At 44.1% G+C, this 71,178-nt stretch overlaps 2 protein-coding genes across 3 annotated transcripts; one reads left to right on the forward strand and one right to left on the reverse strand.

Annotated features, from left to right (window-relative positions):
* Window positions 1–6,665: 6,665 nt before the first annotated feature.
* On the forward strand, window positions 6,666–31,387 carry Adpgk (ADP dependent glucokinase). Of its 2 annotated transcripts, none has more exons than XM_051156603.1 (7): window positions 6,666–6,955; window positions 12,196–12,421; window positions 17,786–17,848; window positions 25,644–25,764; window positions 28,822–29,018; window positions 29,542–29,640; window positions 30,601–31,387. In XM_051156603.1, exons 1-7 carry the CDS (start codon window positions 6,723–6,725, stop codon window positions 31,147–31,149), a joined length of 1,488 nt encoding a protein of 495 aa, XP_051012560.1. In that variant the 5' UTR covers window positions 6,666–6,722; the 3' UTR covers window positions 31,150–31,387. The 2 variants fall into 2 exon arrangements, with proteins under 2 accessions (XP_051012560.1, XP_051012559.1); XM_051156602.1 differs by having other exon boundaries at window positions 6,667–6,955; window positions 30,598–31,387.
* A 5,221-nt stretch (window positions 31,388–36,608) lies between these two features.
* On the reverse strand, window positions 36,609–57,537 carry Bbs4 (Bardet-Biedl syndrome 4). The gene is made up of 14 exons (XM_051155740.1): window positions 57,445–57,537; window positions 55,990–56,053; window positions 54,986–55,097; window positions 53,866–53,938; window positions 48,368–48,421; window positions 47,140–47,267; window positions 44,441–44,495; window positions 43,063–43,131; window positions 41,768–41,920; window positions 41,499–41,670; window positions 39,232–39,301; window positions 38,563–38,704; window positions 37,781–37,982; window positions 36,609–37,176 (listed from the first exon to the last, which is right to left on the reverse strand). The coding sequence occupies exons 1-14, from the start codon at window positions 57,535–57,537 to the stop codon at window positions 37,070–37,072; spliced, it is 1,494 nt and encodes a 497-aa protein (XP_051011697.1). The 3' UTR covers window positions 36,609–37,069.
* Window positions 57,538–71,178: the final 13,641 nt, after the last annotated feature.

Raw genomic sequence — 71,178 nt, forward strand, 5'->3', positions numbered from 1 at the left:
ACAATACTAAAACTGTCAGTCTTCTGCGGCACCCTCTCTCCATAGTAGCACCACCCTAAATTGCCATTTGTAACAACTGCTTCTCTGTAGTAGCTCCGTTTCTCATCCACATGATGAGAAAAATAGTGGGACTGCTGGGGGATCTTTTCCTTAAGACACATTTTACTGCATTTGTTTGTTTGTTTGTTTGTTTGTTTGCTATGTGCCATAGCATGTGTATGAATGTCAGAAGACAACTTTTGGGGAGTCTGTTCTCTTCTTCTATCATGTGGGTCCTGGGAATCAAACTCGGGTCGTCAGGCTTGGCAGCATCTCACAGACCCCCTGCTAGAGGAAGCCAGTGAGCTGGGCTGGGTTCACCAATGGGCTGGGTAGCTTTGCTCTTTCTGGGACTGGCTGGCTATGGGCTGGGGAGCTGGGAGTCGCTAGGCTATGTGCCCTGCACATCTAGTGGGCTGGTCGTGTGTTAATGCGGGGCTTCATAAGAAGGTAAGCGCGTTGCTTAACGCTCTAGCTCGGAACTGGAACATCACCTCTGCCATAGCCCACCACGGGAAACAGGGGAGACGTCACTGCTTGAAGAGAGGATTGCAAGAGACATGGGAGAAAGACTCTTGTTTTTTCTAACATATCATAGGCAATGTGGCCACAGACGTTACTAAGGAAAGCATGGCCTGAGTTGTAGTTCTCCATTCCCAAAATGGAAATTTCAAAAGCTGAAATCTCGGGGTTAGAGAAATGGCTCCATGGGTAAGCACGCTTGAGGTGCAGCATGAGGAACCAAGTTTGGACCACAGCACCCACATAAAAAGCAGGGTGTGACGGTAAGCACCTATATTCTCAGAGCTGGGTAGGGTAGGACCTGGAGGATTGCTAAGGCCTGCCAGTCACATGGCTAGCCCCAGCCTCAGTGAAAAGACCTTGTCTCAGGGGAATAAAGTGACAGGCAGCAGGATATTTACTATCCTTCTTTGGCATTCATGCACATACATACTGCTGTGCACACCTACACACACACACACATGCACACACACACACACATGCACACACGCACAGAGTCAAAATCCTAACTCCCAGAACCTCAGAATGTGACTCTGTTTTGATAGAAGGCCTTTTAAAAAAATTGCCAGGCAGTGGTGGTGCACGCCTTTAATCCCAGCACCTGGGAGGCAGAGGCAGGTGGATCTCTGAGCTCAAGGCCAGCCTGGTCTATAGAGCAAGTTCCAGGACTGCAAGAGCTGTCCTGGAAAGACGCCCTGTCCAAGAGAAACTCTGTCTTAAAAAAAAAAAAAACCAAAGCAAAAAACAACCAACAAACTCATTGGTTAAATGAGGTCATTGGGAATGACCCTCATTCTGTACGGCTGGCAAGAAAATGCAGACAGATTTCCCTAAGATGTTGAAGCAAACCCCTGAAACTCAAAGACAGTCAACAGCGAAGGTGACACACAGTAAGCTCTTTCCAAAGAGCCAAGGTCTGTAAGCAAGCCCCCACTGAGCCAGGAGAGAGCACTACAGTGCAGCAGGCAAGAAAGTGAGGCGTCATAGCCCAGCTGGAGCCCTTTCCAGTTAGCAAAACTTCAGCTAGTGTGCAAAGTACTTCAGCTATAAGGTTGCTCCTCACGCTCACAGACCTGCAGGACCAGAGGAGGCCACCACAGACTGCACCAGTCTATGAGAACCTCTAGGGAAGGTCCTAGAGCCTCTCTACCCCCCCCCACCCCCCATATGAGGGAACACTCCAGGGAACATGGAACCCTCAGAGACCCGTGGCTCTCACTGGCTCCTACACCTATCCAGCACCACCACATGGAAACTTCTAGAGCTAAACCGGTCTGAGAACGTCACAGTCCAACTCTGCACAGCTGCAGTTTGCCTGTGACGTATTCTTTTTCTTATTCCCTGTTATTTTGTTTCCCTTCTTGCAGGTGTGTTACATGGCGTTTTGTGTTTGTTTGTACCAGACCATTAGGTTTCAGGGCTACTGTGTCTCAACCCAGCTTTCCAGCAACCTCAAATGCCTTTTTTTTTTAAGACAGGGTTTCTCTGTGTAGCCCTGGCTATCCTGGAACTCACTCTGTTTACCAGGCTAGCCTTGAACTCAGAGAGATCCACCTGCTTTGGCCTCCCGAGTGCTGGGTCCTCCTCTTGTTTCTGTCCTTTCCTCTTTCTGTAATCTTTATTCCTTCCTCTTTTTATTTCTCTTTTTTCTTTTTTAAACTCACCATGGCCCACCTGCCTTTGTCTTCTGAGTGCTGAGATTAAAGGTGTGTGCCATCATGCCCGATTTACTTAAAAATTATTTATGTATATGTTGGGGGGGGCGGTGCAGGGGTATCTACATGTGAGTGCGAGTACTCTAGGAGGCCAAAGGTGTAGGATGCCCCTCTGAAGGTAGATTTACAGGCAGTTGTGAGCCACTCAACATCGGGGCTGAGAACCAGATTGCATTCTGAAAGCGAAAAGAAGCCAACAGACTCGGGCTAACTCTCCATTTCTTTCCAAACCACTGTATTACAAAAAAGCAAACCGCTGCCTTGCAACATCTGCTGTCTGGATGGCACAGGGCTGGTTTCCACACCTACGGAGGGCAGAGTCTGTGAGCTTGAAGGACTGTGGCTGGCAGTCTGATGGGGAAGTCCAGATGTCAAGAGAACACCGTGGGGAAGCCCATGCTTCATTGGTCCTACGAAGGTCCTGGGGGTCTCAAAAGACACATATCCCGACAGCCTCTGCCTCCTGTGTTTAACTGTACTTTTTATTCTATTTTATTTGGGTTCTTAATGACTCTACCCTCCTTCTCCACCCCCAGACCCTAGGAAGGAATGAAAGGTTAGTGGGGAAAGGGGGCGTAGGTTTCCTTAGCTACTTCCTACTAGTTAGGGTTGTTGGGTTCCTTGGGGCAAGTCCAAGCTTTGTTTCAGGATCTCTCCGACTTCTTTTCAAACTGCATTAACAGCAACCAGGCAGCAGCCTTCTTTCTCAGAGTCCTTCCCCAGCCCCCCCCCCGCGACACCAACCAACGCGCCCCCCCCCCCCCCCCCCCAGTCACCTGGCTCTGGCATTTATTCCCTCTCCAGAGTCCTCAGGTTTAAACTATCTGGAGCTGGCGAAGAGCCCCGCTCAGAACCCGCACGAGGCAAATAGTCTGCTGCTGTGGACAATCTGAAGCATGGCCCACATCTGGGATTAAAACAAAAACATGTTTACATAACATAACTGAGGTTTGTTTTTGTTTTTTGTTTTTTTGTTTTTTGAGACAGGGTTTCTCTGTGTAGCCTTGGCTGTCCTAGTCTCGCTTATGTAGACCAGGCTGGTCTTGAACTCACAGCGATCCACCTGCCTCTGCCTCCCGAGTGCTGGGATTAAAGGCATGGCCCCCCCCACTCTGAGTATGGCTTGTTTTTTTTTTGTTTGTTTGTTTTTGGTTTTTTTTTTTTGTTTTGTTTTGTTTGTTTGTAACTGAGTTTCTAAAGACACCAAAACTTTCCACTACACTCTGGTTTCCCAAACCCAGCACTTCCTCATCCAATGTAGTTCATCCCAAGGAGGCGGTGGCCCTGGGCCAGTGCCTTGTTCCACACCCCCCAAGATGAGAAGATGCCACTCCCAGTCTGTGTAGAACCCTGTTGCCATCAAGGAACATTGGTCCCCTTCTCATGGCTCTGCTGCAGACATTCTGGTCATGCCCCTGCCTCAGCCGGTCTTCTGAGCCCTTGGGGGGGAGGGGTTCTAATAATGCCAGACAGGGAGGAGGGTACCTGTTGCCCAGGATACAGACCTTTTTCTCTGGGGTTTGAGATCCTTTCTTCCCCGTCTTGTCTCTTTGGAGATTTTCTTTTATAACCTTTAAAGTTCTGCTCTGACCTGTGGCTGGCAGTGCTCCTGGCATCAACAAACACCTGGTAGAAGGTAGTATTCAGAAAGCAGCTTGGACGAAGCTCCAGAGATCCTGAGCTCTGGGAATGGTGGCTAGCCCTGCCCAGAGGCCCTTTGCTCCAAGGTGGGAGCAAACTTGCCCCTCAAAACCTTTCAGGTCATGGGGGTGATGGGGACTGGTGTTCTGATAGGCTGTGCTCTTTCCTGTTTAAATCCTAGATGTACTTGACAGCTTTCCAGGTCAGGATCTTGGGTGGAACACCTGGAGCCTATGCTGGTCTCTGAATTTTCTGGGATGAATTTGCTTCCTGCTCTCCCCGCCTCCCCCATGCCTCACCCCCCCCCCTCCTCATTTTAAGGTCCTAGGAGAGAAGACCAATAGCAAAGGCCACGTCTGGAAGTGGTTTGGGTTGGGGGAGGAGTCATGCGGCTTTCCCAGCCTTTTCTCTTTGTTGTTGTTCAGCTCAGACAATGGAGCCTTGCCTGCACGTCCCCTAGAAGAACAACTGGCTGGCAAAGCATTCCAGATGCCAAACAGATCATCTGCAGTGACTTTCGTTCATTAAGGAAATATTTCAAGAGGGACTGTAGTTCCCTGAGCCCTGGTAAAGTGGGAGAGGGAATCAAGGCTGCTGGGATTTTGTATGTGGCCAGAAGTCATACAGGGCTCCAGGAACTGTTGCTGGTGTCTGTCCTTTACCTCCTGGCATTGTGAAATTTGTTTTTGGTTTTGTTTTGTTTTGTTTTGTTTCGAGACCCGTTTTCTCTTGTAGCCCTGGCTGTCCTGGAACTCATTCTGTAGACCAGGCTGGCCTCTGCCTCCTGAGTGCAGAGATTAAAGGCATGTACCACCATGTCTGCCTCCAAACTTCTTAATTTGCAGTTGGAATTGAGGTCCACTCTCATCTCCTTGTCTTCCTCAGTACAAACTGACACTGACTGTCCCAATCAGGAAGAGGCCCAGATCACCCCCAAAACCTATGAGATGAGATCCAGTTCGCTAGCACAGCCCCCAATATCATCCACACCACATCTCGACTTTTTTGTGAGAAATCAACTTCGACTTTGCTGCAGTTCTTGTTAGTTGGCCTCTGAGACTAAACAACAGAAGGTTTTTGCAAGCCTAGAAAGAAGCAGAAGAGTCAGGTGCAAAGTGCTGGAAGTTCAGCAGAGTTCAAATGGAAATGCCACAGTGATGGGGAGCCTTCTCCTCATCCTCTCAGCCTGTGGTCTTAGTTCATGGTTTGGCTTCCTCTGCTCTGCCCAAGCTGATCCTGGGAACTTATTTAATGGGCTCTGTCCAACTTTCAACCACGTGTGACTTTGCCAGGCCATCACCCAAAACAGCCACCACCCAAAACAATTAGTCCCAGACACCCGGTATTGGTTTTCAGTAAACAAAGGCTAAAAATGCTTTTTCAGTTAGTAGAGTGCTTGTCTAGAAGGCACAATACCTTGGGTTCCCTCTTGAGCACCAGGCACAGAGATACTCGTCAGTAATGCCAGAACCAAGGAGATGGAGGCAGGAGGATCAGAAGTTCAAAGTCATCCTTGACAATATATTGAGTCTGAGGCTAGTCTGTGCTACATGAAACTTAATAAATATGTAAGTGAATAAACAAACCAGTAAACAGTCTCTGGTCACTGTTTTGGAAATAGACAATGGTGCAGTCACTTCTGGTGACAAGGAAACTCAACAGCTGAGGGCCATGACAGAACAGTTTCTCTGGAACAGCTTGGCGTGCAAATAAAATAAAATAAAATAAAAAAGATAATGTCCATGATCAAAGCTTGGGAAATACATTTCCATTAACAAGTCCAAAAGTCATAGAGTAGGAAATTGGTCAGGAGCTAGCAGAACTAGCAGCAACAAGGCAAGGTAGAAGACGAGGCTAAGAGTGAGCCTCCTATATAGAAGTGTCACACCCTGAAAGACAGGGTTGGATTTCCATAGTATTACCGAGAATAACTAAACCAGGATTTCTTAGCTCGAGTCTATAGTCCCTCCAAATTGTACACAAGAGCTCATGCCTTTGTGGATTATTCTGAGGTTCTTAAAAGGAACAGCACCCCCGAAAGGGTTGTGTGAGGGGTCTCAGTGTTGACTCTGATCTCTAGATTGAACAAGATCTCTAAGGGCTTACTTCAGTCTCAGCCAAAGCCCCGGAGCAGCTGAAATCCCCTTGCGCAGCATCCCTGCGGTCTGAGCTGATTCTTCTCACGGGAGTTCCCTACTCCCACCCCTCCCCCGTCCCAGCCACCCCACCGCCCGCCGCCCCGCAACACACACCACTGCAGAAGACCCAGAAACAAATCGTCGTAGTGAACTATGGAGGGCGGACATTGAGAGGGACGGATTAAGACAACAGGGAGGCTTGTATCACTGAGAGACCGATTGACTCTTAGGTTATCTCAAGGTTTGCCTGCTTCTTCGTTATCTGCTGGTCTCATCTTTCTAGGGAAGTAAACGTATTCCGACACAACCCCCCACCCCCAGCCCCCACCTCTATTTCGGTAAGACGTGCAGGGACTCCGGCTACACTACTGCCTTTGTTCGTCTAGGGTCAGGACTACACAACAGCGCCGTCCAGCGCCAGGATGTTAACGGAGAGAATTCCCCAAGGGCGGCGCCGTTGTCGCTCCGCCTGTAGCCCCGCCCCAGCCCACTCCTAGCTCCACCCATAGCGGGGGGGCTGCAGTTCAGCAATAGCTCCGCCCGTCTGGGGGAGGAGCCTGCGGCGCGCGGGTGTGACGCCAACGCGCGTCTACGTCAGCACGCGCCCAGCTGGAAGGAGGCGCGAGCTGTGGAAGCCGTGTCGCCAGTAGTGCGGCGGTGTGTCCACATGGCGTTGTGGCGCGGCTCTGCGTGCGCCGGCTTCCTGGCGTTGGCCGTGGGCTGCGTCTTCCTGCTGGAGCCGGAGCTGCCGGGCTCGGCGCTGCGCTCGCTCTGGAGCTCGCTGCGGCTGGGGCCCGCGCCCGTGCCCCCGGGACCTCTGTCCCCCGAGGGCCGGCTGGCGGCCGCCTGGGACGCCCTCATCGTGCAGCCCGCCCGGCGTTGGCGCCGCGTGGCTGTGGGGTGAGTGCCTGCGGGGCCTGCGGCTCTGGGCGTCCCCGGGGAAGCGCAAGGGCGCGCGCGCTCTCCGGGGTCCGCCCGGGACTCGGCGGTGTCCGCGTCGCCCTCTTGGCAAAAGTGTCGGGCGTGTGAGGCGAGCCCTTTTCGTCATCGCTGCAGGGACACTCAGCACAATGTTTTCCTTTCGGCTGCCTCTGCTCGTCTCTTGTCCGTGTAAAGCCAGCTCTTAGAGCCTCTTTCCAAATCCAGCTCAGCCTCTTACCTGTATTTTTTGAGGTTACTTCATCGTCCCGACTAACAGTCCTTCTCAGCCAACTGTTCTCTGGCGGTCATGCTTTGGGCTTTCCAGCTTTTCTACCCCTCTTCAAATGAACTTGAAGCTGTCTCTAGCTGTTGACATTTCTTTATGTCATCTAGTCTGAGGACCACTCTACTAAAACTGCTCATTATCAAATTCGGCATTTTTTGGTTAAGGTTTTCATTGTCAGCTCTCTGCGCCTTGCCTGTTTAGCACGCCCTTCTCGAAACTACTTTCTTCCCCAATCTAAGTGACACACCGTGTTTTTAAGGCCCTTTCAAACCACAGTACCTCCTTTTTAGAACTCACAGAAATGTAATGATTGTTTTACACTGACTTTAGTCCCTCTCCCAATTTGGCTTGATTTTCTTGTCATCGTGTCAAGGGCACAAGTTTTTGTTATGTTTTTCTTTAGGTTGGATTTGTTGGGGTTTTCTTTTATTTGTTTTCTTTTTGAACGAGGGTATCCTTGGCTGGTCTGGAATATATGTAGATCACCAGTGGGCCTCAGGCCTGCCTGCTCCTCCCTGCTGTGCTGGTGTTAGACTCACAAGAGACCTGTGCAAACACAAGCCTGTCAGGTACCCTCTTACGTTTGAATGTAGCGGGTAGGTGAAGTAAAGTAAAGTTGACCTGAATCAGCGAAATAATCATGTTATTTACCCAATATTATGTTAGCTTTTTAGACTATCCCCATGTTAACTAGTTAGTTTTATATCCAAACACTGGTTTTTTACTGTGTATTTCTTACCTCTTATCTCTTCACCCACCTCCTTAGCAGATTCTTTTTTCTTCTTCTTTTCTTCTATGTGTATGTGTTTTAACCATGGTGTTTGTCCATGCAGTGCCTACTGATGGCCTCCGATCCCTTAGGACTGGAATTATGGACAGTTGTGAGCTGACACATGGCTGTTGGGATTCAAACCTGGGTCCTCTGCAAGTGCTCTTAACCACTGAGCCATTTCTTCAGCCTTCTTTATCAGAGTCTTATGTTGAGATTTAAAAATGTTTAATTTATTTGTGTTGGGCGTGGGTGTGCACATGTAAGTACAGGTCCGTTGGAGGCCAGAAAAGTGTGTTGAGTCCCCTAGAGTCGAGTTACATGTGGTTGTGAATTACCCAAACTGGTGCAAGAAATGAACTCTGACCTCTAGAAGAGCAGCCCATGTTTTTAACTGCTGAGGCATCTCCAGCTCTTCTTAGTTTATTTTGTTGTTTGGTCTTTTTTTTTAATAGTTATTTTTACTTCCCCCCCCCCCCTGCAAGACAGGGTTTCGTTGTGTAGCCCAGGCTCTCCTGGAACTCACTCTGTAGACTAGGCTGGCTCAAATTCAGGGATCTACCTGCTTCTGCCTAGCCTTATAAGATTCTATTTGTTTTTTAACACAGGCTTTGTCTATCTAGTCCTGACTGACTGGGAACTCACACTGTAGACCAGGTGGCCTCGAACTCACAGAGATCCACCTGCCTCTGCCTCCCAAGTGCTGGGATTGCGCTGCCACCGCCACCAGCAGGCTCTTATCAAATTCTTACTAGTCTGTCTTTCAGCTGTGTCAAGTGCATGCTGGGTTCTGAGGGTGTGCATATGGAGGAAGCTGCACGTGTTGGAAGCAGGTAGAGTTGTTAATGTACTAACCAGCTTGGGCTGAGAACAGAGTAACTCAGACCAACTGCTTAAACAACAAAGTTTCTGGTGGCTCTAGAGACTGATAGTCCCAAATTAAAGTGTCAGAGTGGTTCCTAGGGAAGCTGGCACCTGGGGGTGTCTTTCTTCCTGTCTTGCAGCTAGCCAGCTTCTTGTGTTCTCACATGGCTTTTACTGTATAGTCCTCCAGAGTGATGTATGTCTCTTCTTCTTTTTTTTTTTTTTTTTTTGTTTGTTTGTTTGTTTTTGTTTTTGTTTTTCAAGACAGGGTTTCTCTGTGTAGCCTTGGCCGTCCTGGACTCACTTTGTCGACCAGGCTGGCCTCGAACTCACAGAGAGCCACCTGTCTCTGCCTCCCGAGTGCTGGGATTAAAGGCGTGCGCCACCACGCCCGGCATGTCTCTTCTTCTTAAATGGAGACCATTCCTGTTGGCATTAGGGACCACCTCTGCCACCCTTAATTGCTTCCTGAAAGGCCCTACGTTCAAATACAGTCACACTGGGGATTAGGGTTTGTCTTAGTTACTTTTTTATTGCCATAACAAAACACCACAACTAAAGCAACTTATAGAAGATTGCATTTATGGGAGCCTTATGGTTTCAGAGGATGAGCCTGTGATCACCGTGGCAGGGAACAAGGCAGCAGGCAGGCGTGATTGATGCTGAAGCAGTGCCTGAGAGTTTATATCCTTATTCAAAGGTAGGCGGCACACTAGCTGGGTTTAATGGCAAACACCCTTAGTCCCAGCACCGGGAGGCAGAGGCAGGTGGATCTCCGTGAGTTTGAGGCCAGCATGGTCTGCAAAGCGAGTTCCAGGACAGCCAGAGAAACCCTGTCTCTGTGAAAACAATAACAACAACAACAAAGAGGCAGAGAGGTAACTGGGAAGGGCATGGACTTTTGAAACCTCAAAGCCCACAGTGATGCACCTTTTCCCACAAGGACACACCACTTAATCCTTCACAAACAGTTCCACAAACTGGGGACCAATCATTCAAATACATGAGCCAGTGAGGAGCATTCTCATTCACACCACCTCAAGGCTTCCAGATAGGAATTTGAGGTGGGGTAGGGATTCCATTGTCCATAGCAGTTGAGAACAGTGTTATGTTCAGCTACTCCAAAGATTACCAACTCCTCCCAGGATGGGATAGTAGAAAAGGCTCCAGGAAAACAGTGTTCTATTTTCTATTAATGTAGTAATAAATTGCTTCAAAACTTAGTAACAACCATACTTCATGGTCTTTCTTAGTCTGAGATATGATTGGGTTCAACTGAGCAGTTCTAGATTGGAGCTGTGTACAGTCATAGTAGGATGGTGGCTGGAAAACAGGTTGTCCACCTACAGGCTCCTAGCTGTTCAGTTTCTCACAGCAGGGAGACTAGGCTAGGGGAATGTCCAAAGATTGCTTAATGTCTCATGGCTTAACCATAGGATCAGATTTCCCGGAGTGTAGTCCACTAGGTTTTAAGGGGAAGGGAAATGGATCACTCAGTGGTGGGTGGAATAGCAAAATTACAGATTAACAAGACCGTGTGGATTAGACATCTTGTTAAGATTGTCATAGAAAATATGTTCCATGGTAACTTGTATGATAGTTCTAGAGGGAACAAAGGGATTTCTTCAGGTCAAGGCAGGGCAACAGACGCATCTACGCAAGAACTGAGTACAGGGAAGTTCACAACTTGGCAAGAATCCGTGCTAAAGAAATGATGCAGAGGTGATCAGTCTGCACCCTACCAGGAATTTTCTATCCGACGAATCTAGGTTTGCATTAAGCTGCTCCAGTTTGTGGCTTTTGGTATGTTAGTTAATCTCTACTGTAGTTTTTCTCAGCTGGAGCTCTGATGGCTAATTACTGATCTCTTAGCATTTTCTAACTCAGGCTTAAGGTTAGGAACTGTTCCTTACCTGAGTATGCCTGTCCTGACTTTGGAGCCTCAGAAAGAGGCACCATCCAGAACAGAGCTTCCCTCAGCCCCTGGCTCACTTCAGCTGCGTATCTTGTGATTATGATTAGCTCTGGTGATATGTGAGGAAGAGAATGTTAAACCAGAGGACACAGTGGGGAGCTGATAGGAAACACTGTCCTTGGCAGTGCTTAAGCTTAGGGGGAAGAACTCTGCTCCCACCCCCAGTCTCTGCTAATAGACCAGGAGGCTAGGGCTTCCAGGGCCTTCTCTGACCCCTCCCTCAGGAAGACACTGGATATCTTTGACTTGTTTGCTCCCTAATCGTTCATGTGTTTTTCCTCCATATTACCAAGCATTTATTCGTTTTGAAATTCTGCTCTCTTGTCAAATGCCATGATTTGTGCTCTACTTTGTTCGTTTCTTTCCTTCCATGTCCTCTTTGCAGCGAAGCTTAGGCAAGGTGCTTGTTGATGCTGAGCGATGCTGTTAGGTGCAGAGGAAAAAGAGTCTTTGGTGAAAGGGTATGACAAGTACACGTAATTAGCTTGGTGTCTGCCCATAAGTGACTAACATTTTTTTCTGTTTCGTTTGTGGTTTAGATGAGAGTCTTGCACTGTAGTCTTATCTGGGGTGGCCTGGAACTCATAGCAATCCTGTCTCAGCCTCCCAAGTCTTGGAATTATAGGCATGAGCCAACCCACCTGCTGACTTATTATTATTACTAAACAAGGTTTTGCTATGAGACTTTATAAATTCATACAACCAACACATGGTGGTTTCTCACCAGTCCTTTGAATTGCATGGACCAGTTCTATGAATACCTGCCAAGTACTGAGCTACTACAAGGCCACAGGCATGTCCAAGCCTTCAACGCCACGCTCAGTTCTCAGATGCAGCTTCAGATTGGAGTATTCAGTAGTTAGTTCCTTCTGATCAGTGTCCTCTCTTGTCTTTGGAGCGAAGGTGTCTAATAGTTGCCTTTTGACAAGAATTTTATTTTGCATCTTAAAACATACATTGCCTCATTAAAGCGTTACTGTTAAGTTAACTTATATTGTTGCCATTGTATAGACAAGGAAATGAGATTCAGAAATTAAAGTGACTTGCATCCAAACAGCATAGCTCTACCAGCATCTTCTCATAATGCATTTCCTTGCCGTGATACAGTTCTGGGTGCTGAGGGCTTGTCTTCTCAGTTTGTGACTGCCAATAAAAGTTTGGCAGACTCTTGAAGAGTTCTAGTATGTATGATTTTTGCTTAATTGCTCTGGTGTCAGGACTACTAATTGCTGTGTGAATGCAGTTCTCCGAAGCTGGTCTCTACAGCTAAACTCAGAGTTCTTCCCCTGCGTTTCAGCTTCCTTTTGTCTTCTCTGACCTTCCAGAGTCAATGCTTGTGTGGATGTGGTGCTGTCTGGTGTGAAGCTCCTGCAGGCACTCGGCCTCAGCCCTGGAAGTGGAAGAGATCATGCTGTTCTACACTCAAGAAGTGACCTGGAAGAAGCCTTTGTCCACTTCATGGGGAAGGGGGCCGCTGCTGAGCGCTTCTTCAGTGATAAGGAGACCTTCCATGACATCGCCCAGGCTGCATCAGACTTCCCAGAAGCCCAGGTCTGTCCCACTCACCAGTGCTACAAGCTCTGTTAAGAGTAAAGAGTGAGCCGGGCATGGTGGCACATGCCTTTAATCCCAGCACTCTGGAGGCAGAGGCAGGCAGATCTCGGTGAGTTCGAGGCCAGCCTGGTCTAGAGTCCAGAACAGCCAAGGTTACACAGAGAAACCCTGTCTCGAAAGATAAAATAAAAAAAGTACTGAGTGTGTAGGTAGGTAGTAGAGAGCCATTTTACAGGGTTATTAGATGAAGCTCTCTTCAGTGTACACCAAGATGGTGATCCAATTGTGGGGTTTGCCCTTTTTGTAAAATTTTGTGCTGGGCTTATCATTAATTCTACTGTGTTTACTCAGATTTCTGTTCTGGGTCACTCATTGTCCGCCCCTACCCCACCTGCCTTTTTTGTTACCACGCTAAAGGTTAGAAGTATGTCTATTCCTGGTTAGATTTTATATATATATATATAGATTTTATATATATATATATATATATATATATATACACACACACACACACACACACACGTGTGTGTGTGTGTATTTTATAGTTGATTTTGGTTTTTAGAGATAGAATTTCTCTGTGTAACAGCCTTGGCTGTCCTGGAACTGTCTTTGTAGACCGTGCTGGCCTTGAACTCACAGATCCTCCTGCCTCTGTCTCCTGAGTGCTGGGTTTAAAGGTGTGCGCCACCATTCCAGGTTGTTTGCGGCAGTAATCTTAATATGGCTGAGTCCTCTCTAAGAAACAGAAAAAAAAAAGTAAACTTAGAGAACTAGATCTAAATCCCCAAAAGGAAAGGGGGATGTGAGTGTCTTCCCCTTTGTTTTATTTGTTCAGATCAGGGTGTTTCAAGGGAATGAGGACTTTTTAGAGTGGCTAATGCTCTGCATGAAGGGCTGTCCTGCGTATTAGAAATTGCTAGCTGCCTCTCACTTCGCCCACTGAGTGCAAGGCTCTATTCCCCACTCATGATAGCCCAAATATCTCACATATCCTCCTGTGTTTCCTGTCATGGAGAGGAAGGTGGCTGAATCATCCTGGGTGGAATCTGCTGGCCTCAGTTGGTGATCTCGGGCTGGGGCATGTGTTGGAGTAGGAGAGCGGACGCTGTAAAGAGACTGCCTTTGCTGCAGTCTGTAGAAACCTAGAGCTTACCTGTTCTAGCAAGTTTCGTGGCTGACACAGGACCTTGTTTTTAGAACTACTTGTTTATAGAGCAGAACATTACTAGAGACCTCACCTGTAATTATAAGCAAAACCCTGGAACCTGCATGTTACACCCACAACGTGATAGAAGAGTCAATACTAGAGTTGGAGAACTGGCTCCTGCCATCTCACCAGCAGACATGCCCTCAATCTCGGGCGTGAGGTTTGGTTCTGATTTCTCTCATCAGCATCACTAGGCCCCAGGTAATTCTTTCTCCTTATGTAGGACCTTTTATACAAAACAAAGGTCTTGCATAAGTTAGAGCCTGTAGTTCTAGCTAGGGAAGTTGTCAATACATTTTTAATTGGTACCAGTCACAGGCAAACCTTGATGACCACTTTGATTTTGATGACTTTTGAGATTTAAATCTCTTTTGTCCTTTGAAGTGGCCAGCTTGAACATTAGAAATGGGCCAGGCATTAGCCAGCCAAGTTTCTGAAGGAGACAAAGGGTGTCATGCTCATCTTGACAGCTACGCCCAACAGCAAGGCTCCTCTCAGGAGACCTTAGTTGTGCTGTGTTGTAAGACTCCAGCACACAAGTCTTTACGGTCCTGGTATTTAAAGCAGTTTGCTTTCTGTGTCTTCTGCTTTGATAAAAGGGAGAGAATCCTACAGAAACTTAATTTTGCTTTTTGGTTGTCCACATTTTCTCTAAACATAAAAATGTCTTGCTTACCTTCTGTCGGTGCCTCAGTTTGGTAACCTTTTCAAATTACCATTAGCCGTAACCTGATAACCAACATATAAGCCATCCTATGAAAACTGGGTGTTTTAGATAACATTTCCCCTATATTTCTTAGCAAATCCCTCTATTCATTGTATGTAGTTAAGTAAACCGATAAATCTGATATGTAGGCCAAATGTGAGCTACATATTGCAGAAAGTTCTACATTTTTATGAAGAAAGCCATTCCTATCCTGCCCAGACACAGGTGATGAGAATGGCAGCCAGGGTCTAGAGTGACTTGTTTAGTCTCTGCATGGGTTAGGGACAAAGAAGGTGCAGTGTTGCTCACGGAGAACTGTAGTGAGAATTCTGGAATTTTGGTTTTGTTTTGTTTTGATTTTTAATAACTTATTTTTATTTTGTGTGCATTGGTATTTTGCCTGCTTGTATGCCTGTGTGAAGGTGTCAGTTGGAATTACAGACAGTTGTGAGCTGCTATGTGAGTGCTGGAAATTGAACCCTCTGGAAGAACAGTCAGTGCTCTTAACCACTGAGCCATCTCTCCAATCCCCGAATTTTGCTTTCTTTAAAAACCACAAAAATAGCTGGGCGCCTATAATCCCAGCACTCGGGAAGCAGAGGCAGGCGGATCTCTGTAAGTTCGAGGCCAGCCTGGTCTACAAAGTGAGTCCAGGACAGCCAAAGCTACACAGAGAAATCCTGTCTTGGGGGCAAAAAATTATAAGAATGTGTTTTCATTTTAATCCCAGGTGCAGGAATGTGGGGCTGCTTTGGACTGTCTGCAGCAGCTGACTATGATTTGTCTGGTGCTCATGGTTTTGCCAGCCGCAGATAATTTTTGTAATTGTGTGATGTTTGGAATTCTGGGAACTTTTCAGAGGGTACATAAATTCAAGGGCCCTGAGAGGCAGGGTTAGTTGGTTGGCTGCCGTTTGTTAGCAGCCATGGTCAAAGAAGAAACAAAAGGAAAGAAATTAGATTCAGGGATTTTTCTAATTCCTCTCTCCCCTTTATCCTTGTTTCTTCTTTCCTGACTAGTGTTGGGGGCTGGGGAATAAAGGGTAGGAAAAAGAAGAGCCCACATATTAGCAAAGGTCAGCTACAGAGAACTTCTTGGGCTTCTTAGCCTGAATTCAGAATAGAGCAGCAACTAGCTGTTGCTTGGGTTTCCAAGGCACATGAATCCATGCTTAGCAAGATGGAGTAATTTTGGAACTGTCTGCCTTCTAGATGAGAGCTGCAGTGAGGAGAGAACACTAAGTGTCCTATGTGAAGGTCTCTATCTTTGAGAGTCAACTGCCACAGTATTTACTACCAGGGTCTTTATTTCCAAACAAATCCATATGGTGCTTTTATCCTTTCTCAAAACAGCAACAAACATTTACTTAACTATACTCTAAGAACAAGGTGATCACTGTCCTGAGGAGCTAGCTGTGTCTCAGATGTTTATCACCCAAGAGTTGGAGCTGCATTAGAGGTTGTTCAAGTTAGAAGAGATATATAATCCTGTCTAGGGAGGACCATTTTGTAGGCTAAGATGCCAGTGGTGAAAGGGGAGCAGAGACAGTATCACATATTGTTGGAAAGGATTCAGGTACATATCTAATATAGAAGGGGAGGGTGTCCTAGTCAGAGGCCCAGAGACCCAGAGGAAGGCTGACTTGGAGAGCTGCAAGCAGGGGTAAAAGATCAGGATGTGGCAGGATGGAGGTGGAAGAGAAAGCATGGGCTGAAAGGAAGAAAGGATCTGAACAGTTTGCTTATGCCCTCAGGAACAGTGTCAGTGTCAGCATCCCTCAGTGCTGTTCAACATCCCTCAGTGATGCTGCTTCCAGTCACACGTGTGTCCATTTCAGACAGTACCACTTTTTGTCCTTTATTATACTTTCCTCTTTGTTGGCATTTCCTCGTTGCTTATAGTAAGTCTCACATGGGTTTGACAGTGGGAACAGGCAGCAGTGATAGAATACAAAGAGATGGTGTGATTCATCATTGATATTGTTCATGAGGTAAAACTGAAAAGTCTAAGGTAAAGTGTCTACTTTATGCAAGTAATTATACTTACCATAGAAGCTGGAATATAAGCTGTGTTGTTGTAGAAACTAGTATTATTTAATTAATGGTCATAACTGGAATTTATGCATGCATATTGGAATGAAGCCAAGCAAAGTTCACCTGTATTATGAACACTGCATTAAATAAAATACAAGATTTATTAAAGTTACATTGTAAATTAGGCATGTTGGCCCGTGCCTTTAATCCCAGCCCTTTGGGGGGCTGGTGCATAGTAATACGAGCTCAAAGCCACCCTGAGCTTCATAGCAAGGCCCTGTGTCAATCATTTCTCCACCTCCAAGCCCCCTCAAGAGAGAACTTACATTTTAGAGCCAGCGTGATGATGCATGCTCCTAATCTCAACACTTAAGAGGAAGAGGAAAAAACAAACAAATTAGATGAGAAAAAAATTTCCTAGTTACCATTTAGGACTGAGGATACAGCTGAAAGCACTCACCTAGCATTCTTAGGTCCTAGGCTCAAGCCCCAACATTGAGAAAAGAATATATTCATGTATTGAACGATGTTTAGGGAATGGCATAGATACATGTTCCTTTAAGGAATCCTAGTGTGTGGGATAAGGTCCAGTCATACCTTTTGTGTTTTCTATTGTCTGTTTTATCTGCCTGGAAGCTCAGGGCCAAATTTTATCTAGTTCAAACAACCATACTAATTTTCACATTTATTTTCTCCACCTTTCCTTATTCTTCCTTGTCTATTTTTGGTTTTTGCTTTGTTTGAGACAGGGTCTCTCTATGTAGCTCCGGCTAAACAGAGAGAGCTTGGCTTCTTAGATTAGAATGGCCTTGAACTCACATAGATAAGTTGCCTTCTGCCTCCCAGGGGCTTAGATTGAAGGCATGAGCCACAACACCTAGCTTTGTTTCTGTTTCATTAACCTTTGTTGTCAAGTCACCTCAAAGCATTTTGGTGGAGCTAGCTGGGTGGTAGACACCTGTGATCCTTGCCCATGGGAAGTAGAGACAGGAAGACCAGAAGTTCAGGGCAACCTTAGCTACATAGTGAGCTGCAGGCTAGTCTGAGCTACATAAAACTGTGTCTCAGAAAGCCAGGAGAAAAACAAAAATCAAAATATGGTGAGGGTGGGGCTTCAGATGACTCAGCGGTGAAGAGCACTGACAGCTCTTTCAGAGAACCATTGTTCATTTCCCAGCACCTCATGGAGGCTCACAGTTCCAGGGGATCCAGTGCCCTCTTCTGCCCTCCTCAAGTACTGCGAACATACACACAGGCAAAACACCCATAAACATAGAATAAAAACAAATCTCAAAAAAAGAAAAGCAAAAATTGGGGGGGGGGGGGTAGAAATGGGCTATATTTTTAACCTTAGAAATGATTAAGCTTGGGTTGTACACTTGTTTGAATACTGATAACTTTGAACTGTCTTACAGCACTACGTAGGAGGAAATGCAGCTTTAATTGGACAGAGGTTTGCTGCCAACACAGACTTAAAGGTAGGTCACATTTCCAAATTAAAATGTGCCTTTCAACTAGTGTTTCTCTGTTGTTAAGAGCAAGAGTGGATCTTGGTTCCTTAATTCAGTCTGTGGGTCACCTGGGCATCTGGTTAGAACACACTGTCATTTTAGTGGGCCATAGTAGTAACTATTGCTGTTTGGGTATTTACCATGTGGATTGATTCTTCAGCAGTACTGTTGGTGGTGGGACTGTCCTTGCTTTCTACATAAGGAAATGGAAGGCCCAAAGATGTTCACACTAATACAGACTGGAGCTCAGATTCCACACAGACAGCCTGACCTAAGAGCCCATGTTCTGGTGAACATGTATGCCTGGAAAAGCTTGTGAACTCTGGAGTCAGGCTGAGGTGGGAGATTAATATGAGTGGCAAGAGAAAATGGAGTTGGCTATGTTAGTGAACCTGGATCCAAAGTACTAAAACATGGAAGCGGTCAGGTGTGCTGACTCCAAAGACAGAGGCAAGTACGGAGAGGTGTATCTTCAAGTCTTAAACCTTTCAATCTAAGTAGACGTTCAAAAGATCCACATAGCCAAGTGTGGTCGTGCACATCTGTAATCCTAAGAGGCAGGAAAGTCACATGCTCTGGGCCAGCTTGGAGTGCGTAGCAAGATGCTGACTCAAACCAGCCTTCCAAGTAAACAAGTATTATTTGTTTGTGTATGTGTAAAGTACAGTGTGGGTAAGTAGTGGGGTAGATGTGGGGGAGCCAGCATGGAGGTAGTTACTCTTGTACTGTAAAACAAAGCTTGAATTAGAGCTTACAAAAGAGGGGAAATACATGTATTCAAAACCAAAATAAATGCCGGGCCTGGTGGTGCACGCCTTTAATCCCAGCACCCGGGAGGCAGAGGCAGGCGTATCACTGTGAGTTCGAGGCCAGCCTGGTTTACAAAGCGGGTCTAGGACAGCCAAGGTTACACAGAGAAACCGTGTTTCCAAAAACAAACACACAAACCAAAATAGTACACAGAGATTTACTGAAGATGATTTGGTGTAATACCAATAACCTCCAACTGGCTTCCCCATTCTACTCATTACAAAAGAAAACTACTTACTCAGATGCCATTTTTAACCTTTCCTATTGCCTGTCCTGGGGCTAGTTATTCTGTCTTTGGAGAGGCTGAGGACCAGTCTGACTGGAAGACATTATAATAAACCTGGCTGTGAGAAGAGAAAATGCATATCTCTTGCTCTGTCCTGACAACAGTCTAATGGCTTTGTGATTTTTGTAATTAAGTCCAGAGAATCTAGGTGTGGTGTCCAGTGTCACCTAAGCTAGAAAATGGCAGAGCTACAATTCAAACGCTGCACTTTGGAGTGACTGCCTTTCTATATGTTGTCTCAGGGATCCGTTTAATTTGTCCAAATGTATCCCAACATGGACTTAAATATTCCCTGAGAACTACCAGAAATTAAGAACCAGATTTTCCAGACATGGTGATAAAAGCTAAGACACTCTGACTCTCTCTTTCTATGTATGTGTGTCTGTCTTTCTGTGTCTCTTTGAGTGTAATTATAGCATTGTGTAGTAGAATTAGTTGAGATACATTTCCTACTCCTTGAGAGTGTTTATTTGTTTTTCAAGACAGGGTTTCTCTGGCTATCCTGGAATTTGCTCTATAGGCCAGGTTGGTCTTGAACTCAGAGAACCGCTTGCCTCTGACTTCCAAGTGCTGAGATTAAAGGCATGCACCACCACTGCTGGATTTCATGTCTTTTATATTGGTGGAGGTTGCACACATACCTCATGTCACAATTCACTTCTGGTGGTCAGAAAATGAGTCCTCAGAATTGGGTGTCTCCATTTATCAGGTGGTTTCTGGGGATAAATTAGGCTGTCAGGCTTGGCAACAAGTACCTTAACTGCAAAACCGTTTGCCTGCCTCACATCAAGTTTTTAAAAAGAATTTATGTGAATTTTGATATTTATTATACCCTCCTAAGTGTTTGTGTAATTCACTATGTCCTGGGCCTCAAAATTTCAATATGGGAATATTGCTATTATTAGGTTTAAAACTATCATCATCATCATCATCATCATCATTTTGGTTTTTTTGAGACAGGATTTTTCTGTGTAGCGTTAGCTGTCCTGGACTCACTTTGTAGACCAAGCTGGCCTTGAACTCACAATGATCCGCCTGCCTCTGCCACCACACCCAGCCCATCTCTTTGATTTTTTTAAGATGTGCCCTTTAATAGCCCATTGATAGACTAGAGGTGTGTTGGTTGATTCCTAAATACTTGAGAGTTTTCTACATGTCATTGTCTTACTAATTTCTGTGTTTTTCCTAATCTGTTGGCCTTCCTGGTGATGATCCAGGAGAAATCTCTTTCTGCTATCTCTTGCTACTTATTGCTACTCTTGGGTAAGCCAGGCTTTCTTACTTTCTTTTTATTTTATTTTTTTTTTATATTTTTTACATACACATTTATAATATTACACATATATCTTTCTTTTTAACACATGGTCCTTTGGTGAGTGGCCATTGGAAGAATGCAAAGGATTATGAAATGTTGTTTTCTGGGCTGTGTCTGTCTGTGCCTAAGATCTTAGAAACAAGTAGAGATGCCCATGCTCTCTGTCACTTTCTGTCTTGTTCTATTTCTTCATCAACCACGCTTTGAACATCTACTATTGACTCTGGTATTGCTATTCATTTCTCAAAGCTGCACAAAGCTAACGTCACCTCTATTTGTTCTCCAGCCTTTGCTCATTTAATGTATTAATATGATTTATATCATTTTTCATCCTTGTGTTGATAGCCTATTTGCATATTCATATTTAATGAGTTTCTTGTAGATAATATATAGTAGGACTTGCTTTTTTTCCAGTTTTATAATCTCTGTCTTTAGGTGATTATGGTGGTTTGAGTGAAATGGCCCCCATAGGATCATTTATGCAGATGCTTAGTTACCATGGAATGGAAGTGTTTGGGCAGGATTAGGAGGTGTGGCCTTTTTGAGGAGGTATGTCACTGGGAGTGGGTTTTGAGATTTCAAAAGCCAACACTTGGCCCAGTCTCTCTGCCTGCTGCCTACAGATCAGGACGTAAAGCTCTCAGTGAGGTATTTAGACCGTTTACATTTAATGTTGTTATTGGCAAACTGGTTTAGATTTAAATCTGACATCTTGCCATTTGTTTCTGCTTCTCCTACCTTTTAATCTTCCTTTTCTACTTTTTTGTTTCTATTTTTTTTTTTTTTTTTTTTTTTTTTTTTTTAGTGTGCATTAGTGTTTTGCTTGCATGCATATCTATGTAAGGGAGTCAGATTCCCTGGAACTGGATTTACAGGCAGTTGTGAGGTGCCTTGTGGGTGCTGGGAATTGAACCAGGGTCTTCTGGAAGAGTAGCCAGTGCTCTTAACCGCTAAGCCATCTCTCCAGCCCTTGTTTCTATTTTTTGAGACAGGGTTTCTCTGTGTAGCCTTGGCTGTCCTGGACTCGCTTTGTAGACCAGGTTGGCCTCGAACTCACAGCGATCCGCCTGCCTCTGCCTCCCAAGTGCTGGGATTATAGTCGTGCGCCACCTCCCCTGGCTCTTTTACTTTTTTTGTATTCTTTTGTATTTTGTTCCATTTAATTTTATATTCACTGACTTGTTAGCTATAATTTTTGGTTTTACTATTTCAGCAGTTGATTTAAGATTTATATTAAACATACTTTTTGTTTTGGTTTTGGTTTTTCCAGACGGGGTTTCTCCATGTAGCCTTGGCTGTCCTGGAACTCACTCTGTAGACCACATCTTTTGCAGATGGTTGATAGCTGCCATGTAGATGCTGGAAATTAGACCCAGGTCCTCTGGAAGAACAGCCACCAGTGCTCCTAATATCATGCCATCTCTAGCCCTATATTAACTATCTTTAGATTATCGTGGTTGTGTCAGTCTTTCCCAGGGAGACAAACAAATGTTTGTTCGCTGCAGATAGGGCACCACCTATCTGACCCGAGGAATCCACTCAAGTCTGGCCTGAAAAAGCAATGAGTTTAATTAGTATTGCTTTTAAGAGCCAGGGTGGGGCATTTAATATATTATATAGTAATATTTATTTTTATTTGTATTTATAACATGGAGCTGATTACACCACCCAGGGAAATGCACACAAACCATCTTTCTCCTAGGGAACATTAACTGCCTTTTGAGTTTGGGGCCTAATGACTCTGTCATCTCTAGTGAAGGACTTTAGTGAGCACAGCATTCGTGTAGGTGATCATAGCTAACCCTAACCCTGGAAAACCGCATTTCACAATTTATTACAACCATGTGTTAGAAATAGTAAGAAAAGTACAGAATGACAGGTTTCTGGGAAGAGGCTGACACAAGATTACCTTCAGAAGACCTTATTAGCAGCTGGGCGGGAAATAGCTACATTAGGAGAGATAGCTGCCTTGCTTTCATGATGGGCACAGGGGATTGAAGGCCTTCAGATTTCTCAGAAATCTGGATTTCTGACTGACTCGCAGCTTTTTAGAGGAGTCACAGGCAGTTCCAGACTGTGTGGTTTAGTCTTCCTAGGAGCTAGGCACTAGGTAAAACTGGAACTTTTGTTGTAGCTGCAGGAGCAGGGTCTCGGCTTGCTTTTTCTGCTGAGACAGGTGTGTTTCACCAGTCTCAGCAGGGGCCTGTGAGTCCTCTGTTCTCAGAGTGACTGCATCTTACAGTGAGTGTCCATGCTCTAACATGTCCTAGAAAAACCTTAAAGTGCTGTTTCCCTCCCCCTTAATGCTATGTCTTGTAATATGCTAGATTTTAGTAATTATTTCCTTTTAAAAAACAGGGGGATTTTTTTGTTCTTTTTTACATTTTATTTATTTATATATGTAGGTATATTTTGTTTGTTTGTGTAGCCCTTGGCTGGCCTGGAACTCATTATAAAGACCATGTTGACCTTGAACGCAGAGATTCACCTGCCTCTGCCTCTGGAATGCTGAAATTAAAAGTGTGCACCACCATTCCCTGTTTTTGTATATTCGTTTTGTGTTTGTGTCTGGGTGTGCATGTGTCACAGCATGATACATGGATGCTTATTGAAGTCAGGGGACAATTGAAGAAGTCATTCCTCTCCTTCCATCATACCCCGGATCAGATCATCAGGCTTGGTGGCAAGTGCTTTTAACCCACCGAGCCATCTCAGGGTTTACTGTTACTGCCATACCTGTTTTACATGTGTTACGAATATTCCACTGTGTTGTTTGTGTCTTCCTTTAATCTTTATCTTTTAAGCAGCTACTCCTCTAGAGTGAGTTACATTTCCATTGCTCTTCGTTCTTTTTTTTTTTTTTTTTTTTAAGATTTATTTATTTATTATGTATACGTGTACACCTGCAGGCCAGAAGAGGGCATCAGATCATACTGAGTGAGTTAATCCAGAAGCAGAAAGACTCACATGGTATATACTCACTTATAATTGGACACTAGCCCAAGAGGCATGTCCCAGGAAAGTCTTCACTTACCAGGAGATTGCGCTAATTGTGAGGACATCCTATTGGGACTCTAGGTGAGAGAAGTATGGGAGAATGGGGAAATAGAAGGATCCAGAGGGTCCTAGAAACCTGCAAAAAGAACATCATGAAGAGCGGTCTGGGCCCAGGGGTTCTGCTCAAACTACGGCACTAACCAAGGACAATACATGCAGTAAACATTGAACCCCTACTCAGATCTAGCCAATGGACAGGACATTCTCCACAGTTTAGTGGAGAGTGAGGACTGACTCGGACATGAACTTTGGTGCCTTATATTTGACCACTTCTCCATGTTGGGGAGGCCTGGTGGCACTCAGAGAAAGGATAAGCAGGCTACCAAGATGAGACTTGATAGCCTATGACCATATAGTGGGGGAGGAGGTCTCCCTCAGTCATAGACCTAGGGGAGGGGAATTGGGTGAAACCGGGAGGGAGGGAGGAATGGGAGGATACAAGTGATGGGATAACAATTTAGATGTAATCTGAATAAATTAATTAAATTTTAAAAAACAACAACAACAAAATATTTATTTATTATGTATACGTGTACACCTGCAGGCCAGAAGAGGGCATCAGATCTCATTGCAGATGACTGTGAGGCACCATGTGGTTGCTGGGAATTGAACTCAGGACCTCTGGAAAAGCAGCCAGTGTTCTTAACCTCTGAGCCATCTCTCCAGCCCCTTCGTTCATGTTCTTGATCCGTATTTCCTCCACCTCTTGTTCCTGTTCCACTGAAGGACTTCCTTCTAGTAACATTTCCTCTGATGCAGGTCTGCTAGTGAGTCATAAATTTGTCCAGATTTGAACATCTTTTGAGTCCTTTTGTGGAAAGATGTATCCGTAGGGCTCAGCAGGTCAATTGTGCTTTGTACGGATCACTGTTCTCTGCCTCATGCCCAAGTGTTTTGAGACTGTCACTCCCTGTGCTGACCTGTTTCTTGTTTGAAGCATGCAGCTCTTTAGCTCAGAAACGAGACTCTAGGCAAGAACTCAGGGAAGGAAATAAAGTGACAGGACCCAGAATTTTCAGAACTCACAAGAGGCTCATATCAAAGTGGAGCCTCAGAAGCAAAAAAAATCTCTATACAAAAAAACATAGAAATAAGGAGTTCATTTCGCAGTGAAGGTGACTTTGAAGTATCTGAATAAGGTGTCTCAGTATGAACCAACATTAGATAACAGCCAGGGAGGAAGCCCAGGGTCAGGTTAAGGACAAAGGGTTCACTAAAGTCGCAGAGCATGCCCCCTAAGCTTACATGGTTGTGTGGTCATAAAACAGTTAAGCATAGTGAGAGTGTGTGACCTCACACATGGTCACTGGCCATTGAAATCTGGTGAAAAGTGGCCCTCTTTTCCTGTACTGTGTAAAAATTCCAAACAAGTATTTTTTTTTTTTTTTCAAACAAGTATTTTTATCTGGAAGCTTTGAGCCAACACTCCACGGCTTTTTTCTTCCTTCCTTCCTTCCTTTCTTTCTTTCTTCCTTCCTTTCTTTCTTTCTTTCTATTCCTACACAGAATATAAGGTAGTTTTTTAAATGACTGTGTAGCTTCACGTGGAATGCACTCTTGCCATCCCAGCCCACCCATGAGGCTAAGGCATGCAGAGGATGAGTTTGAGGCCAGCCTGGACTACATAGCTGGCCTACCATCTCAGGAAAAGAAAGAAACACGGCCACCCAACCCCTGATAACAGAGAGAGTGTCTGCCTTGGCTGCCATATAAAAAAATACTATAACCTGTGTCAAAACAAAAATTTATTTTCTCACAGTTTTGGAGACTTGAAGGTCCAAAATGAGGGTTTCATGGACGTATTATAGGCCCTTTTAAGTGATTATGGGTGGCCCACTGTGTTTGGCCTTGTGGATATGTAGATCTTTCTCTCCTAGGTCCATCTGACTAAGACCATGTTAATCATCATCCCCACAAAGGCTGTAGCTCAAACAGGGTCACACCAGGGTTAGGCCTTCAGACTTCTATCCCAAGCCTTCTGGACTTGAGGGAGACATAGCCACTCTGTAACTGAGTGTGAGCCACAGAAATTGCAGAAATATTCAACAACTAGGACTTTGTCATTCTGCAAAAGTAGGTACTGTGTGGTCATACTCTTAGAGGCCTCAGCCCTGGTAGTGAAGAGCTCTTACGCTGCAAACCTCCAAAACAAGAGCTTTTGAGATCAGTTGGATTCTGATACCTTGCTAAAATGAGTAGAATTAGCTCAAACACACCTCGGTGGTTACTTTTTGGATTCTGGGGGTTAGGAACTGATCTCCTGGGAGACTGACTTGATGTTACTTATTATCTAGGTTCTTCTTTGTGGTCCAATTGGTCCAAAGCTGCATGAACTTCTTGATGACAATGTGTTTGTTCCACCAGAGTCACTGCAGGAAGTGGATGAGTTCCACCTTATTTTAGAGTACCTGGCAGGTAAGGAAGGCGGGGGTGTGTGGGTAGGGGGAGGATGGCTAGAGGTCTGCAGCGCAGGGTGTGACTGTGCCGGTCCTTGTCAATTAGCAGTCCCCTGTTTTGGCTCCCGTACCGAAGGTTTCCCAGCACACTAGTGTAAGGAGCTGATAGTAGCCGGTGTCTCCATGTAGGGTGATAAAGCATAACCACATTGGAGGCGTTGCCCCATCTGAGGACAGCGCTAGTGTAAACCAGGGAAAGCGGCTGCAGGAGATCTGTCTTGGTTAAAAGAGAAAATGTGTTCAGCACATGCTTATAATAGTTTTCTTATTACCAAGAGCTAAGAAGGGCAGCAAACATTTGCTCGGCTCTCATGGATTCTGCTCGGGATTTTTCAGGCTCAGCCGTTCCAGGCTGCTTGAAGTTGCTGCCAGGCCTCTGGCGAACTTTCATAAAAGCACTTCATTTTTTCCTGGAGGTGAAATGTAGCATTGTTTATGTTTCTTCCTGTTACATAATGTCCCAGTGTTTATGAATCCAAAGTAACCATCCCAGTGGATTTTATTTTAGAAGAAAAGAGGTCTGATTCCTGAACAGATCTTTAGAACCTGGACACAATTTCCTGGTGCATCTTTTCTGTGCTCAAGAACTCTTTAGTTTCTGAGTCAAGGCATCATTCATGTTAAAGGACTGGGCATCCACGCAGTCACTGCGTCCTTACACAGTACTTACTCTTCTTGAGTGAGTCACTTCCAAGTCAGCTCCAAGGGATGGGAACTAACTGCTTCCTCAGAGGCTGACTTGATGTTACTTATTATTCTCTAGGTTCTTCTTTGTGGTCCAGTTGGTCCAAAGCTGCAGTACTTAATGTAGTACCCTCACGTAGAGTAATCAGCTGTCATGTGAGGTGCAATATATGCTTCTTGAAAAGTACCCCTGTCTCCAAGAATGCAGAAGGGGGTTGCTTGTTTCCAATTTCTCTGTGGTACATACTAAAAACAGCTGGGGACTTGTGGAGGGCAGATCTAAAATTAGAATAAGAATGTTTTACTAGGAAATCGACATTTGATAATACACAAGCTTTGAGCTGCTGAGTTCAGTTCCCCCAGATGGGTGTGACACTTTTTAATCACGAAACATGGTGGTGAGGGTGAACTTGGGAGCAGGCTTAAAGCTTCTGAGCTGCTTCAGGACCATTGCCCTGGATAGCTGAGGTGTATGTCTGAGGCCCTGTTCCTGCACTTTTGTAGGCACTCTCACCTGCCTGGGCATTTGGCAGTTAAATTCTCATGGTGACTTGAGAGTGGAGACAATACTGTGTCTGCTCTGACTGTTGTGGTAGGGGCCGATTCAGCTGTATCTAAAGGAGAGTCTCTGTCTTTGGCTTGATAAGCCTCACAGTTCTGCTCTTTTGGATGCCTAGGTTTTTTTCTTGGACAAAGCAGCAGCCTTCTAACCTCAACACGAAGCAGCGTTGCCACAGGCTCCACAAAGAGACAGTCTGATGGCAGTGGCCCTCGGGGCAGCTTCAACAGAAGCGGTTTCTGGCTTCTCTGTAGCCTAGATTGGTACATTCCAAGAGCATCTGTCAACTTTATTTTTTCTCTTCTTTCTCTTACCAGAGCACCCCAGAAAAGCTTTCTTTCAGCTTTGGTTTGGTAATCAAGCCAAGGTTTCACTTAGTTGATAATTGAGAGAAGAAATTGCTTGCAGAAGTTAATGCAGAGTTTTGTCATGAAAGGAATATTAGCTTTATTACTGGCTGAGCTCCATCGCCTCCGGCCACTCCATCAGTCCTGTGTCTATGGAAACAGCAGTTCTCTACATCCTCTCTCATCTTGACTTGCAGGAGCTTGTTTACTTTACCTTATCACTTCCTGAAGAATTCAATTGGTTTGAAACCTGCATGGCCTCTTTTTCCCTAGGCTAAGGTTGGTAGTGCTTCCTAGCACTGTCCTATGCAAAGTATGATGTAGTCTCTCTTTTTTTTTTTTTTTTTTTTTTTTGTTTGTTTGTTTGTCAAGACAGGGTTTCTCTGTATAGCCTTGGCTGTCCTAGACTTGCTTTGTAGACCAGGCTGGCCTCGAACTCACAGCAATCCGCCTGCTTCTGCCTTTTGAGTGCTGAGATTAAAGGCATGCGCCACCACACCCAGCTCTGCCACTGTAATCTTGATTGGAGAAGTGATTTTTTTTTTAGTCCTCATGGTCATTTAGGTCATCTGTCTGCTTTCTTATTCCCTTGTTCTTTGCTAATCCATTCTTGTGACTATGTCAAGTGTATTGTGAGGCAGTGGGATGTGATGAGGGAAACACAGGCCTGCCTACCCCTCAGCTCAGTGGCTGTAGGAGATGGATACCTGACAGGTCAGCACAGAACCTTACCAGGTTCTACAATAGGGCACATGAGAGGTTCTGCCAAGGAAGTGATGATTCCATCATGTGTGGAGCCAAGAATAAACTTAAGGAAGAAAAGCACTTTAATTGAACTCACTAATCCAAAGCAGCTCTGCATAGAAATGGCTGAAACAGCTAAATAGTCTTTGACCACAAGCTCAAAAACCTCCAGGGACCAGTGAGAAGAGGTGCAGTCAGCTAGACTCAGGTTTTCAGCCTAATATTTACCTTCCAACTAAGTGAGAAGTACTCAGGATGCAGCCTTTAGGAGGGCAGCCTGGCCTTTCTGTTGTGTGTGCTGGTATACTGTGTATGCTGGTATGTTCTTGTGTGCTGGTATGGGGCAGTCATGTGCTCTGTAATGTAGTCATGACTGGTGCTTGAGTTCAGCAGACAGCAGAGCTTTCTTGGAAGCTGATGGCCTTCAAAGTCACAGGGCTCATCCTGTGTTTCTGTTTCTTTATTAGTTGAGTTTAGGCTTTGGTTTGTTTTTTTTTTTATCTACTGCAGTCCTGCCCTGGATGCAGCACCCTGCTGACCATACACTACTGTAGGGGTCTGCTTGGCCACAGGCCAGCCTGCTCAGAGCCAAGGCTCCTGTGAGGTACCTGTAAGTGCCCTGCAGCTGGGAGACTGAAAGCCTCTTCCTTTTCTTCCCATTGTGTTGATTGGGCTTTTCTAGGGGAGGAATGGGGCCCGTTTAAAGCTCCCCATGCCAACCGGTTCATCTTCTCTCACGACCTCTCCAACGGGGCCATGAATATGCTGGAGGTGTTTGTGTCTAGCCTGGAGGAGTTCCAGCCTGACCTGGTGGTCCTCTCTGGATTGCACATGATGGAGGGACAAAGCAAGGAGTTCCAGAAGAAGAGGCTCTTGGAGGTAATAGCTCTGCTACACACCCACAGGTCTCAGCTGGTGTTTTCCTTCAGGCTCCAGCCACTGAGCCCCTAGCTGATGCTGCCTTGTCTTAGGCTCTGCTCTGTGAAGGTGGCAGTTGAAGGCATCTTGCCTGAGCCTCTGCATTCTGTGTTTAACTGAGTGTGGCTACAAGCTGCAGGGTTTGTAGCTATGTCCTGTGTTTTCTGTTCATCTCACTTCACACCAGCTGCGCTTCCTGCAGGTATGTGTACCCTGGAGCCAACCACTCAGTATAAGTACCAGGAATAGGAGACAACATGAACATACAGGGGCAGTTCCGTGTTCTCTGATTCTGTAGCCCTGGTGGTTCCCTTAAGAGTAGTTTTTCTATTGGGAAAAGCAGCTATTGGCCACAGAGGAAGTTGGGATTTGCACTGAGGATGCAAAGGGTACTTTGAATACATCTGGGCTGCTCAGAACCTAATTCTGCCTTCCTTCCTGTTTGACTTCTTTCCTAATGACATTGCTGTCCTCCTCTCTGTAGGTTCTGACCTCCATTTCTGACATCCCCACTGGTATTCCAATCCACCTAGAGCTGGCCAGTATGACCAACAAGGAGCTCATGAGCAGCATTGTGCATCAGGTAACCACGTGTGCCGTTCACAGGCCAGCTCTGCACCTGCGGTCTCAAAAAGAAGTCCTTTTTCCCCACACCTGTTTGGGCTTTAACAAGTTTACTAACTGACATGTGGATGTTGTGTCACTCAGACCTGAGTACAGGAGAGCCAGAATGGATCCAGATGCGTTCAGGATAATGTTTCCTCCTAGGTTAGGTCTGTGGCAGTATAACTGATAGGCCTGAGCTGTGTTTCTACTTTTGGAGTGAAGGGTGGGAGACTTTTTTTTTTTCCTAGTAAATTTCAGAGGCAAAACCTGAAAGCCCAACTCAGCTGCTTTCATTTAGACACAAGCTTTGAGTAAGCATGGGTCCCTAGTCCTAAGTATCTTAGATTACCTGCCTTGAGACAGCAGGATGATTTGGATAAGTCCCAGTAAGCCAGGCCTAACATAGGTTTTTCACACCTGGGCTGGCTTGTCATTAGCTTTATGAGTTTAGGTCATACATGAACCCACACTCAGAAAGTGTGAAAGATACAGGATGAGAGCTCCCTCATTCAGTTCTCCTGTTTCCTCCCCATACTTGCCCTCAGGAATCTTAGCAATTTCATGTGTAGTTCCAGTGTTATTTTGTGCATGGGTAAGAAAGCATGGAAATGCACCAGGAAGGATGCCTGCTGCCACCCATGAGCCCTCTGTGTAGAGGCAAAAGGCACAGGGAAGACCCTCCGCAGTATGTCATCTTCTGCCCTTTACAGTGACATTTAACAAGATTAGGTCTGGATGGTGTTGAGCAACTGCAGGTCCCCAAGTGCTCATGGAGGTGGAGACAGTAAGATTTAATGCCTGAAACTGGCTTCAGAGACAGGAGCCCTGGTAAGGAAGAAAGATGCCTGCCTGACCTTTAGTCATTGGCTGTACCCTGACGCTCAAGAAGCCAGGTAGTGTCCATCAGAAAGAGACCTGTCATTATTTTTGTTAGCAGGTCTTTCCCGCAGTGACTTCTCTGGGGCTGAATGAACAGGAGCTGCTGTTTCTCAGCCAGTCGGCATCTGGGCCCCATGCTTCTCTCTCCTCCTGGGACGGTGTTCCTGATGTGGGCATGGTCAGTGATATCCTCTTCTGGATCTTGAAAGAACACGGGAGGAGTAAAAGCAGATCTTCAGATCTCACCAGGATCCATTTCCACACACTGGTCTACCACATCCTGGCAACCGTGGATGGACACTGGGCCAACCAGCTCGCAGCTGTAGCTGCAGGAGCTCGAGTGGCTGGGACACAAGCCTGCGCCACTGACACCATAGATGTCAGCCGAGTATCTCTAAGAGCACCTCAGGAGTTCATGACATCCCACTCGGAGTCTGGCTCCAGGGTTGTATTAAACCCAAATAAACCAGTGGTGGAGTGGCACAGGGAGGGAATAACCTTCCACTTCACACCCGTGTTGGTATGTAAAGACCCCGTTCGAACTGTGGGTCTTGGTGATGCCATTTCAGCTGAAGGCCTCTTTTATTCAGAAGCACACCTTGATTAAGAAGGCTGTAGATGGTTGTGTGAGGAATGAAAATCACCCATCCTAAGAACTCCAGGGAGAACATAGCTTGGGAAAGAGACTGCGGGTGTCACAACAGTTCCTACATCTAATTGGAAGACAGCCAAAGAAATGACAGCAGATTAAACTGTATAGATACATTCCAGCCTGTTGGCAATTACATAAAATCACTTTCAGGTTTAATTCAAAATTAGCTATCTACTAATGAGACTGGATTTTTGTTTTTTTATGTTGTGTTTCAAAGGCTAACGCCTCCATTCCTGAGTCCCCAGTTGATGTACAGTGAGGTGTCATGTGTGACAGGCTTGACTCTGGAGAGTTCATCCAGCCGCAGAAGCACTTCTCTCCTTGCCCAGTAGAGAAGGCAGTGCCTCATGAGCCTGATGACTCAGGAGACCTGGAGGAGGCAGTCACATGACAGCTTATGCTCATGGCAGAATCAAGTTTCTCATTCAGTGCTTCAGTGACAATATTTGGTGTGTACCTTCTCAGCCTCCTGCTCTTAGACACAGGCCAGAGCCCCAAGAAAGGACAAAAGTCCTGTGCTTTATGGTCTCAGACTGGAGATGCTGCGGATCCTCGAGCCACCTGATCAATCTGCACTTGCTTGGAAGGACCATGCTTCTCTGCCCCAGCTCCGTACGTGTGGCCTGGCGGGGAGTCTGGGCTCTGCCTCATTGTCAGCCCGGGAAGTGCTTTCTGCAGAAGACTGGTCCTCATTCCTTCTGAGCCATGAAGAGATATGCTTTACAACTGGAATGTGCTGTGTAGAACACATCATGTGTTCTGTGTTTTGCTTTGACACATCCATTAAAGAGTTTGACCTCATAAGAGCCCTAGGATCATGAATAAATGTATCATGTTGTATATTTATTTTTTTAATCAAGATTTCTGTGTGCTTTTAAGAAATATTAAAACAACTTACATTCCCGGGATCCTAAGTCTAATTGATTTTGTTCTCACCTCACTTTGGACAGATCTTGTTACTTGGCTGTTGAAGCATTTGTTCTTTGTTTCCTGCTGTTGGGTTAGTCATCCCTTGAGCTGAGCCCTAGCAGTAGGCCTGCCAGGCTTACAGTCTCGGAAGCACAGCCATCTCAAAGAGCCAAAGTCTTTCTAATGCAAAGTGAAAGATGTCTGACAAGGGCCACTCACACCAGCCCCTGCAGCTGCTCCTGAAATGACAGGTCTCTCCTCTCTGATCTGTATAAGGAAAGTCTTATTCTTTTTGCAAAGAAAACTGAAACCTACACAATTAAGCCTCTTGAAGTTGAAAACAAACATCAAAGATGTTGGCTACTGCTTACCCCTCTACCTCTAAGCAAGCTTGGTGAAAATCAGTTTTCTGGGAGGCAGAAACAGGCAAACCCAGAGTTTGGGCCAGCCTGATCTACAGAGTGAATTCTGGGCCATTAGGACTACACAGTGAGACCCTATCTCAAAAAACAGGGGTTTTTTGTTTGTTTGTTTTGGGTTTTGGGTTTTGGGTTTTTTTGTTTGTTTGGTTGGTTGGTTGGTTTTTGCTTTTTGCTTTTCCATTTTAGGTGGGCTCATCTAAGTGCCAAGCGTATAGGTTTGCACCACCATGGCTTTGGCCTATTAGAGAAGCCAAAGTGAGAAGAGAGACTTTTCTTAAAGCCAAGGTTTTGTAAACTCTCATGTGTTCTTTTCCTTTAAATTATTTGTTCAGCTCCTGCTGTGAATACAGTCTCAGATACTGTCCAGGTGTTGCTGGTAATGCCAGTGAAGGCTATGGTGAGCCGTGCAGTGAGCACCTATGTAAGCCAGCGGCCTTCATGTTTGCTTTTCTTTGAGAATTATATGCAGAGCAAGCTTTGGTACCAGGTGCAGCCCAGCACCTCCAGGTGTTTGTCATCACATGGGCCCTGAATTTTTAACAGTTGCTAGGTCCAGGAGACTGGAGAGTGCATACTGCAGTCATGAGGACCCAATGCAAGTTCAGATCCTAGCACTTATGTTGTCAAACATACAAAGTAAGTTTTTGGTTGGTTGGTTGTTTTTTGTTTGTTTGTTTGTTTGTTTTTTCCTTTTTCCTTTTCTTTTTTTTTTCTTTTTTTCTTTTTTTAAAGGTTGGTCAATTTTGTAATGAGTAAAATGTTCCAGAATCTGTTGGAAGGTAGTAACTGGGCTGGGCGGTAGTGGTACATGCCTTTAATCCCAGCATCTGGGAGGCAGAGGCAAGCAGATCTTTGTGAGTTTGAGGCCAGCTTGATGTACAGAGCCAAGTTCCAGGACTTATACAAAAAAAAACCTGTCTCAAAGAAAAAAAGAAAAAGGTAATAACTGTATTGTAGAAAGTGAGTGCACATAGACCTGACAGTGCATACACCTGTTTTTGTGTGAAAAAAGATGGGATGAGTGTGCGGAAGTGGGTGGAACTGAGCATGGGACTCTGCTCCTCAACCCTAGGCTGTGGATGGCATTAGACTAAGTTCCACACAGGGTTAATAAGGAGCCAAAGGGTTTGAAAAACCCCCTAGCCTGCAACAGAGGCTTCTTGGAAACTACACCACTTCCTGTGGCACTCACTTGAAATTGATTTAACCTGAGAAAAGCTGCACCACCACTAGGAGGAGGTAAGATGCAGCCAAAAGCAAGTAGCCCTTACCACATTCAGTCTGTGTGGTTTGTTGTTGTTAAGATTTATTTATTATGCATACCGTATTCTGCCTGTATGCCAGAAGAGGGCACTGGATCTCATAATAGATGGTTGTAAGCCACCATGTGGTTGCTGGGAATTGAACACAGGACCTCTGGAAGAGCAGCAGTGCTCTCAACCCCCAAGCCATCTCTCCAGCCTTCAGTCTGTTTTATTCTCTAGACCATTTTAAGCCATTTGACAGCTGTTGTAGTAATCTAGCTCTTTCTTGTGTTTTAGGTCAAAAATTTATGTGGCGAACCTGTACACAGCTAAGTGTATCACTTGGTAAGTCTGAGTAAATGTGTTTCCATCACCAGCTAAATCCTCCATGCCTCCTCCATGTCATCCTGTTCCTAACCTTGACCTCAAATCAGCTATTTTTTCCCTCTTTATAGAGGGAAAGCTTTGCCTGTTGTGGCGTTTATCGGTGAAATTTCACTGCCTGGCCCTATACAAAGCTGCTCATTGAGCATGCTGCAGAGTGTCCTCGTGTTTCATGCAGCTCCATATTTTATGGCTTTAAGTACATAAAGGCTTCTTTCAGGTGAATTAGCTCGCACCAACGAGAGCGTGAATAGGTTCTTCTCATATGAGAACCTGTTAAGACCAGGATGGCCAGGCAAAGACCCTACTGGAAATGGCCAGACCATTTTACACTCCTGATGATGACTTAAGACTGTTCTGATTCCATCTTGTTCTTGCCAACAGTGGGAATTTTCAGTGTTCAGTCTGAGCCATTTCAGTGGGTAATGACTGGTTTTTCTGTTTCCCATGTGACAAATGCTCGGTACCTTAACTTTTTAGTGCTTGTTAACTACTACCATGCTTTCTTTTGTAAAGCTGCACAATACTTTGTCCTACTTGGGTGTTTGGGTTGGCCTGATGTTTCCTTATCATTGAGTTATAAGAGTTCTTCATGTCCTGGTACTTGGTTATGTAGACCAGGCTGGCTTCAAACTCAGAGAGACTGGCTTGACTCTCTCCCAAGTGCTGGGATTAAAGGTGTACGATACCATGCCTGGCAGATAATTAATATTTTAAGATAGGTGTGGTGTTAACCACAACATTTAGAGGTAAAGGCAGGAAGATCAGGAGTAAAGGCTAGTCTCTCAGCTACATAGTAAGTGTGAGGCTAGCCTGGGCTATATGAGACCCTGTCTTAAAACAAAATATTTAGAGTCATCTCAGAGTATAGAATTCAGTTCCACCCTCAGAGATCTCTTTACAAAATGAGTAGCTTACTGTCTGCATGGCTCCTGCTGCCCCGCTGCTGCTACAAGGGCACATCCATGTGTGCTGATGTATGCTCAGGGGTTGTGTCCCAGGTTCTAATCTAGAGTAGCTTAGCATGTACTTTCTGAAATGGGTTTTCTCCGTATCTGTAGGTTTCTCCCCAATAGACTTGCTCTTTCTGACAGTAACTTTGTAGTAGACAAACTCCCAAGACTGACTTCGCTTCCTGAACCCTCTCTCCTTTTACCTTCCATAACTCCACACTCTGCTTCTTCAGTCTCTGCCTTCATCATAACTAAGAGGCTTCCTAAGCCTGTGCTCTTCAACTATCACAAACACCCAGAGTCCTCTAGCACAGTGGCTCTCAGCCTTCTCAGTGCAGCAATGCTTTAATACAGCTCCCATGCTGTGCTGACTCCCAGCCATAAAGTTACTTTTGTTGCTATTTCATAACTGTAATTTTGCTAATGTTACGAATCATGTGTATATCTGATATGTGGCCCCCCAAAGGTGTCTCAGCCCACAGGTTGAAAACCAGAGCTCTAGCAGAACCTACAAACATTGTTCCTCAATTCAGGATGCTTAGGTGTCTAGTAAGGTATCATGGGGTTATCTCAAAGACAGACATGCCTACAAACAGACGTCCTTGCTCCTAGTCACCTGTATTTCTAGTCTTAAGTCTAGAGTGACTATCTACCTACCATGCATAGTCCCCTCTCACTGACCACCTACAACCACACCATCCTGTCTGCTGATTTAGCCCCTGGGTTTCTTGCCATTTCCCTTCTCTTCTCCTAAGCTATACCCTTATTATTTCTCACCAAGACCTCTGAGTGGATCAGTTTACTCTTTATCACCCTCCATGCTGATCCACAGCTGACCTTTCTCCACGGCCTGCTCTTTCTGGCTGTGTCTGCCTCCAGTGGATAGACAGCAGAAAAGGACCTCTGCTCAGTTGGCCAAGTCAGACCTCGCCATAGTATCAAAACTCCACCCTAGTTTGGTAGTGTGTCAGTTTTCAAGCTGCCAGTTACGGTGAAAACTGGGACTGCCTCAGACGGGGTTAACCTTCTATGCTGCTGTGAGGCCATACTACAACCAAACGCAACTTAGCTCTGAGGTGTTTATAGTTTCAAACCAGACTTCGAAATAAGTAAAGATAGACAGCGGTCATTTTTTATTTTAAAGACTTTAATGTGACCTCTTAGTGATCCATAATCTTTACAAAGGCCATGAGAGCATCTGTCAGTGTTCATCCATTGATTGTCTTGGTTAAAATTCTTTGGCTAAGAAATCTACTCTTTGTCAGCAGTACTGGGGATTGAAACCAAGGCCTTGTGCGTGCTACACAAGGGCTCGAACACTGAGCCCATGTCCTCAGTCACTCTACCCACACCTTTTTCTTTAAATCCTTGGTGCCGATTCCAGACCAGCCCTTGACTCCTACTACTTACACTGACATGATCTGGCACTAGACTCTGACCTCTGGAGATAAGGACTTGTTTTAGATTCTCTTTGGGGAAATATAGCTGGGGTGTAGGGGTGGGGCTATTTAACTAGGTTCTTAATCCAAGGTTTGTGTTTACAGTGGGGACTGATGTGTTCCCACAGTCTAGTCAGAATGGGGCTTCATCACCACCGGCTACTAAGCAGAGGACCTTTTCCCATTATCAACATAAAAGCCCTTCATCGAGTGATGGTCTGTGATCATTTGCCTTGCTGACTCTTGGCGCTACAGATGCAGGACCTTGAATCTATCTAGCGTATCTTCTCTCTCATTCCTGGATGATGGGGCCAGACAAGGGCTGCATGGGCCTTAGACTCCTCCTGATCCAACACACCCTGGGTTCTGTTTTAACTTTGCAGTGCCAACCCAAGGACGAAGAGTGCTGGCCTCCATCTGCCTGTCATATGACCACCTTCTATATGGTCTCACCTAAGAGACCTCCCCACTCCAGGGTCATCCTGGGATTTTTGGCTTTGCTTTTTTTTTTTTCTGTATTGTTGCTATTTTTCTTTCTTTTCTTCTGATGCTTCTGTTGGACTTGCTTCCATAGTGGGCTCTGGCTCCAGTGGAAGTGATGGTGGCTTTGTGAGCTGGGATCCTGCAGCACCTTGTAAGGAAACAAAACTTGAATTCTCAGTTACTCCATTTCAGAAGAAACTACTTAAGAGGGAACTCTGGATTGTCTGAAACTACCAAGAGTGTAAGTCAGGCGCGGTGGTACACACCTTTAATCTCAGCACTTGGGAGGCAGAGGCAAGCAGATCTTTGTGAGTTCAAGGCTAGCCTGGTTTACAAAGCAAGCCCAAGACAGGCAAGGCTAATACAGAGAGACCCTATCTAGAAAAACCAAAGAATGTAGTACATCCTGTACCTAGGAGGGACACCCATAACTAAAGGAATAAAACATTAAGTTTATGAAAATTAAAGCAAGAATGTACAATAGCATGCACTTAGTAATACATTTCTAAACATAAAAACTGACCATTCTGATAAGCACATTCTACCATTATCTACCTCATAGCTTGCCCTTCAGAAACAAATGTCACTTTGGTCATTCTGGGCTTTTCCCATCTGTCTAGTACTAAATTGACCATGAGTGCAGCGTGCACTCAAGCATTTGAAGAGTGCAAGCCTCGCTCAAAGCTGTGATCTCTGATTGCAGAGGTAGCTTATCCCCCGAGTCTTCACAGAAGCCTTGTATAGTCTCCTACCTGAAGAGAGCTTCCTGTATGCAGCTGCCGAAGACATCGCCTGTCCTAGAGCTTGATTGGAGCCCAGAGGCTTAGGGAGAGCAGCAGATTTGCTCGCTGAATTGGTTCGGTGCTTTGCCTTGGGATCTTTCACTGGTTTGGTCCAGACCAGGGCTTCTCCAACCTGGAGGGCAGCTCCCAACTTCTGAGCCATCTCTACCATCTTGTGCCCACAAGGGAAGAAAAAAAAAGCTATAGACAAGACTAGAAGAGCCAAGCCTTCTTGGGCCTTTAACCAAAGGCACTAACTGAACTAGTACCTGTTGGTACTAGCAGTTGAAGGAGGAAGTACTTAAAACAAGGAGGTCACTTTCTTTTCTTTTTTTGTTTTTTTGAGACGGTTTCTCTGTGTAGCCTTGGCTGTCCTGGACTCACAGCAATCTGCCTGCCTCTGGGATTACAAGTATGTTTTCATGCTTGGTTTAGAAAATCGTTCTTTAACCAAGAATGCAGGTTGCTTACTGGATACCAAAGTCTTTTCTTACAGGATTTCAAAACGCAGCAATTCAAGTTTGATGCATCACTGGCCAGACTCTACCTGTTCCTGGTAAGCTGTATTACTGAAAAAAATAACTCGGTAAGTCTGAATTATTTTGTTACTTTCTTCTAGAAAAGTTTGTGTCAGACTCTAACTGGTGAATTCATGTGGCAGTCACCATGAAGCAAGAGAAACATGAGCTTATGGTACCTTTCATCTCTTAACAGCTTGATTAATGATGCATCAGAGCTAATAAAAGACATACCTCGGAGTCAAATTCCAAAGGACTGCTGCCCTTGAAAAAGTTGACCTTCTTCTCCATCTCCTGGTATTGGGCCAGGGCACCCTTCTTCTCGCCCTGGTTATACAGCAGCACAGCGTAGTTCAGGTTTACCAAAGGGTTACACCTGTGCAGAGAGACAGGGCCTCTGTGGCACTGGGGCTCTGCAATAATTAGTCATTTGAAGATCTTTCTCATTATATGAAAGCCAAACAACTGACTAAGTAGTGGTCGTCCCCATTATACAGCAAAATGCTGTGTGATCCAGGGAGCAGAGTCAAGGAACTAACTGCCCAAGCAGCAAAGCAGGATAAGGACAGAGGCTGGCACCAACAAAGCTACCTACCCAGGGAATGGCTGAGCAGGAAATCCTGCCCCGACACCCCAAGGATCTCTTTTATCTTTGATTAAAATGAGCCATGCTAATCTAGTTAGCCACACCTTATCAGCAAACCAAGCTGCGTGCTGCCAGCTCTTGACTTTCTTTGGCTCTCTGATTACTAAGCTCAGAACTGGAAGTGTATCTCAGGCTTTTAATTCTTGCCAAGCTTCTACATTTATGCCACACAGCCTCAGATGACTCCACAGCATTAATCCTACGCACATGTTGGTAGTAACACTCCCCAGCCCTTTCCCACAGACCAGAATGCTTACTTATCCAGACGAACAGCTTCTGCATAAGCTCTTTTGGCATTTTCTATATCTTCCAGGTTGGTCAAAGCCACTGGCACAGAGAAAATCATGAGAGCTCATTTTAGATAGCAAAAAATAGTATTTTACCCCACTCTCAAAATGAAGCCTCTTCCATCCTTCAGCTTAACTGCCTCACCACAGCAACCCGCTGCAGTGCTGTGTGTCCTACTTTTGCTGCCGCCTTTCTGGTTTGCCCTCGGTTCAAGCCCAGACCAAGTTTCCTATTTTCTCCAGTGACACTTGTCCCCACCTGCCTCCATCCCACACTGCTAACAGGATCTCGCTTACTTACAAACTGAGCACAGCACTGTTCTACCCAAGAATCCTCACCTGTTACTCATCATTTATAACCATGCCCTCTAAAACTTTGTTAGCCACAGAACAGTCCCCTCTTCAAAATTGAGATTTCTTGAAAGCCTAATATATAAAATCTAAAAATAGCTACTCTGAGAGTCACGGCAACTCCACCTCCCCCTCCCCAGCAGCCAAACAAGCCACTATGAGAACTAGGAATACAGAAGGACCTGTGCCAGTCCACAGCCACCCACTTACACTCCCATTCAAGTCTAGTTTGTCCTTCAGGACCAAGTGGAGGCTTGGCTCTACTTTGTCAGATTACAACTGATGTTCTGCCCTAACCGAGGGCAGTAATACTCTGTGCCTCTCCAGAAACTTGAGCTAGCTTTGTATTCTGGTGGTTTCCAAACAACCACCATTTAGCTGCTTTTGACCTTTCTCTCATAAATTGAAAACAGCACAGTAATGAGCAAAATACACACAAGAAGGCCACTACCAATGAAGACACAGAAACAGCTAAGTTTGTTTTGTGGAGAAAATATTCCCTAGAAGTAATGGTACTTTAAAATTATTTTGGCGGGGCGTGGTAGCGCACACCTTTAATCCCAGCATTTGGGAGGCAGAGGCAGGTGGATTGCTGTGAGTTTGAGGCCAGCCTGGTCTATAAAGCGAGTCCAGGACAGTCAGGGCTACACAGAGAGACCCTGTCTTGAAAAACCAAAATAAAAAGATTTTTGTTGCTGTGTCTTTTGCTTGTTTTTGTTTTGTTTTTCGAATCAGAGTTTCTCTGTATAATAGCTCTAGGCTGTCCTGGAACGCTCTTTGTAGACCAGGCTGGCCTCGAACTCAGATCTGACTGCCTCTGCCTCCCGAGTACCGGAATTACAGGTGTGCACCACCACACCTGGCTCTGTTGCTGTATTTTTAAAAACAGTGTCAGAGTCTCACTAATGTAGCTGGCCTCAAATTCATTATCTTCTTACCTCTACCTCAAGAGCAAGGATTATAGCCATGATCCACTTCTGCCCTACTTAATTTTATTTTGTCTGGCATAAATGGAATTTGGGAAAGTGATATTCTAATTTGACTTGAACTACCAAAGGCCAATTAACAAAAATAATAATGGCTCAATGGGATGGCTCAATGAGTAAGGATGCTTGTTGCCTGATGACCTGAGTTGGGTCCCTGGAACCCACATAATAGAGAGAAACTTCTCCCCCACGTTGTCCTCTGACTTCCATGTGCGCGGTGGTATAAATGTTTATAAACAAAAAGAGGACAAATGATTTACTGTGACAAAACCCAAAGGTTTACTAGCTAGTATGTTTACTGCTCACGTAACCCTCACGTCAGTCGTGAGTACGTTCAATGAGTAGTGGAGGCAGAACTCCACCTTACACCCCGGTCCTTAGTCATGCTACTGAACTCAGATCAGCTGGGTGCAGTAAGTATGGGGGCTGCTAGTGCAGCTCAGTGGTAAAGAACAGGGCCCATGGGCCAATCTCCAGCGCCAAAAAAAGGGGAAAAGAAACAAAGAAAAGAAGAAAGCTGTTATGAGGGAACTGTGTGGGGCTGGAGAGATGGCACAATGGTTAAAGAAGACCCAAGTTTGGTTCTAAGAAGATCCATACCAGGTGGCTCATAACTGTCTCTAACTCTAGCTCCAAAGAACCCAATGCCCTTTTCTGAACTCACATGGGCATAAACCTACACACAAACATGCACATATATACATAATTAAAGATAAATGTTAAATTCTATTTTTAAATGATTTATTCTCCAATAAATAAATAAGAACTGTGGACATGGATGATCTTCAAACTGTGAGTTCAAATCCCTCTTTAGGGCATTTAGCTACTAACCTATGATCCTAATTAGCTTTTCCATCATTATAACTCACAAGAATGGGTTTCTATATAAATGTCCCTTACCAGCCAAGAGCATGTAGAGTTCCCCCATCTTTGGCTGGAAGTTGATGGCTGCACTGAGAAAATGGAATGCTGATGCATACTGCTGCATAGTCAAATGGACAAGGCCCAGATTGTACAGAATCTTCCAATCGAAGGGTGCCAAATAATTGGCTCGTTTTAGGCAGCTGATGGCCTGCAGAAACAGGAGCACTCAACCCACGGCAAGGCAAGCTCAGCAGACCCAATAACCATATGGATGAGTATGAACAAGAACTATAAAAAACACTTACTGCCACGTATTTCTTCTTGCCAAAGAAGCACATTCCAATATTATTCCAAAGTGGAGGACTTTCTGGAATAGCACAAGCTACAACTCTGTATTTAGTGAGGGCAACATCAAAGTCCCCATGGGTCTGCATCATGCTGCCTGCTGCCAAGATGGCCTGAAAACACAATGCATGTAAAGTCAGTAATTCAGTCATCCAAGAAGCCCAAGGCCATGAGACAGTCTCCTGAGTGGACATAGTTAACCCATAAGCACAAACATGAATGAGAAACTTCTTCCAGGCACGTAACTGTACCAAAACTACAAGGTCAGGGACTCCTAAGAAATGCCTCTGGGATCCCACAGCATAAAAAATGTAAAATGTCACACTGCCTCCAACTAGCTAAGGAATTGAGTGTTCCATAACTGCTGCCTTTTGTCTGCTCTACTTTGTACACTAACTGCTGACACCCACATACACCTGTCCCTGGCTACTTAATACCTAGCTCTTCCTGGCTTTAGTTTTTATCAGTCCAGTACTATCATTTCTTTAAGGAAAGGTACCAAGGTGGGGAGACAACAGAGCCAGGCTACTGACTTCCTAAATGACCAAGTTTGTGTCTAAACAGCCCTATCTGGTTGTGTGTCCCTCAGTAATGTTCATTCATTTGGTTTTCCTACCCGAGAGTTGCACCTGGAAATTATAATTTCAAATTTATTAGCATCAAGAATCCTTCAACAATTGTGGAAGCTTGACTGAATTTGCAAGTAACCAATAAACTGGGCACCGTGACTGCCTTCAGTAAAGAGTTAACAGTTCTGTTACCATAAATGTATTCCTTTTGAAGACACTGAGCATCAACACTTTACAATAGTTTCAATAAGAATGTTTAAAAATAAGAATTGTAGGGGCTGGAGAGATGGCTCAGTGGTTAAGAGTGCCACCTGCTCTTCCAGAGGTCCTGTGTTCAATTCCCAGCAACCACATGGTGGCCCACAACCATCTACAATGTGATCTAATGCCCTCTTCTGCAGATAAAACACTCATTTACAATAAATAAATTTTTTTTTAAATTAAAAAAAAATAAGAATTGTAAATAAAAGGTGATTTCTCAGTCAGGGGTGTACCTCATTGGTAGATTACTTTCCTAGTACACACAAAGCTCTGGTTTTGTTCCCCAACACCAACAGACAGATACAAACAAAGTTAACTTTTGGGGTTTTTAAAATGAGAAAGCTATCCTGTCTCTAGGGTCTGGTCACCTCTAGGGTCACGGGATAATCTATAGGAAGGCCCTGTACTTCCATAGCCTGCAATACCTTGTAGTTGGCAGGGTCGTAAGTCAGTGCATTCCCAAGATGTTCAAATGCCTTCTGGTAAACACCAAGCTTGAAAGAAAGCAAACCAAAGAATTTACCTCAGCAGGGAGATGTCAGTTCAGGAGTTTGGCCAACTGTACCCTGAATGGAAACATGCAGTCATTTGTAAGTTCTCTTGACCCCACTCTACCCCACCTCCAAAATAGTAATAATAATAAAAATAAAGTGGGTATACCAAATAAAACACAGGTTTCCATATCTGTGATTTTCTTATTTTGCTCAGTTTTTCTCCTGATAAGGTTAAAGTATCTTCTGCCAAAAACCATGTCAGAAACACTTATGCTGATCAGTGGTAAAGCCTCCTGACAGGGATTGAGGTAGTGAGTGTCATGTCCCTTTGGGCCTGCTCACCAGCCAAAGCCCAGAGGACCCAGAATTAAACTCCTGGTTCTTCTTAAAGCAATAGTTATAAGAGCTACTTCAGAGGCACAACAGCTGAGTGGGGAGACTGTAGGGCGAGCAGGGTAAGAAAGCTCAGAGATCTGGAGCCTCAGGCACTCAGATGAACACAAGTGGTCTACTTAATAGTCCTGCCACACTTAATAATGGGAAGGGAAGGAGAGGTTTCCTCTCTAAAAACATACCCCTTGCTCCTCCCTCCTACAGGACTGTGGCTAGCAAGATGAACCAACAGTTTTGGCCTCAAAGCCCCACAAAGTGGTAAAATTTATCAGTTTTTCTCCTTTTCCCCAACAATAAGTTAAAAGCCCCCAAACTATACAGTAGTTTCTAATACTCTTTCCCTATTGCATAAGAATTGCTATTACACTAAGGCTGAAACAGAATTACGACTTGAGTGCAAATGTTAATTCCTTTAGCAGTGAGTATATAAAACAAACCAAGGTTCACGTGTATACTGTGACTGCTAGTAAAATGTGCCAAATAGAAAAATGAAGAAAACCATTATAAAGCTAGGCGTGGTGGCATACGCTTTTAATACCAGCCCTTAGAGGAGACAGAGGCAGGTGGATCAAGGCGAGTTCCGGGCCAGCCTGGTCTACAAAGAGAGTTCTACACCCAAGGCTATTATACAAAGAAACCCTGTCTAAAAAGCCAAAAACCAAAAAAGAGAAATGGGCATGGTGGCATATGCCTTTAACCCCAGCACTTGGGAGGCAGAGGCAGGCAGATCGCTGTGAGTTCAAGGCCAGCCTGGTCTACAAAGTGAGTCTAGGACAGCCAAGGCTACACAGAGAAACCCTGTCTCGAAAAACTTAAAAAAAAAAAAAAGAAAAAGAAGCAAAGAAAAGAGAGACCATCATAGATACAAACCTAAAGCATTTCTAACACCAGTGTGTGAATAAACAGTTTTCATTACCTGTAAGTAGAGTAATCCTAAAGTTGTAAGAAGGTCTGTATTTTCTGGCGAGAATCTGTAACATAGAGATACTCACAAGGAAACCATGGTAATGAGACACAGACTTACAGAGCCATCTGCCCCACTGCCAACACCTGGGACCCTTTATTAAATCTTTCCCATGTAAACTTCAGAGTTTGGCAATTTCCTTCAAAACTGGATCATTTTGATCTTGGCAACAGGGAAGATCTCAGCAGAAGGAAATAGCGCTTAGAGTCCAGACTCCTGTCTCAGAGCCTTTCTTTTGGATCAACAGCAAACTTAAAAAAGAACTGTGTAGAATGATTCATCACACTAAAAATAACAATTTTAACCCAAGTCAGTCAGGACACTGTTATGATAGTCTCTCCATGGAGAACTCTCACTGCCTATTTCCCTGTGCTTACAAAGGCAGGCAGCCTACTTCCTGTGTCACTGAGGACTCTCGGGCCCTCTGATGCTGTGCTCTTCAAATTAAAGCTCCATACTAAGTTGCCAACTTAAACAAAAGAAAGATGGTACATATCAGCCCTCGGAAAGACTTAGATACTAGGTACTGGGAGTAAACACTGGCCTATGTATTATCTGCCTTCTCAGTCTCTGATAGTTGTCTTTGTCAAAAAGCCAAAGCAACAGAGGTGAGACCATCTGAACACAGGATCAGCAGTTTCACCAGTAAAGCATCAAAGAGCAAGGAGCTGTCTCCTGCTTGTAAGGAATGAAGGATGCTTGTTACCTGTAGGCACTCCAGGACCTGCAGAGCCAAAGCTCAGCCCATGCCTGAGCTGGAGAACAACTTTGTCAGTGCAACTGAGAATTTGCCTCTCACTTTTCTATAGTAGGTATCCATTGTGGTCACGTCCCTCCCCAAACCACACAGGGACCTTGTGCTTCCCACTCTTCTGTTTCCATCAGCATCTGTTCCCCTGCCCACACTCCTCTCCAAAGCTGTGGGTCACGAACATACCTTCTCAAATACTCTTTGGGAAGCTGAGTGACTCAAGTCTGAGTCGTCACTGTCAGCATACCCTCACAGAGTTCATGTGCACTAACTCAGATGCCACCTTGTACACGGCAAGTGTCAGGAACAAGTCTAACTCCCCAGCATTACAGGCTGTTCCATGGCTCCTTCCTACCTGTCCATATAAGCCTGATTTTTTGATGATGGAAGTCGCTGTAGCTTACCAAACCCATGAGATTTTTCTGTCACAAAATGTGGTTAAAGAAAGTGCAGAACACAGTGCAGTGACTGATACAGCCAGGAAGTTCACCCTGTGGTAGATGAAGCTAAGAAGTGACCAGCACTCTATGCCAGGTCAGAATCTTGTCCATGAATCATGCATATTCTACTCCATGGCCAAACAAGACACCTGAGCATTTGGCTACAGTTGTCTTATTTAAAAGAAGCAAGCCAGGTGCAGAGGCAGGTGGATCTCTGTAAGTTCCTGGCCAACCTGGTCCACATAGGGAGTTCGAGGCACTCAGGGTTATACACTGAGGCTCTGTCTTAAAATAATAAAGTAGGGGCTGGAGAGATGGCTCAGCGGTTAAGAGCACTGTCTGCTCTTCCAAAGGTCCTGAGTTCAATTCCCAGCAACCACGTGGTGGCTGACAACCATCTATAATGAGATCTGGTGCCTTCTTCTGGTGTGTAGGTAAGCAGAACATTGTGTATGTAATAAATAAATCTTTTTTAAAAAAAAACAAATAAAAAAAATAAAGTAAGTGAAACAAGATGATGCTGCAGAGGAAAAACAAAATCCCATGTGTCCCTAGAAAGGAAGCAGTATCATGGGAAATTCACTCAATAGCAACAGGTTAGACTACTCTAATATTTTTTAAACAAACAGCAACAACACCACTCAAGATGTTGGGACTGGGTTGCAGCTCAGTTGTAACTTGTGCTCAGTGAATCGTGGGCAAGGCTCTACCCCAGCATAAGAAACTGAAGTAACACTAACAAAAGATAACTGCTCTACGCTAATAAAACCAGATGCCTGTTACTGAACTAGGAGATTTCTGTCCCTAATATGACCTCCAGGAACAGAGGACAGGCTTGCTATAAAGTAAAAACTAGAAGACCACACTGCCAGATTCTTCGCTCTTCCCTTCCAGCTGTGTTCGCCTACCTAATTTCACGACATAAATTTATGGTGTAAATCTATGAGCAGCAAGTATGTGTACCATTTTAGGGTTATTTAAAACTAGAGATGCTTACTCTATGTTTAGTGTCCAGTTTCTTCCTTCAATATGGCCTGGAACACATGTTACAGTTACTCAGCTTTAATTATGCAGGCAAAAGAAACCAGCTAAGGAGCCTACATCCCTAGCAGTTGGCCTATTAAGCAGCTAGCCTTCACAGACACAGATACTTCTATAGCAGTGTCTACTACAGAAGAAACAAACCATTTGTTTTTTGAGTTTACAGATCTGTTCATTGCTTTTCTCATTGCTTCCAGGAAGTGTGTCAGTCTGGGCTGCATATTCAAGCATAGCTGTGAACATGTCCCAACACAAAATGGCAGACTTACAGAAAACATGGGAATGTGTGTGTATGGGTGTATAAGTTTTTGCTATTCAACTGTGCAGTTCTTGAGCATGAACTTTTTAGATGATAACTTCATGTTGCCATGTTAAAAGGTGGGCACACTGCTTAAAGTCTAAGGGAAAGAGACACTTACTCTACTGCTTTCTTGTAGGTCTCAATGGCTTTATCCAAGTCTCCCTGCAGTAAGTGGATCTTCCCCAACATTATATAAGTCAGGTCATGCTTGTTAAGCTGGAGGGCACTGTGTAGTTGGTCTTCTGCCTAATTGAAGTTTAATGGAGTAAAGATAACCAAATCAATACCACTGGAGACAATGGTTTTCTATGGCGAATGTGAAGACAGAGCTTTGATCTAATTATGTGGGAGCATCATGTCTCAGAAAATAGTTTTCATGATCTAAAGACCAAGCATAGCCTAGCTGAGTTTATATATGATCAACTTTCTGAATGTTTTCTGTTTGACATTTACACATGAGTTAAATCTCATAACCCTAAAGGAGCATCATGGTACAGTACAGGGACATCATGGTACAGTACAGGGACATCATGGTACAGTACAGGGACATCATGGTACAGTATAGAATACCACCCCAAATTTGATCCCATCCACACTTCTGACTTAACCTGCACAGCCTTCACCAGGCCAGGCCTTTTCCCTCACCAATATGAAAACAAATGAACACAAAATTTATTTGTTTGGTTTTTAGAGACAGGGGTTCTCTACATAGTCCTGCCTGTCCTGGACACACTTTGTAGACTCTGTATGTATACACACAAAGGCCAGAAGAGAGCATCAGATCATACTGTAGACGGTTGTGAACCACCATGTGGTTCCAAGAATTGAATTCATGACCTCTGGAAGAGCAGATAGTGCTCTTAACTGCTGAGCCATCTCTCCAGCCCCATAAGATGGTTCTTACAATCATGATGACACTTAAGGCGTTTTGTGTGTGTGTGTGTGTGTGTGTGTGTGTGTGTGTGTGTGTGTGTGTGTGTTTTCCTTTGAAAGGATGTCTCACAAGCCCTAGGCTGGTCTCAAACTCAGATCCATCTGCCATGAGCATCTTGATTGATGAAATTACAGAAGTGTGCCACAGTGACCTTAAAGGTCCATTTTTGACATGTCTTACAGAACAACTATACTGCCACTTATATTCTGGAATCTCTCCTCTCCATTTTTTAAATCAAAAGTAGGAAAAAATGAGTAATGACAAGTACTAACATGGCAATAACTATAAAAGGCAATTTTTACTCTCCAAGCTCTGCAGATAGTAGAGCCAGTACACAGTGGACAGTGGCTCCTCTGTGACAGTGAACCACAGTGAATTCCAGTCAACTGCCATCACCGTTTCTGTGAGTTACCTTGTTGAACTGCTTTAGGTAAGTGTAGCACACGCCCAGGTTATGGCAGATCTCCTACATGCAAAACAAAGGAGAGTAGTTAGGTGTTAGTCCACTGTAAGCATTACAACGCAGCAACCTACAGACTGTAGCTGTTCAGCAAGGTGTCCCAGCTGAGTGGACTGCCAGCTGTGAGCTCCACTACTAAGGAAATCCTGTCTCTCTACTGCTGGATACCTGAGCCTTCTCAGTAGGAATCTGGCCTGGATGGAGCTCTAGCCAGTCACAAGTACTTCTTTACTAGATGTGACTTGGGGACCAGTGGTGCCACCTGGAGCCATTGTGATAACTATGTATCTCTGGAGCTAATCTGTTGAAAGCTATAGCTGAGGTCAGCAGGCCAAATTCATTCTTCTACTTTGTAAAGTTATTCCCTATGGCTCTACACAAGAACCGGAACTAGAGATGAGTAGCTGTAACTGTAAAAAGCTGCAATACTATATAAATATGTTTAGTATCTACATACTAAATAGTCCTCTACAAAAATCAGTTTGCCAACCACTGACCTACAGAAAAAGAAGATGAAGGTGGGTGTGGTGGCACATGCTTTTAATCTCAGCACTCAATGCGAGTTCAAGGCCAACCTGGTCTACGAAGTTCATCCAGGACAGCCAAGGCTACACAGAGAAACCCTGTTTCTGTTTCGGGGTGGGGTGGGGGGGCGGAGGAGGAAAAGAAAGATGAATCAAAAATCTACAGTGACTACCTTGGCCCCTGACAACTTTCTAATTCTGGTTCACTGTAAGACTAATCTGTACCTTCTGGCCTAAGTGTTGTACAATCTCTGGGAATTCCTTTGTAATAAATCCAACTTCAGCAGCTTTAGAAAAGAGTCCAGGAGTAAGGAAAGTGTTCCTGGAAGGAAAGTGTTCCTGGAAGGCAACAGGGCCAAACACTCTGCAAGTGGTAGGGATGCAACCCTGTCTCAGAAGCAGAGACCACAGGGCTCAGGGACACCTAGTTTATATTGTTCCATATCTAGAACAACAAAGAAATCAGTGGTAGAACATCTATTACACACTAGGCTCAATGCCAGATGTTTTCATGTATAATACTTTAATTTTCCAAAAAAAATGTGCATCATCAGTATAGTTTTTCCAGTTTTATAAGAAACCGAAGCTCAGAGAGGTTAGATAGTTTCCCTAACACAGAAAGTATCTGTGCTGGGTGCTTTTTCTTCTTGCTTTGCTTTGTATCCTAAACATGCATAAATGTAAACAGCAACAGCACAGGCTCCTGTGCCTGATAACCAAGCAGCCCTTATTCTAGCTACTACTATTTCATAGCCAAGCACAAACAGTGTAGTATTTCACTCACAAATATTTCAGTACATGTGTTTCAAAGATGTGGTCTTTAAAAAGAAAAAAAATCAGGGTTAGAGCAATAGCTCAGCAGTTAAGAACACTGGTTGCTCTTCCAGAGGCCTGGGGTCAACTCAAAGCACCCACCTGGTTTCTCACAACCGTATGTAACCTCACTTCCACAAGATTCAACATTCTCTTCGGGCCTCACAAATACCTCACACATGTAGGCACACAGACATACATGCAGGCAGAGCACCCATACATACAAAAGCAAAAAACGAGTATCTGCCTCATAAAGGTCTCACATTTTAAAATCATTCCTCTTAAACTGCAATTGAAATAATGTCTATAGTACCAAGAACTGTGCCTTCAATTCAAGCCTGTCTCTAAAACTTGGATATTCCACCTCATCGTGCTGTAAGAAATACATGGACAGATGGGAGAGACAACACCATCTTGTCCTTTAATGTTCTGCTTACTAACCCCAACCTAGTAAGTCATTGCTGTAGGGGGTATTTGAGAAAATATCATCAATATGCCTTAAATATCCAACAGCACAGGAAACTGGAGTTAAATCCTATCTCTTTTGAGGAGTATCCAGGGACATCGTGCTAAGGCAGCAGACACTGCAGAAAGATCTCTCAGGTTAAGGTTGGCAATCCTAGACTGCAGGCTGCAATTACTTCTGTTTTTCCTCAACGTGTGCCTTTTGGGATGTCATTCCATCAAAGCCTCAGGTTTCTCACTTGTCGTTAGTGGAAATTCTCCTGATATACCAGTTATTTCAGAAGTCAAGGCAATGCCATGCAGGATTACTATCTCCTTGTTAGAGGCAGATTGTGGAATATCATGATGAGTACACGAAAGTAGAGGTAAGAGGTTTGCTATAGACATTTACCAGGTATCACACAAGACAGTGCCTGGTTGGTCATCATCCTAAGTGAGCCATGACACTAAGTAAGCTCTTCCAACTACATGGCGCAGCAGACATGCCTCATCTCCCCCTTGCTCCATCCTCAACTCACTGCTGACTATCTCAACCAGTTTCATGGTTTCAGTTATTAACTTTGTTTCTGACTCAAAAATGTTCATATATACCCCATAACATCATCAGTCTACATCCAACTATTTTCTGAACAGATCTCAAATTTAGACATACTATCAGAACCTAAAATATATCGTGTCCAAATTTTTCTGAAAGACAAAAAAGTTAGAAAGAAAATGAGTGTGTGTTTACTCCTGCGCCTGTGCAGAGCTGTACCCAGGGCCTTCCTGAGCTGCTTCCATTCTAGCCTAACTGCTCCTGCAATTTCACCTTGGCCTCTAATGATTCAGGTCAGCTCAGTTCTTGGGAGGTGCAGGCATAGGGATCAGGAATCTAAAGCTACCCTCTGATGCACAATTAGTTCAAGGCCAGCCTGGGCTAAATGTGACTCTGTCTTCAAAGACATGGGGGAGATGACGACAATCATGACCTACCAATGGAAAGCACCAACCCCTGCAAGCTGGGCCTGCCTGTACACTCAGGGTACGTGCTGGTTTGAATAGAAATGGCCCCATAGACTCATGTGTGTGAATGCTTGGCCTATAGGGAGTGGCACTATTAGGAGGTGTGGTCTTACTGGAGGAAGTGTGTCACTGTGAGGTGGGGCTTTGCGGTCTCAGATGCTCAAATTATGCCCAGTGTGGCTCACAGTCTCCTTGTGCTGCCTGTGGATCAAGATGTAGAACTCTCAGCTCCTTCTCCAGCATCATGTCAGCCTGCGTGCCACCATGCTTCTCACCACGAAGATAATGGACTAAATCTCTCAAACTGTAAGCTAGTCCCAATTAGATGTTTGCCATTGTAAGAGTCATGGTGTCTCTTCACAGCAATAGAAACCCGAAGATACCATAGCATGTGTGTCCTCACATATATACAAATACATATAGCACATATACAAAATAAGTAGATGTAATTAAAATTTTTTTCAAATTAATAACCTTTACACCTAGAGGGGAAAAATAACTGAGACTGAAATAACTTAAAAAATGATAATGAGGGCCAGGCGTGGTGGCGCACGCCTTTAATCCCAGCACTCGGGAGGCAGAGGCAGGAGGATCGCTGTGAGTTCAAGGCCACCCTGGTCTACAAAGCAAGTCCAGGACAGCCAAGGCTACACAGAGAAACCCTGTCTCGAAAAACAAAAACAAACAAAAAATAATAATGCTGGCAAGACAGCTCCCTGGGTAAAGGTACAATGACCTAGTCCAATACTTGGGACCCACACGATGGAGGGAGAGCAAAAGCTCCCACAGATTTCCTCATCCCCTCCCTACACACCCTATCAACACCCAATAAGTAAAACACTAGTAAACTTTTAACAAATAGGGCTCTAAGGGAAAGCATGTTATCTCACTGCTATAATAAATGTACTTCTCTCAGACATAGGACGGTCTCTGCAAGAACCAGCCAACAGTACATGGTGGCGCAGGCCTTTAATCTCAGCACTCAGGAGGCAGAGGCAGGTAGATCTCTTTGAGTCTGAGGCTAACCTGATTTACATAGTGAGTTGTGAGACCCTGTCTCAAACAACTAAACAACACCAACAACAAAAATAAGAAAAAAAATCAAAGAGAGAGACGATGAAGTACTTAGAAATCAGAATACAAGTACTAAAATTAAGGTAATGGGTATATATACAGCTAAAAGCAAAAATAGTAATCTGACTGAACAAATGTCCTTGGATATAAATAAAATAATAGAAAATGAAAGGCAAGGTAAAAACCATAGAGCTGCTGTGTCTGACAGAAGGGACAATGAGTGTAGTAGACAGAGCTGCTCCCTGTCTCCCTTTACTACAGAGCTATACTCTAGTTAAGTAGTTCCAGATTTAAGTGGTGCCTCCCAGCCTTTGTTCCAGAGGCTGTGGCTAATGAGACGCAGCACAGGCCCTGTTGGGTCTTGCTCTTCCTTGCTTCTTTGGGCTCCTCATCTAAGAATGAATACTTCTGAGCTGTAGCAGTCACTGTTTAACTAACCATGAGTAAGCCTCAGCTCTGAAATTCTAGGACTGCCAAAAGAACGCCGAAACCAATGATTTAGGTTTTCGTGGAGGAAACCCTTAATTTGTTTTTGTTTTGGGTTTTGTGTGTGTGTGTGTGTGGTTTTGTTTTGTTTTGTTGTTATTTATATACATTAGTGTTCCGCCTGAATGTATGTCTGTATGAGGGTGTCGGATCCCCTGGAAGTGAGGTTATAAATGGTTGTGACTCAACATGTGGGTGGTGGGAATTGAACCCGGGTCCTCTGGAAGAGCAGAACCATTTCTCTAGCCCCCAATGCTTAATTTGTAAAGATAGTGTTTAGTCTGATTGTGTATAATCATATAATCCCCAATTTACATAAATGTCATAGAAATAGGAAGACAGGGAAGGAGACTATGACCACACTATGAAAATTTCAGAGAAGATGGGGCTGGAGGGATGGCTCAGCGGTTAAGAGCACTGACCACTCTACTCTTCCAGAGGTCCTGAGTTCAATTCCCAGCAACCACATGGTGGCTCACAACCACCTATAATGTGATTTGGTGCATACTGTATACATAATAAATCTTTTTAAAAAAATTTTTTTTCAGAGAAGATGATGGAGGGAAAATAATCAAAGAGGCACTTAGTTTTCATGACCCAAAGAAAGGCAAAACAGCTGACTGTCGGGCAGATAGGGAAAAAAATACATAAAGTACAATGGAGACATCTACTGCTGATGCTTTCAAATTCCAAAGGTAAACAACCCAACTCCTAAAGCTCTTGGAAATGAGATGGGATGATCACAGCAAGAATAAGACCAGTAAAAAACTATCAGCAACACTAACACCTGGAAACTATAAACAAGGTCTGCAGAGTTATGCAGAAATGCCATGCTAAAAGCAGAATCAAAAAGACAGTTTGAGCATCTAAGAAGTCTAGCCAAGTGCTGAGCAGTGACTGAGCACACCTTTAATCCTAGCACTGTGGAGGTAAAGGCCTCTGAGTTTGAGGCCATCCTGCTCTACATAATGAATTTGAGGCCAGCCAGGGCTACAAACATAATGAGACCTTGTCTCAAAAAAAAGAAAGAAAGAAAGAAAGAAAAAGCCACTAGATAAGAAAGAAATGACGACATTTTTTACTTACCCAATCTTTCTGGTTAAGCTTAGCTGCTTCATTATACACTTCAGTGGCGGCTTTATGTTTTCCCAGAAGAAATCTGTAAAAATACATTTTCCACAATTATGACTTCAAATTATGACTTCAAATTTCATTATTTTTGGTTTGTTTTTAAGGCAGTTTCTCATGTAACTCAGGATAGCATCCAATTCACTGTGTAACCAAGGATGACCTTGAACTTCTGACCCTCACGCCTCCACCTTCAAGTACCAGGATTACAAATATGCACTGCCATACCTAGCTAACCTAAACTCCTGTAAGATTAACTCAACAAGTTCACATGTACACACAGTCCACAGAGCTAAAGATTGTAGAAGCTTTTTAAAAAGGTAAAGCTGCTTGTATGGGAGACGCGTGGGGCACCCCTGCATCCCCAAAGCAGAAGTTCTTGAGGCAGGGCTTGCCTCAACAGCTGTTCTAAGGCCTTAGACTCATCACACACCAATTTTGATGGCATTCTTCCATAACTATTACCTATAATTTTCTATAAAAATATACAAAAAGGTCAAATGACATTCCATTGAGCATGAGCGGCCATCATTTATCAGCAGCGTTCAATAAGGGCATATCCTTCCCTGAATCAAAGCCAAGTTCCTTTCCTTGGTCATGAATGTAAAGCAAAGGAGAAAGCTGGGCTCTATATAAAAATGATGCAAGTACAAACAGCAATGTAGGGGGAACCTGAGATGATACTGAATGAACTCTAGACTATGAAAAAGTTTATGAAGACTTTAAAAATGTTTCTATTTAGGGATTCACAGGCCATTCACAGAAAATACCACAAGCTTACTACATGTCAAATAGTTCAAATACTATCAGAACTATGCAAATTAAATACCATATGAGTATGGAGGAATTATGGTATAACACACTGTGACAAATAGTGTTCTCATCCAACTCAAAGGTCCCGAGCTCCTTAGTACTAGCTGGCTTCCAGATTATCCATGGTCTTCAAGACGAAGCCCGTTACACTTATGACTCACTGTCCTACCTGTCAGGCATCTAGCTGCCAGCAACAGGCTCTCCCCAAAATGCACGTCAAGAGAAAGCATTTTATATGATCTTCTGTGCCTGCTCCAGTACTCACAAAGATCTGGCCACCTGCTTGAGATTATCAGCACACTGAGGGCTGAGAACAGCACATGTCTGAAAGAGTTCTAGGGATTCTTGGATATTTCCTTCCAGGCGGAAAATCAGTGCTGCCAAGTAATAGAAAATACAATAATAATTATAATCATCATCATTCATAGTCTTAGAAGTAGAGACTGACATCAGAAAAGCTGGAAAAGAAGGTAAAATTAGAGAAAGCTTTTGGATAACTCTTTAATCCAATCAGTCATCACCAAATGGGTAGAAGCAAGCCAAGTGTTAGAAGGGAAACCCTGCAATAAGTTAACTCCGACCTTCCCATTCTCCCCCAGCATCTAGAACCAGGTAACCGGTCTTTTGCAGATCACAGAAATTCTTCGTAAGAATAATATTTTGAAGGGCTGGATGTGGTCAATTTGTTAAGGGCACTTGGGGCTCTTGCAGGGGACTGGGGTTCAATTCCCAGTATCCACATAATGGCTCACAACTATTTGTAACTCTAGTTCTAGGGGATCTAATGCTCTCTACTGGCTTCCATAGGCACCATGCATACACACAGAACACAGACAATACATGCAGGCAAAACATTCATACATGGAAAATAATAATTTAAAAATATATTTAAAAAAATATTCATCCAGTGGCAAACACTGGCCTCCAGATTTTTTATTTATTTATTTTTATATTTTTATTTTTCCTTTTCCTTTAGGTTTTTCGAGACAGGGTTTCTCTGTGTAACAGTCCTGGCTGTCCTGGACATGCTTTTGTAGACCAAGCTGGCCTCGAACTCACAGAGATCCGCCTGCCTCTGCCTCCTAAGCGCTGGCCTCCAGATGTGTGTGCAACACACAACAGAACTGTGTTCAAATTTCAAAGGATAGTGAACAAGACTTTTACAAGACATTATTTAAATTTAAGTATTCCCTAAGTTGTTTGGTTGGTTTGTTTTCCAAGATCCTAGGTTAAATACATTTTCCAGTAAGGAAAGAAACAGTGTCTTACCTTGGACATAGATAGCATATTCACATAACCCCTGAGTCTCCTGAAGCTGTTCTCGAATCACAGCCTAAAAGAGAGCAGCAGAGTTAAGTGTTGGCTAAGTGTTCCCAAGGAATCAGGAGAAACAGACAGGGCCATGCACGAGCTCCCTAGGGCATTGACAATGGCTAATAAGGTAGCTTCTTCAGGATTTTTGTTTTCAAGTCAACTCTTATGATCACTTATTTCAGAATGAGGTTAACAGGCTATCTCAGGTTATTTCATCTCTTATTTAGAATACTTTCAGGGCTGAGAATAGTGGCACATACCTTTATTCCCAGCACTCAGGAGGCAGAAGGAGGTGGATATCTGTGAGTTAGCCTGGCCTACTTATTAAGTTCCAGCTCAGCCAGGGATACAGAGCAAGACCCTATTATCTCAAAAATATAAACTACTATCTGGTCCATGACAGAAAACATTTCTCAACTGCTATTTAAAATTTAAATAGGGCTGGGTATGGCGGCACACGCCTGTAATCCCAGCACTCAGGGAGACAGAGACAGGCAGATCTCTATGAGTTCAAAGCCAGCCTAGTCTATAATGTGAATCCAGGACCACCAGAGCTACACAAAGAAACCCTGTATCAAAAAACTAAAAAACCAGAGGGCTGGAGAGATGGCTTGGCGGTGAAGAGCACTGGCTGCTGCTCTTCCTGAGGGCCCAGGTTCACTTCCCAGCAGCCACATGGCAGCTCACCACTGTCTGTAAGTCTGTTGTTGCTCTTACACCCTCACACAGATACACAAGCAGGCAAAGCATCAATGCACATAAAATAAAATAAATAATTAAAAACAAAACAAGAAAAAAAACATAAATAAGTAAAATATATTCTAACTAGGCAAGCTAGAAAAACATGAGAAGACTTCCGACCACCTCAGAGAATTAAGGAAGGCTTCCCAAAGTGAAGAGCTTCAAACTGTGCATTGGCAAAGGGTGGAAGAGAAGCTGAGGCAAACAAGAGGATCGGAGAGATGAGGACTGAATGTCTAAAGGGTCTAAGTACAGTGAGAAAAATCCTGACAATAAACAGGAAGAAACCTGGTCCTGTCTGTGACACAGAAACACGTTGAAAAGAGACAAGGTTAGCCGGGCGTGGTGGCGCACGCCTTTAATCCCAGCACTCGGGAGGCAGACGCAGGTGGATCGCTGTGAGTTCGAGGCCAGGCTGGTCTACAAAGTGAGTCCAGGATGGCCAAGACTACATAGAGAAACCCTGTCTCGAAAAAAAAAAAAAAAAAAGAGAGAGAGAGACAAGGTTAAAGTCAAAGTTGATAAACTATTATTTAAATTAAAATAACCAAGTTTAAAGCAGGAAGGTGGGGGTGCAAATTCAGGATACTAACTGACACACAGTGCTGCAGATGCTGCTGATGTCTAGCCAGCCTGCCTCTCACCCCCTGTCGCTGCAGTCCCTCTCACCTTGCATGCTTCATAATCCTTCCGGATATAGTGGAGATGGATCAGCCAATTCTGTTTCTCCACAATAGGAAACTCAGGAGCTAGAAAGCACATTTTGGCAAAACAAACATTACAATCAGCTCCTTTAGAACTGGCTTCATGCCTAAACCAACCCTGAGCAATTACAGTAGCACAGTAAATTCCTCATGGGATTTGACGCTTGATGTGAATACCCTGTTTTCTCAATTGTATGTATTTTGTGGCCTTCCATGTGTGGGTACATGTGTAACACAGCACACATGTAAAAGTCAAAGGACAAATTTGGAGGAGTTGGTTCTCTTCTTCTACCATGTGGGTCCTAGGAACTGGATTTGGATCATCAGGCTCAGCAACAGGTGCCGTAGCCCGCTGAGCCATCTGGCTGGCCCTGGGACTAGTTCTTGGTTGATGTATAGTCCCCTTCCAGGCCAGGGTCAACGGCCCCACACAGTCTGACTCTAGAGAAAGGACAAAGTGCACACTGGAATGACAGTCACAGCATATACTAGCCTGCCTAACTAGCTTAATCACCTGGTTATTTACGAGGTAACGGACATCGCAGGAAGATGATGCTCATATCCAGAAATGGTATAAAACACTAGTGCTTATGTTAGGTACTACAGTTGAATTTCATAAATCTCAGCTACTCAAAATACTTCTTTCTTAACCTTCTAAGTTCAAGACCAGCTTGGGCTACACAGTGACTTCCAGGCTACCCTGAGCAACTAATGAGACCCTTTCTCAAAGTAAAAGTAAACGAAGGTCAGAAACATGACTTATCAGATAAAGGTGCCTAGCAACCTGAGATTAGTCCTGGACCCACGTAAAAATGGGAGGAGGGAAAACCAACTCCATGAAGTTGTTCTATAACCCACACACACATACATAAAAAAAGTTTTGAAACAAGTAAAGGATGAGGCTGGAGATGCAGCTTAGAGCACTTGCCTAGCATGTGCAAGGCCTTAGGGTTAATTCCTAATACCACAAACATTTAATTAAAACAAACAGCTCTACAGATGGCAGAGCTAATGCCTTTTCTGTTAACAATGTTCAGGCGTTTCTCTAATGTCTGATGTCTAAGGACCTGGAAGACCCGCTAATACAGTTACACCCTGCAGGCCGTCCCAAGATGTTACAGGTTAGCAGATAAGGCCGAGCGTGGTGGCACACACCCTTAATCCCAGCACTCAGGGAGGCAGAGGCAGGTAAATTACTGTGAGTTCAAAGCCAGCCTGGTCTACAAAGCAAGTCTAGGACACTCAAGGCTACCAAGAGAAAGCCTGTCTCAAAAAACAAAACAAAAGGTTAGCAGATGAAGGATTCTTGTTCCTCTAAGTAAATGGTGCATCATCTCTTTGAGACCAAAAATGGAGCACTTCACAGTGCAAGTCCTCACTAGGCTTCCTAGGATGAGTTTTTATAAAATCCACCCTAGCCAAGCATGGAACACTACAATCCCAGTGACTGGGAACTAAAGTGTGGGGAACATTCCAAGTCAACAGCCTGCATTCACACAGTGAATTCAGGCCCAACTTAAACAGATATAAATAAGGCATGGATTCTTCCCTCAGAAAACTGACATAGAAGAGCCCTGTCCCCCCCCCCAAAAAGTTTTTAAATAAAATGTAACACTTACCTAACATACACATAAAATTAGTGGAAGTCTGATTTGTTCAAGAATTGAATGCTTATTACATAGAAATTAGTGTACACTAGCATAATAACCAAAAACCACTTAAATACATTACAGGTCAATAGAATCTAATTGGATAAAATAAAAACTAGGTAGTGTGTTGGAGATAGGTCTGGTGCTATGTATTCTGATCCTAATTATTGGCCCCCAAGATCTGGTTGCTGCCCATACGAGCAGACACTCACTTACCCAAAAATGATGTTTGTAACCTTGCCCAAAAACTTATTCCTGTTTAACCAATCAAAAGCCAACACACCAAGTCAGGTGGTAGTGGCACATGCCTTTAATCCCAGAACTCAGGAGACAGAGGCAGATGGATCTCTGTGAGTTCGACGCCAGTCTGGTCTACAAAGAGAGTCCAGGACAGCCAAAGCTACACAGAGAAACCCTGTCCCGAAAAACCAAAAAAGAAAAAAGATAAAGAAAATACTGCTGAAAAAAAAAAAAATACTGCTGTAATAATTATAGGGATAGTAATAAACCTTATTACACTCTACCTTTAAATTAACAACAACAGTATTATATAAGAGTTAGACAGAGCCAAGCATGGTGGCACACGCCTGCCTGTAATCTCAGCACTCAGGGAGGAAGAGGCAGCTGGATCTCTGTGAGTTCGAGGCCAGCCTGGTCTACAAAGCCAGTCTGGATAGTCCTGGCTACACAGAGAAACCCTGTCTTGAAAAACCAAAAAAATAAAAAAAGTTAGCCCATTACTGCTTTCCTAACATGCTTTGCAAAGCTCTGGATGTGATGTATGAGACAAGGAAACACGTACGTACACATATATAATAAAATCACATACAGACCTTTTCTTGGCCTGGGCTTTTGAGATTCAACAGATGCAGGAACCTGAGTTTTCTGAAATGAAAGAGGTCATCTGTGTTAAAGCAGCCCCAGATATTGCTAACTGAAAGCACATTTACATAACAAGAACTGCTGAGTTACTGTTTCCCTACATTAAGGGCAAAGCTGTCCCAGTAAAAAAGAATGGGTACATTTGAGAATACAGAAAAATATATGTTCTGGCAAACAATGGTATATATTCACTTATAAGTAGATATTAGCCCAACATAGATGCTCGCTGAGAGACTCCACCCAGTGGAGAGTTGGGACAAATACTGGAAATCATTGCCAAACTCTGGGCAAAGAGCTGTGAGTTATATACAAGAGTGGCTCAGATAAAAAACATTAACAATATTTAAGATTATAGATAAAAGGTAACTTAATAAAAATCATTAGAAACAGATGACATGGGATTGGGGCAGGATCCCACACCTGCCCCACTATAAAAAATAAATAGTTTAATTAATTAATATCTGCTGTGCCCCTGGTTAACTAAGCCTATTAAAAAAAAATAACAGGTGTCTATGTCTTGATTGATTGCTAGTGGGTTAAAAAATACAATAGTAATAATTATAGACATAATAATAAACATTCTTAAGCCATACTGGTACTTTAACTACAACTGGTATGTAAAGTTAAGAGCTGCTATCACCAACTGTTTAAAATAATTAAAGCTTATGGTTTTGTTAGGTACTAGCTCAGTTAATCACAGGTGTTTTCTAAAGATAATCAGCCAATATATAGCTAGAAACAAGCAGTTCAGATACACTAAAATTAAACAGATGTGGTCCTCTAGCACTTACCTACAGACTACAGAGTATAACGTTCTGTTTTATGATTATAAAATATTAGTTAAAGCAAACAACTGAAGACAGACGAGGATTGAGCACAGATACGCTGGTCCTCAAGCTTACCAGAGATCTGCTGAGTATGGCAGTAATTATATTTAAGCTACTTAAGGCAGAGATTCCCATATCCTAGCAGTGGCTTCCTATGTTTAAAGGTCTGAAAAAATGTTTAATATTTGAGGGTCTAAGAAAGTGTTTAAATGTTGGTAAGTGCAAGTTACAGATTTAAAATAAGATCAGTGGTTATAATAAACTGGTAAAGTACTGGCTGTTTATTAAAAATGCGTCTGTCAAATCTGTATATCAAGCCTTCTGGACAAAAAAAAGAAAGTTTATGCTTTTACTGGGTTTCAAAGACATAAGCCTACTCTAGCTGCCTTATGGACACAATTTTAACTTCTGTCCCCAGTCTGTATTTGTTTCAACAGATTTTTACCTGACTAACAGACTCCATCCAGAGATCACCTGTAAATTACAAGCTGCTAAGATCTAGACCTGCTTTTCCTCCAACAAGGCGGACTCTGTGCTGCCCTCAAAGAATGTTGCTTTTATATGGACCACTCTGGGGTGGCTAAGGATAGCATGGCCAAGGTTAGAGAAGGCTTAGAAAAGAGAAAAAGACAAGATCAGGAACAGGGTTGGTTCCATAACTAGTTCTCCACCTCCCCTTGGCTTACTACCTTGTTGCCCTCCATTCTGGGCCCCCGATAGGATTTCTCCTCATCTCTTTTGGCCCCTGGGCTTTTAGATGCCTCACTACCTTTGTAAAACAACAGCTAGATGCTCGAGCGAGACAGGTGCATTATCATAGACTTGATTTGGCAGACCAAGGCCATGATGAGCTTGAACACTAATGTGCTTCCATTTCCCCCATCCTTGCACGGTGAGAATATCATATACTCAGATATTGTCTGCCGTAAAGCATAGGCACCTTCAAGGGGTGTGGGACACGGTACCGCAGGGGGAGGACCCGATCATCCAACTCTGAGTCCCCTGAGAAGTAAACCTGATTACATAGAGGTTGATGTCGAAAACTGTCTTGTTCACTGTATGTTGGGGATGACCACAGACAGCAGATCAGGACCTCCCTCTCCTCCTCAAAAAGACATCTTGGCAGGCCAATCTGGCCCTAGGAGGATTAGGTCAACGCTTCCCCCCTCTGGTTAATGCCCGCTCCCTCCAGGGACCAATGCTCACCCATATATGATGGATCCATCTACCTCCTCTTTTAATAAAGAAAGGGAGGGGATGTTGGGGACAGTAGGCCATATGGCCAATGTTCAGCCATCTTGTCCAAGTCTGCACCTTTAAGTCTCTGTTTTTCCCAGAGCTTGCCTTTCACCAGAAACTAGCTGACCCTATTGTGAGTCGGCAGTTAGACTAAACATAGAGATGAAGCAACCCTGTTATGGTTTAGCAGTTAGACTAAAGATAGATAAAGATGGAGCAAGATATTCTGTGTGGTAGGACATCATGACCCTGCCTGGAATTCCCTGTGTTTTGGGATAGTCTGCAGCTGGGTTGTAGCAATATGCTTCCCTGCCTTCTACCTTATAAACACTGGTGCCTGACTAATAAAATGAGACCTTGATCAATATTTCTGACTTGCTCTCCTTCTTTGTGTCTTGTGTTTTGTCCTTCAGGTGATTCCTTCCTCTCGAGCTTTAGTCGAACCCCGCTGGTCAGGGCAATGTTCTCAATTCATTCAACAAAGGGACAGTCTGAATATGACAACTTGCTCATAGTGTATAACGCACATTACGTGTGCATTTATATTGTACCTGAGCTGCAATGTATAACATACACTCACATTAATACACTAAATTGCTAAATAACTCAAAGTATATTAAATGCTCTACTTCTCAGCAGTCAAACCAGAAAATGTTTGATTTTTTTCTTTGCCGTGTGTGTATGTGCGTATCTGCGTGTGGCATGTGTATGCATACAGATATGGGTTACAAGGACCTAACTCTTGTCAAGCTTGGTAGCAAGGCCTTTTATCTGCTAAGCCATATCACCAGCCATGATCTCTGATAAAATGAAGGTAGACAGCTCAGGCTGTATCCACACTCAGATAGATACATCACAACGAAAAGTACCAAGCCAAACATAGTGATGGTTGCCCTGGGAGGCTGAGTAAGATCATCTCCAGTCTGAGGCTAACCAGGCATACCAAGGCAAAGCCTGTTTCAAAAAAAACAAAACAACAGGAGCTGAAGAGGGCTCAGCAGCTAAGAGCACCTCCTATTTTTATAGAGGACCCAGGTTCAATCCCCAGCACCCATGTGCTGGCTCACAGCAGTCTAGTTGCAGTTCCAGGGGATCCACTGCCCTCTCCTGCCCTCTGTGGGCATTAGGCATGCAAATGGTACACTTACATGTATTAAGATAAAACATCCATACATGTAATCTTTTGTAAAAATAAATAAATAAATAAATAGAAATGAAACAATATCAATAACAAAAGAGTATTGCAAGAGCAGGAAGTAATTCCTCCTGAGATGCAGCTCTAGCACAGGAGATTCTAAAGAGCTGGGGTGACATGCAAGGGTATTGTACATACCAGCACCACACATAAGGTCAGTAATAAGAACAACAATTCAGAATTCAGCTTATAGACTTTCTTTTTCTTTTCTTTTCTTGCCCCCCACCCCGCCCCCCGCGCATCCTCCCAGACAGAGTTTCTCTGCCTGTCCTGAAACTTGTTTTGTAGACTAGATTAGCCTTGAACTCGAGAGATCCACCTGCCTCTGCCTTCCAAGTACTGAGACTAAAGGCATGTGCCACCACGCCCTGACTGTGGCCCTTAAGACCCGCAACGAAGGCTCAGCTGTCTTCCCCCAAAGAACTTGCCCATGCAAGGAAAAGACACAGGGGCTGGAGAGATGATGGCTCAGCAGTTAAAAGCACTGTCCTCCTTGCAAAGCACACCTCTCACCTGGAGTCCGCTTTGCGCCAAGCCTACCTGACATCACGCTTTAGGCAAGGCTGTATTTAAATCCTCCCGTTGAGCCAGCAGCAGACTGTGGCAAGGAAATGTGACTCGGAGAAGCAAATGGACATTTCTTTCACTAATCTGACCTCACCAAATGTTTGTCACAAACCAGGGACTCTGGTAACATTTGAGGATATAAAGATAAAATAATAAAGATCATAACATTAAGCCGGGCGTGGTGGCGCACGCCTTTAATCCCAGCACTCGGGAGGCAGAGGCAGGCGGATCGCTGTGAGTTCGAGGCCAGCCTGGTCTACAAAGTGAGTCCAGGACAGCCAAGGCTACACAGAGAGAAACCCTGTCTCAAAAAAGCATTAAAAAAAAAAAATCATAACATTAACAAACATTAAAGAAAAAAAAAAAAGAACTAGGGCGAAGAGCTTAAAGGTTCAAACCTCAAAGAATAAATGCTAAAATGAAAATACTAATTGCCCTGGTTTGACCATTATGCACAGTACACTTGAACCAAAGTATCACCACACTGTACCTCTTAAACGCACAATTAATATAAGCCAATTAAAAATTTATCTGAGCGTGATGACACACTTCCTGTAATCCCAACACTTGGAAGATTAAGGCTGGAGGACTGAGGCAAGTCGGAAGTCAGCCTAAACTACATAGCAAATAATGCGTACATACAAGACAGTCCCAAACAAGCAAGGACATGAGAGACGGGCAGTGACACAAAAAGTCAAGTACCACCAGGTCAGCCTGAATTCACGTAGCTTGTTCTGAAGAATTAACTAACGCTGAATTTAAACCAGCCGGATTGTCAAACAGCACTAATCCAAAAATCTAATCGCAACTGGGCAAACATGGGCGCATTGCAGAGAGAAGAGGGCAGGGCCGCTGAAAGCGTCCAGGCTTCGTCCTATTTCTAATCCATGAGTTATCAAAAACTGACTGGCGAAGGTGCAGTGCCCTCCCTGTCCCCCCTCTCCTCCCCGCCCCCCAAAAAAGTCCTACAGAACATCCAAACAACGCTCTCTTCTTTCTGCCCAGGAAGAGAAGCAGTCCCAAAACACACTGAGCACCGAGCAGGTTCGCAGACGCCCAGCCAGGCGGGGAGCGGAGCCCAGCCGCGCCGCCGCCTCTCTGGAGAGACCCCCCGCCCGGCCCCGCCGCCCTGAGGCGGCCACGACACCTCCGAGAATCCGTGCTTACCATCCTAAGAGGCTCCTCAGCCATCTTGGCTCCTCCCACCGCTGCGCGACCGGAAGCCAACTGTTTCCCGGACGACCGCCTGAACCGGAAGTCATGCCCAGGGACCCCAACAAGGAGGAACCTCAGCCGGGAAGGAATTAGGTTTCCGAGTGGAAGGCAGTGGCGGTGAAGTCGGAAAGTTCCAGGAGTCTAGGCCACAGATGGCGTGGCTAGGAAGGAATGGGTGAGGGAAGGCTCAGAGGGAAGTTAGGTATCTCTGCACCGAGCTGGACGACTTTAGAGTGCAGCACGTCAGATATTAGATAAAGAAGCCAAGTGTATGAAGAAACAATTCACTCAATAAATACAGGTAGCTCCTAAACATACGAAAATAAAACTGCCAGGAAAAGAAATAATACAAACCAATGTTTTCATGAGATTTGGTCTGCCTCTTACATTGACAATCAAATGTTTCACAGACATATTTGTGAGAAAAATATGCCCTTTTGCCAGGCGGGATGGCTTACGCCTTTTATCCCAGCACTTGGGAGGCAGAGGCAGGTGAATCTCTGTTAGTTCGAGGCCAGCCTGGTCTACAAAGTGAGTCCAGGACAGCCAAGGCTACACAGAGAGACCCTGTCTCGAAGGAAAAAAGAAGAAGAAAAAGAAAGAAAGAAAGAAAATCCTTTCATCATCTGTGGAAACGAATTGGCCAAGCTTAGCAACAACTACAAAATTTAAAATACACATAGCCTTTAACCCAATTGTTTCAATTATAGGAGTTTATTCTATACATGTAGATATGAGACATAGCTTTACATACAAAAGTATCCAATGTGTCATTGTTTGCAATAAACCAAAGCCTGAAAAACAACCTAAATATCGAACATTAGTAATCAAATAAATTATAAGTTCATATTAGCCTTTCGCTGCCCGAAAACGCCGAGGTCGCACGCATGAGACCTGTCTGCTGCTTGCGTGCCTTACATCGCCCCGAACCTGCTGGCCACCCTCGGGAGCAACACCTATCCTAGCGCCAAAGACATCAAGAAGATACCAGACAGCGTGGGCATCAGGGCGGAGGATGACACCCTATGATTCTAGCACGGGGGAGGTTGCAGACTGATCAGAAATTCATAAACAACTGTATAACACCGTGAATTCCAGATCAGCTTGCTTTACTACATGAAACCCTGTCTCTAGATAGACAGGAAGACAGACAGACAGAGATACAAGAGGAAGAAATGGAGGCCTAGCATAGTGGCTCGTACCTACAATCCTAGCACTCAGGAGGCTGACGACAAGACTTCCATGAATGTGAGTCTACCGTGAGCTACATGTGAGTTCCAAGCTAGGCTCAGCTACATGGAGACCTTATCTCCAGAACAAATGGGCTGGTCACAGTGACGCATGTGTGTAATCCCCGCATTCAGGAGGCAGGAGGATGACACAAAATGGGCCAATCTGGCTGATAGAGCAAGACCTTCATCTCTGAGAGGCAGGGAGAGAGGAGAAGTACAGGAGGTAGAGTACATCTGTGATCACAGAAGTTGAAATTTCTCCAATGAGGAAAGGGAGACTCAGGTCAAATAAATGCTGCCAGGTTCCTAACTTAAAAACTGTTGTTTTGGGGCCTGGAGAGGTGACTCAGTGGTTAAGAACACTGTCTGCTCTTCCAAAGGACCTGCGTTCAATTCCCAGCACCCACATGGCAGTTCACAACTGTCTATAACTCCAGTTCTTAGGCATCTGACACTCTCACACCAATGCACATAAAATAAAATAGTAAGTTAAAACAAACAAAAAGCAGAGGCAGGTGGATCTCTGTCAGTTCCAGGCCAGCCTGGTCTACAAAAGGAATCCAGGACAGCCAAGACTACACAGAGAAACCCTGTTTCAAAAAAACAAGAACAAACAATTGCATTTAAAATTTTTATTTACTTATTATATATACAGTGTTTGTTTTACCTGCATGTACACATGCAGACCAGAAGATCTAATCATAGATGGTTGTGAGCCACCATGTGGTTGCTGGGAATTGAACTCAGGACCTTTGGAAGAGCAGCCAGTGCTCTTAACCTCTGAGTCATCTCTTCAGCCCAAACTATTGAGTTTTTTTTGTTTTTGTTTTTTTGGTTTTGGTTTTTCGAGACAGGGTTTCTCTGTGTAGCCTTGGCTGTCCTGGACTCACTTTGTAGACCAGGCTGACCTCGAACTCACAATGATCTGCCTGCCTCTGCCTCCCAAGCGCTAGGATTAAAGGCATGCACCCCTACACCTGGCCAAACTATTGTATTTTAAAAGGATAAAAATCCCACTCATTTGCTTTTATCAAAGAGGATAAAATCAAAGAGAACTCAGAAGCCAGATGCTGGATGAAAACCTGCTAGCTCAGAGAGGCAGAAAAAGCTCCCAGCTGACCTTCCTACCCAGCTCACATCCCAGAGGAAAGGTTCCAAAAGCTCACTAGCACATCTGACAGCCCAGGGGGAAAAGGCCAAGATACCCAAGGCCAAAGCTTTGCTAATTCAAAGCTCAAAACGCCTAACAGCCTCCATCTTCTTATCCATGTTGTTTTAAATACCATTCAACTCACAGTCCCTCCTATCTTTTTTAACATTAAAATGAATCTCTCTACTGATTTTTTTTACATTAAAATTAACCTGCCAACTCTTTAATCCCTGTCAGCTGGCTTCCTGCTCTTGACCTAGGGTTAACTTTATTAAATCTGGTGTAGAAAAAAGGTCTTGGATTACAGGTGTGTGTTAGGACTCAAGAAACAGGTTTTTACAGTTCACAGTCTCTGGGTTCACAATGGGATCACATATCCTGCAACAAAAAAACAAATTTGGTGAACTGTTCAGCCAGTAACTAAGATGGAGAGCTTTAAGGATGATGCTAGAAAGTTCATGATCCTGTTTCCCGGTATATAAAACCTCCTCAAAGCAGGACAAGGTGGTGCGTACCTGTGACCCCAGCTTGGGGAGCGGGAGGCAGAGGCCAGGCTGGTCTACAAATCAAGTTGAGTAAGGCAAGGCTACACAGAGAAACCCTGTCCAAAAAACAAACAAACAAAAACCAAAAGAAACAAAAATAAACAAATAAACAACCCCAAACAAACAAACAAACAAACTCTCCAAAAGGGGCCATGTGAGGACAAATAATATTTTTGATATGTAGAAGCCTTTATTATATGGTTAAATTTACATTTATTGTGAGGGTTGCTTATACCATGGCACACAAGTAGAGCTCAGAGGACATTTTTCCATTTTTAGTATTTTAATTTCTGGACTTTGTTAATGTCCTCAGCCGGCTATGTTCTGATGCCACCTGCTGGGCAACTCTGGCACCTTAGGCCTCTTTAGAAATATCCTGCCCAGCTGGGAGATAATGGTGCACACCTTTAATCCCAGCACTCCTCAGACAGGCAGGTGAATTTCTGAGAGTTCAGGGCCAGCCTGGTCTACAGAGTAAATTGGAGGACAGCTAGGACTACATGAGAAACCCTGCCTCAAAAAACAAGCAAGCAAACAAACAAAAAAAGATCCATCCCTCCCAGGACCATTAACTCCAAAACTGCAGTCAGCAGTGTAGGAAGTGCCCACTTTAAAAGAACACGAAGCATTCATATTTTTCTAAATTCAGCATGAAATATTTCCTGTTCTTTTTTTTTTTTTTTTTTTCTGAGACAGGGTTTCTCTGTGTAGCCTTGGCTGTCCTGGACTCACTTTGTAGACCAGGCTGGCCTCGAACTCACAGTAAAACCACCTGCCTCTGCCTCCCGAGTGCTGGGATTAAAGGCGTGCACCACCACGCCCGGCTATATTTCCTATTTCTTTTTCTTTTTTTTTTTTTTTTTGTTTTTTGTTTTTTGGTTTTTCGAGACAGGGTTTCTCTGTGTAGCCTTGGCCATCCTGGACTCACTTTGTAGACCAGGCTGGCCTCGAACTCACATCGATCCGCCTGCCTCTGCCTCCCGAGTGCTGGGATTAAAGGCGTGCGCCACCACGCCCGGCTATATTTCCTATTTCTTGATAGTACAAATAGGAGTGATCAAGTAATCAGTAGGGAATATAGGCAAAGCGTAGATAAATCACTTACGAGAAACACAACCAAATATCCATCACCCAAACACTTTAAACGAATCAAGGTAAGATGCTACTAGTGTAAAAGATAAAAATTTCTTGTAAAATGCAGCTTGTAAAAATATCCTGAAGATAGAAAAAAAAAAGGAAAAAACAGGAGGAGGGTTGTCGGGGGGAATGGAGAAAATATGGTATGCTTAATTGCTGTACCTGGAGAGGTAGTTCTCCAGTTTAAGAGAACTTGTGGCTCTTGCAGAGGACTGGAGATCAGTTGCCAGCACCCACATCAGGCAGCTCTCTACTGCTGTAACTGTAGTTACATAGTATCCCTTTCTGGCTTCTGTGGTGCACATATAAACAGTCCTTGATATACAATCACATAAAATTGAAACAGCAAATCACTTAAAAACAAAAAGACACTGGAGATATGGCTTGTTGATTGAGAGTGCTTGTTGCTGCACAGGACCTTAGGGTGAGTTCCCAGAACCACATGGTGGATTGCCCTGTTCAAAACTCCAGTTCCAAGGGATCCTCTCTGACCACCACAAGCACCAGGCACATGAAGGCAAGGATATAAATGGAAGCAAGATACCCACATCAAGAAATATATAAACCTAAAAATAAGTTTCAAAAGAAGAGAGACGCAGCACAAGCATAGTGGAAGGCTAAACGCAAAATAAACTATGAGAAATGAAACGCTCATCAGATTATTTTATTTTATTTATTTATTTATTTATTTTTTGGCTTTTCGAGACAGGGTTTCTCTGACTCACTTTGTAGACCAGGCTGGCCTCGAACTCACAGCAATCCGCCTGCCTCCCGAGTGCTGGGATTAAAGGCGTGCGCCACCATGCCCGGCAGATAATTTTAATAAATTAGCCAAGAGGGCACTGAAAAGATGGCTCAGTGGTTAAGAGCACTGACTACTTTTCCTAGAGGACCTGGGTTCAATTCCCAGCACCCACGTGGCAGCTCAGAACTGTTCTTACCTCCTGTTGCAGGGGATCTGACACCCTCACACAAATATACATGCAGGCAAAACACCAATGTACATAAAATAAAAATAAATTTGTAAAAAGTTTACAAAAAATTAGCCAAGAGAAAACCAGAGAACTTAAAAACCAGTTAAATGAAAACAAGAGGCAGGCAGGCATGGTAGTGCACAACTTTAATCCCAGCATTCTGGAGGCAGAGGCAGGAGGATCTCTGTGTTTGAGGCCAGCCTGGGCCTGGTCTACAGAGAGAGTTCCAGGACAGCCAAGGGTACAAAGAGAAACTCTGATGCAAAAAAAACAAAACAAAATAAAACAAAAACAAAACAAAAAACACAACAATAAAAACAAAAACAAAAACAAAAAAAGAGATAGGAGAAGGGAGTCATCTGAATCCAGAAGAGAAAAGCAGAGCCTTCTACATACAGTGTAATCCCAGGAGACAGACTGTGAACATAATAAATATGTGAGTTAGCCAAGCTTAATGAAAGACATCAACACTGATCTGAAAAGTTCAGTAATCTCCATACAAACAAAACATGGGCTAAAGAGAAGGCTCAACAGTTAGTAGTTTCTACTCTTGCAGAGGACCCCAGTTTGGTGTACAGCACCCATGTCAGGCAGTTTACAACCACCTGTAACTACAGCTCTAAGAATCTGATGCCTCAGGCAGCTTCTAGCACCTGCACTCATGTGCACATACCCACATGCAAGCACACACAAATACTCATAATTTTAAAGCAAAAAAAATTTTTTTTTAAGTAAACTTACCCAGCGGGACACATCACAGGCAACTTCCTAAAAAACATAAACCAACAATGTAGCCATGGGAAGAGGGGCATTACAGGCAATAAAAACTTTAAATGAGCCTGGTGGTGGTCGTGGCACATACCTTTACTTCCAGCACTCAGGAGAGAGAGGCAGGTAAGGTCAGCCTGAGGACAGCCAGGGCTACACACACACACACACACACACAAGCCAAAACAAACCTTGAAATCAGAACACCCAAGAGCAGAGTATAATTAAGTAACTTATTTAAAGTCCTAAAAGAATCTGGGCAGCGGTGGTGCACGTCTCCAATCCCAGCACTCAGGAGGCAGAGGCAGGAGGATTGCTG

The sequence above is a fragment of the Acomys russatus genome, chromosome 14 (genome assembly GCF_903995435.1).
Source record: "Acomys russatus chromosome 14, mAcoRus1.1, whole genome shotgun sequence".
Taxonomy (NCBI): Eukaryota; Metazoa; Chordata; class Mammalia; order Rodentia; family Muridae; genus Acomys; species Acomys russatus.

Bases quoted from the DNA above. Each gene is read 5' to 3' on its own strand.
- Adpgk (XM_051156602.1), top strand. From the start codon at position 6,723: ATGGCGTTGTGGCGCGGCTCTGCGTGCGCCGGCTTCCTGGCGTTGGCC. The intron at 17,849-25,643 runs GTAGGTCACATT...CTTATTATCTAG, and splicing joins CTGCCAACACAGACTTAAAG to GTTCTTCTTTGTGGTCCAAT. The intron at 29,019-29,541 runs GTAATAGCTCTG...TCCTCTCTGTAG, and splicing joins AGAAGAAGAGGCTCTTGGAG to GTTCTGACCTCCATTTCTGA.
- Bbs4 (XM_051155740.1), bottom strand. From the start codon at position 57,537: ATGTGCTTTCTAGCTCCTGAGTTTCCTATTGTGGAGAAACAGAATTGG. The intron at 47,268-48,367 runs GTAACTCACAGA...AACTTCAATTAG, and splicing joins ACCTAAAGCAGTTCAACAAG to GCAGAAGACCAACTACACAG. The intron at 39,302-41,498 runs GTAAGGGACATT...TCTCTGTGCCAG, and splicing joins ACTCTACATGCTCTTGGCTG to TGGCTTTGACCAACCTGGAA.